This window comes from Scyliorhinus canicula, chromosome 11 (assembly GCF_902713615.1).
Source record: "Scyliorhinus canicula chromosome 11, sScyCan1.1, whole genome shotgun sequence".
Lineage (NCBI taxonomy): Eukaryota > Metazoa > Chordata > Chondrichthyes > Carcharhiniformes > Scyliorhinidae > Scyliorhinus > Scyliorhinus canicula.
In genome coordinates, this window is record NC_052156.1 from 28,690,595 (window position 1) to 28,762,683 (window position 72,089).

The 72,089-nt window shown below is 47.8% G+C and overlaps 1 protein-coding gene across 1 annotated transcript; it reads left to right on the top strand.

Annotated features, from left to right (window-relative positions):
* The first annotated feature begins 18,159 nt into the window (after positions 1–18,159).
* Positions 18,160–43,422, top strand: hrh1 (histamine receptor H1). Its single transcript, XM_038812654.1, has 2 exons — positions 18,160–18,385; positions 41,048–43,422. Exon 2 carries the CDS (start codon positions 41,131–41,133, stop codon positions 42,820–42,822), a length of 1,692 nt encoding a protein of 563 aa, XP_038668582.1. The 5' UTR covers positions 18,160–18,385; positions 41,048–41,130; the 3' UTR covers positions 42,823–43,422.
* Positions 43,423–72,089: the final 28,667 nt, after the last annotated feature.

Here is a 72,089-nt window from a genome sequence, read left to right on the forward strand (position 1 = left end):
GACTAGCTGTCACACATGTCCTCAATAGGTGGAATTCACATTGCGACATCTCAGGAGATTGCGTTAGATCTCACGAGGCATGGCGAGTCGGGTTGATCATAGAAGTGGGATTTCCTGACAGCTACCGGCCACGCCGTGCTGCCTTTTGGGTGCAATGAAGCCAGTAGGTCCTGCCCACAATGTTTTGGCCTCAACTACTTTTAAAGGTTCACCACTCACTGGGTGAAGAAATTTCACCTCATCTCTGTCCTAAATGATCTACCCCATATCCTCACACTGTGACCCTTTGGTTCTGTATACCCCCACCATTGGGAACATCCTTCTTACCCGTCTCGTCCTGTTAGAATTTTACAGGATTCTATGAGATCCCCCCTCATTCTTCTGGACTCCAGTGAATATAATCCTAACCAACTCAAATTCTCCTCATACGTCTATGAATTGAAAAAAACATCAATGGTGGCCACAGCAGCGAGACGGGGTTGTGGGGGAGGGATGTGGGGTGGTTAATACAGGAGACCTGCCAGATCCCCCGGGCATGTCACTGGCAAGCTGCCTCCAGGCACTTACTGGGATTGGCCCTCGTCGAGTGGACGCCCTCTCGGGCAGCGTACCCAATCATCCCACAATTGGACATTTAGTTACACAGAAAGGCTACCCACCTTCGCTGAGAGAGTTGAATCTGCTGTATTCACACGTCTCTGGGAATAGCTCGGTCATTGACCCTGTTTCTGTGACTTTGATACTCCTCTGGTCCCGACTCAAAACCCATCCCTACGGGACCAGGAACGTTCCTCCCACCAAACACAGTCCCCATGACTCACTCGGTTTTTATTTAGCAGTTGTGCTGATTTCAACCAATAAACTTGCACATTTTAAAATGGTTCTGAGCCATTTTTAGTATTTCATATCAGGTAATTTAAACAGATACCATAGCACATGTTTTTCTGAGGTTGGGAAGCTTTTCGTCTGCTTCCGGTGGACCCCACCTGGAGTGGTCAGAGTGCCCCAATTTTAACACCCAACTAGCTTTAAGTGGATGAGCTGCAATGTGAGTTAGAAATTCACTTACTGCTTTAGAAGTGAGACTCAAGGTGTGCCACCATTTTAACACTTTTTGCTGATTTAAATCCACCCCCACCCCATCAGAATTCCTAAGAAATGGGCAGGGGAAAAACACGGCAGAAGTGGGCAAGTGGCAGGACCAGCTTCCAAGAGCAATCCCAATAGGTCTCGTGATCTGGAAAGAGGTGCTAGTCTGCAGCAGAGTGGTGGGGGTGGGGGAAGATCTAATATTTTGTTATCCGCCTGGAGGAGCCCCTTTCAGAAAAGTCAAAAACGAATTGCTGTTTCATTGGTCTGCCAAGCAACTCGCAGCACTTCCTCTCGCTCAGGCTGCTGATTAACATTGAGGCCGCAATCCTGATGGCCTCATTGTGTTTCTCACGCAATTGTAAAGAAGGACCCCTGATTGGCTTTGGGTAGGTGTCCTTGCCGCCTGCTCAGCTAAGCAGGATAAATTCAGCATCCAGCAACTTCAGGACAGAAGGTGCCCTGAGAATCTTTTACTGATCACCTGCCTGTGGTAGTATGACTAGGGGTATTACGGTACCTGGAAGTGTGAGCTGCCATTGGTGCAGATGACTCGCTGCCCATTGGCCCAGGTATGTCATCTGCTCCACCAGCAGAGTCAAATTTTACTAATGCAACTGCGCCCAATCCCGTGTCACCTGAGTGCCCAGGTATCTAAAACTCTCCCCCACTACCGGAAACTGCAGCTCCACCAACCTTCTCTCCTGCCCTCTGCTTTCTCATTCGGGAACACCTCGTTCCTTCCCACATACAACTTGTACCCGGAGAACCGGCCAAAGTCCTCCAAAATCCCCATTAATGCCCCCAATGCCACCCAGTGAGTTCGAAATATATTAAAGGTTGCCCCCGTATAACGAAACCCTCTGCTCAACACCCTCCCCGCACAATTCCTCGATGCTCTGAGCGCCATTGCCAAAGGCCCTATTGCCAAGATAAAGAGCAATGGTGCAGCCCGAAATATCCCAAGCTCACCCGGTTCATCCGCACACTTGCGACCGGTGCACTATGCAGATACCGGACCCAGTCCACAAAACCCCTGTCCAAACCCGAACTGCCCCAGCACCCACAGATATACCCACTCCACTCAGTCGAAATCCTTCTCCGCGTCCATCGCCACTGCCACCTCCATTTCCTTTCCCTCCGGAACATCCTAATGACATTAAGCAACCCCATTGCATTTGTCAGCAACTGTCTCCCTTTCACAAACTCCGTTTGGTCCTTGCCTATCACCCTCATGATACAGTCTTAAATTCTAGAAGCCAACAACTTCGCCAACAACTTAGCCTCTACGTTCAACAACGATATCGGACGGTATGATCCATGCTTCTCCGGATTCTTGCCCCCCCCCCCCCCCCCCCCCCCCCCCCCCCCCGGCCGACTCATATAATCTCCTATAAAAAGCCTCAAATACCCCACTCACCCCCACCGGGACCAGCACCATTCCTCCTGTCCCATCCTTCACTCTACCAATCACCCTTGCCACCTCCTGCTTCCTCAGCTGGTAGGCAAACATCCTACCTGCCTTCTCCTCATACTCATACATTGCCCCCCCCCCCCCCAGGCATCACCTCAAATGCCACCCGCTTATTCACCAGCCCCACTGCCCCCCTCATCCTCATGTCCATGCCCCACCCATCCTTTCCTCACCCTTGTCTGCTCCCCTATCTTTAAGTGCGTCCCTTGTAAAAAGACCATGTTCACCTTAAGACTACTCAGGTGCGCCACTACACATGACGGTTTGACCGGCCCATTCAGCCCCCTCACGTAGCACGTGACCAGCCTGGTTGGGGGGCTCCCCACCTCCCTCCCCATCCGATCAACCATATCCCTTTTTGGGCCAGTCCCCGGCCTGAATCACGCAACCCTCCAGGCCTACCCTCAGATGTCCACCGTCATCACTCAGTTTTCCAACTGCGGCACAACAACCACACCCTTGTCAGCAACCCTCCCTTTCCTCCCCCCCCTTCCCAAACAAAACAACAACACCACCCCCCTCCCCCACACCTATCTCCTGACCAACCCCCACAGTGCTCCCATTAACTAGCCCGGCCAGCTAGCATGGCCTCCCCTGCCCAAGGCCTCCAAACCTCCAACCCCCCTCCCCCCCAATTCCCCACATCCATCTACACTCCCCCAAAAAAACAAAATCAAAAATAGAGCACACTTGATGCTCCCCAAACCCCCCGCCTCCAAACCCAAAAGAACATTTCAAGGGGGAAAAAGTTTCCCAAGAACAAAGAACCCTCCTCACAACTCCTCCAAAGTTTAATGTCCTCCTTCCCCTGCCAGTCCATTGTCCCACAAAAACTCCATCTGGCGTACCTAAATAATAGGTATGATGGGTGATCCAATCAGTGCTGTACCAGAGGTGGGCTGGGTACAGCACTCCAAATAACACCCCTTTCTTGAAGACGACGACCACGATCCACTTAAGCCTGGCCCTCCTCTTCGCCAATTCTGCGCCCAGGTCTTGATACACCTGCAGCTCGATCCCCTCCCAGGTGCACTTCCTCATCTGCCTCGCCCATCGAACAATCTTCTCTTTGACTAAGAAGTGGTACAACTGCACCACCACCTACTCACCCACCTGCGACCTCCTCATCAGCGCTCTGTGTGCTCAGGCGACCTCCAGGAGGCTGGTCAAAGGCTCCCTCTCTCATCTCCAACATTTTAGCCACATTAGTGCAGGCCTCCACTCCTTCAATGCCTTTGGGCATCCCCAGGATCCTCAAAGTTTGCCTTCCGGAGCGGTTCTCCAGATCCTCCACCTTCTCCTTCAGCCTCTTCTGGGTCTCTGGCATCACCCCCACCTTGGCCACCAACGAGGCCAACTGCTTTTTGTGCTCCCTCACCTCCTCTTCCACTTTCTGGATCTCCCGGTTCTGGGAGTCTAGCCTCTGCTCCACTCGCTCAATACCTGCTTTGAACAACTTCACCACCTTGGCCGGGTGCTCCAGGGACTCCCTCATCCACTGACTGAACTTAGCATTTGAAAAGTCCACAAGCTGCTCCGTTGACCACTGGGCCAGCAGAATAGGTCCTTTGCCCTCCGCCACCTTATCCTATGGCGCACCACAAAGACTCTCCTGCTCCAACCGCTCCCTTCTTCTCGGCCCACTCCTAGTTCATGGATCCATCTACCAGACACAACAGAGCAGTTACACCTTCTCGTAGCACTCCTACAACTCTTTCCATCCAAAAACCTCACCCCTCAGATGGGAAAAGACCGAAAAATACCACCTTGAGTGGAAGCTACCAAATGTGCGACCGCTCACTCCATGGTCGCCACCCGAAATCCGGCCACTTGAAAAGTTGATGTAATGAGCATGTCATTGCTTTAAATATTTCAGAATTGCGTTTTTTTCAATATATTCACTGATAACCACCCTTGAAATCTTGAAATATTTATGGCGTGAGAAATTATGCATGTGCTTCTCTGAATGATGACTATAAATAAACAGTTCAGTTTTCTATGATGAATAAACTGAGATAGCAGAAATGGGTGCAACAGTTGACCAAAGCATTGAGAAGAATTTGCAACGGTAAAGAAAATATTGGAGTGAATAGGTCATGGCCAAGGGCTCAATGCCAGTATTCGCCAAAACATTAGTGGGAACTTACATAATCATCAACCACATTAAAAGATGGAGAAGCAGAAGTAATATTTCAAAGTGCAATAGAGACATTTCAGACTTGAGAATATTCGTATAATATTCCCCATCAACTCTGATTCATTGTGATTTCATCAGGGTAGAAAAGCACTGTTCTTCGATGTATTGTTAAAATCACCATAGTTACAGTATAACATAATACTTCAACAAAGATGCAATGAATATTCAATTAGCCTGATTTAAAATAGATTCATTATGGTTTATTCCAACAATGATCTAGTTCAAATTACTTTTTGGAAAATCAGCTAGGAAGAATTTATGAAGAACAAATCAGACAATTGAAATCTTTCATAAAAACAATTGCAGGAGCCTTGATTAGTTCTTATTCCAAACCAAATATTTCCCTCAGCATTGACCAATACTGCTTGTACTTTGGCTGTGGATGATCCTCAATATTTGGATAAACAGTCATTGGACAATCAGAAAAGACTGGCTGCATTATGCGAGAGACCAAAAGAGACAGAAATGCAGAAAGTCCTCTCCAATTTGGACAGTCATGAACATGACAAAGGGAAGCAGGTTGTCTTTGATTTTGAGGAAGAGAGTGGAAACAAGGCACGGTTTGAAGATATTAGAGGGAGTTATAAAACCAAAGATGCAAACCTATCAATAGAAGAACAGAGAGAAGATATAATAAAGATAGATGGAGTTGTAGGGAAACACCAGGGGGTTAATCAATCATGATGTAGACATAAAAAATTCTGAACCAATAAAGGCACATCCGTCTCGACTAAAACCACAGAGACTGGTTCAGTTAGAGACTGAAATACAGTGCATGTTGGGCATGTTGTGGAAACAAGCGAAAATGCTGTGGTCCACAGAATGCCAAATAGAGTGTGAGATATTGAAGGCCACGTTAGTGGGTGAACAGGTGCTGGCAACCCCAGAATTTTCAGACCATTTAAAATGGCCACAGATCCCAATGACCTGGGGTAGGGGCAGTACTACTAGTCCTTCAGCACTTCGATGAATATGTCTGACAAGACAGTAAACAAAGCTTACTTTTCATAGACCATGATCCATTTATAGAGACGTCTAAAACCTGGCATGCAAGATTATTCCATGGGAGTTAATTATTACAACGGTTCAATGTCAGAATTGTACATATTTCCAGAAAGGATAATAGGATTGCGGATGTTTTGTCACAGATTTAAGGGCTGACTAGTTGCCAATGTAGAGACTGGGAAGGAAACACACATAATGGGGGTAGATTTGATGGATATGTATTTGTGATTTATGTCTTGTATACCTCATAATGAAACATCCATGCCCTGATATTACATTCCTTCAGGGAGGGAGGTATGCAAAGGTCCTTCATGTTTATTTCTTTATTTCCTTTTTTTTCTATTTTGTCGTTATAATTTTTGACCTCAGGCATGTATCTTTAAGTCAATAGCATAGAGGATTACAGGAGAGAATACTCTGCTAGTTTGAACAGGACACCTCAGACTTTTCGGCACCAGAGAGATGAGGGGGGACTCAGTTGAATTGATTGGCTGGTGGCCAATTAATTGGCCAAAACGCCGTACTCTACCCGGTAACAAGTGGTGATTGGATCCTACCACAGTAGGATGGTTCTCAGAGTCATCATGGAGCAGTTGAGGCCTAGACACACAAAGTCGATGGCCTCTCCCTCTCTGAGTGAGTGCTGCATTTCTGAAGATGCAGAATCATAGAAACATAGAATTTACAGTGCAGAAGGAGGCCATTCGGCCCATCGGGTCTGCACTGGCCCTCACAAAGAGCACCTCCTCAAGCCCACGTTTCTACCATATCCCCATAACCCAGTAACGCCCACTTAACCTTTTTGGACACGAAGGGCAATTTAGCATGGCCAATCCATCTAACCTGCACATCTTTGGGATAGTGGGAGGAAAACCCACGCAGACATGGGGAGAACGTGCAGACTCGGGGCAGACGGTGACCCAAGCTGGGATTCGAACCTAGGAACCTGGAGTTGTGAAGCAACTATGCTAACCACTGTGCTACCATGCTGCCCATGAGAACCTGGATTAATGAATCTTCAGGGAAACCATTATAGGCTGCAAACAAAAACAATGACCTGTCCCTCTTTTTCCAGAGAGGCTGTGGGTGCTTTATTTCTGAAACTACAGAGATCTGAATTAGTCTATAATGAAGACCTCAAACTGAAAGCAAAGTGTGAAGTGGAGAAATGTACTAAAAACCGCCATGTGGAACAAAGACCCTTTTTTCCTTTTACTTCTATTTTTACCCCTCTCCCCACCTCTGTGTTTGTCTGTCTTTTGTGTGTGTGAGTAGAGGGTAGGGGGGTGGCAGGTTAGAGTTGGGAATTAGGAATTAGATAATAGTTAATGCCAGGAGAACCAGGGGGCCCTCATAGCCTCCAGATTTGTATAACAGGAGGCTCTGTGTCCACAGGCTAAATACCTCTCCACATCGCATGGCTCCTTCCCCGAACCCAGTTCCCCCTTTTCTGATCGTCCTTCAGATGCACCGGTGTCAGGAGGGGGGACATCAGGACTGGTGACTGCCTGGGTCTCTTTGGTGGAAGCTCTCTGGTTGACTCCACTGCTTCCTCCTCCCTTGGGGTGCTCGTGGGCCCTGGGTGACTCCATGGATGGAGGGGTAGCTTGAGTGAACTCCAAAAGACTCTGAGTCATCTGGCTTTCCCAGTCCTCGAGGCTCCCCATTGTTTGCACCATGGTATCAATGCCCTCACTGATAGTACCTCAGCAATGACCAGCTGTGCCTGGGACATGCCCCTCATTGAATGTGACATGATATTGAGGCTCTCAGTGATAGCTGTCAGAGACTGAACCATGCCTTGGACTCTACCACTCATGGCTCGGATGTCGTTCCCCAGTCTTTCCACTGAGGATGGACATATTTCAAGGGGATTTGGAGCCTGGAATTTAGTCCTATAAAAGCTGCCCATCTTCACCCAAATTCCAGCATCTGACTTTTGCCCTGATACCTTGAGATTTTCAATGGCTCAGTGACTGAAAACATTTATGAAAGGAAAAAGTTGTTCCCCTCCTACAACTGAAATAGTTCCGCCTCTTTGGCACTCTCCTGCTGATGTGCCTTTATTTCCCTTTCTCTCTCATATATGGATTTGTGAATCTGATCTATATCAACTTCATAAGAGTTCAGCCATCTAACACTAAGCTACAACTTCATCATTCCAGTTTTCTTTTATTCGTTCATGGGATGTGGGCATTGCTGGCTGGGCCCATCCCTGAGGACATTTAAGTGTCAACCACATTGCTGTGGATATGGAGTCACTTGTAGGCCAGGCCAGGTAAGGATGGCAGATTTAATCCCTTCAAGGACATTAGTGAACCAGATGGGTTTTGATGACAATCAACAATGGCTCATGGCCATCGTTTGACTTTTAATTCCATTTTTTTATAATTGTATTCAAATTTCACCATCTGCCATGGCGGGATTTGAACTTGGGTCCCCAGAGCATGATTCTGGGTCACTGGATTATTAGTCCAGCTACAATACCGCTATGCAACTGCCTCTCCTAATCAGTCCAACATTGTAAAACAATGCAAGTAAGTTTAAGTGCTTTCGTTTAATTGTTGTTTGTAAATGCATTAACATATATTCATATATCTATCGAACCTCATTGAAAGTTCATTTGAAATCATATATATTATCACAAACTGCAACACCAAAATTGACCCTTTGGCCCAACCAGTCTATGCCAGTGTTTACATTCTACAGTTGCCCTAAACCTCTCGGTCCTCTTTGTTGTTATATATGAATAAAGCCTCAACCGCAACAACAACTTGAGTTTGCATGACAATTGAAATATTCCTGCATTTTGGTGCAGTTCTGTACATTGTGAGCTACATCCCTCAATTTGGTAAGTGCAAATTCCAACAGAAAATGTCCAATTTCTGAGTCCATATCACTTATACATAGTGAATGATAGTGGAGGGGTTATCATTCATTCGATGTAGCCCATCTCCATGAGTTCATTGGCCTGGTCTCACTTTTCTGGTATTTCTTTGGATAATTCAATGAGGTTGGCTAAACATGGTTTCATTTTAAAAATCCACACTGACTATTTTTATTATATTCGCCATCTCAAGATGTTATGTATCTGTTCTGTGCTGTACTGTTCTATGTTCTATGTTCTATGTTATGTGAGATCACTTTTTAGTATGTTTCTCGAATCCTCCCTACCATTGTCAGTAAGATAACTGGTATGTATTTCCTTATATTTATTTAATTTCCTTTTGTGAAAAAGGGAAACGTATATAGATTTCACGAGTCTTATGATACTTGGCGCCTAACTTTCAAGTTCCAAAAATATATTGGGACTTCCAACATCCCCACATGTCCCCAGATAAGGATTTCCCAGCAATAGCCCAAGAAGTTCAGACTTCCGTTGGGCAATTGATCATCCGAAAGTATGATAGAAACCACAAACCTCGGATGGTTCCAACTGTCTTACGGGGATCGTTACCTAGAAAAATATCGAAGAATTGAAATCGCTTTTAACTTCTGGCTAGCTATAGTACTGTTCCCCCCGCCACCTGACCCTCCCCATCGGGACTCCCACCGCCCCTCCAACCACCCCATGGGACAATCCAACTCTTATTGCCATTCCATGGTTATGAACCTATATTTTCCTCAACTAACTTTTTTTTGGTACTGGTGCCTCTCACCGGTCGGTTGGGTGAGGATTCGGCGCCGTTTTTTGCATCGCAAAATGCCGCAGTTCTCACGCTGCCGTCAGCACTTAACCTCCGAATCGGTGAATCCAACCGATGAAGTATAAAGTCGTTCTCTGGATTACAGGAACTGCTGGTTTACTGGTAGAATTGGCCATTGTTTCTGTGAGCAAATAAAATGAGTCAAGCCTAAAATTGTAACAATTGAGTGAAGATGAGTACTTTCAAACAAAATTGTTATAACCTGCCTGCTTACCATTGGCTGGGAACTAATGACAATCCCACAGTCCTGTGGGAGTATGAACTTCCCCAATGAGGGGGGCGGAGAAATCATTAGCAGACTCCCTGCATAAATAGAGCTGGCCAGTTTGGAACCAGAGAGAGAGAGAAGAGTGAGCAGCAAGGGAAGTTGCCGCTGCTGTTGTATATATATATATGTTATTGTAAATAAATGTTATTTCTTTGTATCCTGAAAACTCGTGCTGGATTCTTCATGGCCCTCACAAAAAAACCAAAACAATTAAAATCAGATCATATGATTCTGACTGTTTTCCACCAAATTAATCCTCCTCCTACAGGGACCAAGCCCGATGAGGGCATTGGCAACCATGGCCTTCCATTGGATTAGTCCATAATCATGCTTGGCAAAGTATGGCAGTGGTTTGTCGTTACCTTCTGCGTAATGTCTAACCAGGAAACTCTCCCCATCCTACCAGCTGCCATTAAGCATATTGGAAGGATGGGCAGCACGGTGGTGCAGTGTGTTAGACCTGCTGCCTCACGGTGCCGAGGTCCCAGGTTCGATCCTGGCTCTGGGTCACTGTCTGTGTGGAGCTTTTGTGTTTGCGTGGGTTGCACCCCCACAACCCAAAGATGTGCAGGGTAGGTGGATTGAACACGCTAAATTGCTCCTTAATTGGAAAAAAAATGAATTGGGTACACTAAATTTATTTTAAAAATAAATAAAAGCATATTGGAAGGAGTTACAGTTGGATAATCAATGCCTTTGTCCACATTATCAGTGCCCCGACCTTTGCCATTAAGTCCTGAAGTGACCCTCGAATCTGGAGCTTCTGACCCAGAAGGGTCGCTATCCACTGCACCACAAGACCTCCACACCACATTAATCCAATTCAAATTTAATGTGCCTTATGTATCATCACATAAATAAGGCATTCAACCCAGCCAATCCATTGTCATTTGTGTTTGGCATGGTAATGGTGTCATGTGAGAGTACCTTGAAGTTGATGGTTTATTTTTTCTCTTGGGGGGGATGTGTCATGTGAGAGTACCTTTCAGAAATGGGTGCTTATAAATGGGTGTGTATATAAATATCCGTAGTGAGAGTACCTTTAAGAAATGAGTGTTTATTACAGCAGTGATGTCAGAGAGCGGGTGGAGCTGGACTGTCTGTCAGCTTTTTACTTTCATTTTTGACAGGCTGCAGGGTGTGTTGTAGTTTTGATTTGAGTGTTGGAGCTGAAGCCAGACCAAGCAGGTGTACTGCAGTTCTCCCTGCCATCAAAAGATTATCTCTTGATCATTTGGTGAATTCAGAATTATAAATGTTCTCAGTAGTGAATGTAAACCTAAGGTGCTTCTGTTGAAAGGTGTTTCTTCTGTCTTCTGGATGTTGTTTGAAAATGAAAATCGCTTACTGTCATAAGTAGGTAGGCTGTCATAAGTAGGCTTCAAATGAAATTACTATGAAACGTTATTACACATTACTTAGTGTTGTATTATTTGGGGATTGTATTTGAATTAATGGTTGCTAAGATGTTCACTGTATGTTTTAAAAAGGTTAACTTAATAGAATAAACATTGCTTTGCTTTAAAAAATACTTTTCCATTTCTGCTGTACCACACCTATAGAGTGGGTCGTGTGCTCCCCCATACCACAATCTATTAAAAGTTGTGGGTCAGGTGAACTCCATGATACACGTTGGGGTTCTCTAAACTCTGGCCCATAACAAATTGGGGGCTCGTCTGGGATAAAAGTCTATCTATTGGATTGGCTTAGTGAACTTAAAGACAGTGAGGGGTGAGCATATTGTGATTGCTTTTCAGGTATGGTATTCTAGTTTAAGTAGGGAGTGTGTTGTGTAGGCTCAGAAGTTTTTGGGGTGGAGACGGTCACACGCAGTACCTTATGGACAGAGACTAAAAGCAGACTGTTAGATTTGGTAAAAACATTGCAGTTAACATTACTTGACAAAATGTGAAAAGATGAGGTAATTATGGCAGTGGCTAAGCATTTAAAGTTGCCTGAGATACAGTTTGACTCATTGGAAATGGCAAAACGTCAGTTGCAAATTAAACATTCAGTTGCAAATGGAACATGAGAAAGAATTAAAGCAGCTCGAATACGAAAGAGAGAGAGAGGAAAAAGAAAGAGAGAGAGAGGAAAAAGAAAAGGAGAGAGAATAAAGGAGAAAAGAAAGAATAGTCCTAGCAGAACAAAAAGAAAGAGAAAGGGATATAAAGATCAGGGAAAAAGATAAAGAGGGAGGGTTTGAACTTCAGAAAATGGCCATGAAACATGACAGTCGGTTAAAATTGAAAGGAAACGTACAGTTGGATGATAGTGAGAAAGAGCGTCAAAGTCAAAGGCTTGGTGGGAATCTATTTAAATATGTCCAAGCATTGCCAAGGTTTGATGAGAAGGATGTAGAAGCCTTTTTCATTTCATTTGATAAGGCTAAACCAATTGATTTGGCTAAACAAATGAAATGGCCACAGGACATGTGGGTATTACTGATTCAAACAAAGCTGGTAGGTAGAGCTAATCAAGTGTTTGCATCACTACCGGAGGAGGTATCTGGGATGTATGAGGAGGTGAAAAAACTCCATCTGAGGTGCATATGAATTATTGCCTGAAGCCTACAGACAAAGGTTTAGAAATTTAAGGAAAGAATTTGGTAAAACATACATGGAGTTTGAAAGGATCAAACAGAGTAATTTTGATAGGTGGATAAGGGCTTTGACAATAGACCAAACGTATGAACCTCTCAGAGAAATTATACTTTTGGAAGAGATTAAAAGTTCAATTCCTGATGTAGTGAGAACTCATGTGGAAGAGCAGAGGGTTAATACTGCAAGATTAACATCAGAAATGGCAGATGATTATGAATTAGTTCATAAATCAAAGTTTGGTTTCCGACATCAGTTTCAGCCTGTGAGGGATAGAAACTGGGGACATGAGAAATACTCAAGTGGTACAGGTGAAGGTGATCTGATGGGAGATAATAAGGAGAGTGTACCTCAGGTTAAAAAAGAAATCCAGGAGGATGGAAAAGAAATGAAAAGTTTCAAATGTTTTCACTGTAATAAATTAGGCCATGTAAAGTCACAGTGTTGGTGGTTGAAGAAAAGCATTGGGAAAGCTGATGTGGTAAAATGGGATAAGACAGTGGGGGTTGTTAAAATGGTAAAGGAAAGCCAAAGTGAAGCGAAGGAGGTGCAAAGGATTGTGCAGCCTGATCAAGAGGTGATTGATAAGAAGGTGCCAGATCTCTTTAAAGAATTTACTTGGGTGGGTAAAGTTTACTCATGTGTATCAGGATGAGCAGGTAAAGAAGTCACAATTTTAAGAGATACGGGAGCAAGTAAATATTTAATGGTAAGAGATGAGGAGTTATGTAGTTTGGGAAGAATATTGCCAGAAAAGGTGGTAATTTGTGGAATTCAGGGTGAGAGGAGTAGTGTTCCATTATATAAGGTAAGGGTGGAAAGTCCAATGAAGAGTGGTGACGTGGTAGTAGAAGTAATAAAGAAAGTATCTTGTCCAGGAATACAGTTTATCTTGTGGAATGATATAGCTGGATCGCAGGTGGGAGTGATGCCTACGGTGGTTGATAAGCCAGTGGAAAATCAGACAACTGAAGTGTTGAAGGACGAATATCCTGGGATTCTTCCGGATTGTGTAGTAACAAGGTCGCAAAGTCACAGGTTAAGACAAGAGGATAAATCGGAGAGTGAAGATAAAGTTGAAGTGCAATTAACAGAAACGATTTTTGATCAGATGGTTGAAAAAGAACAAGAACAGGTGGAGGATGAGGCGGATATTTTTAGTTCCAAAAAATTGGTGGAGTTACAACAGAAAGATATAGAAATAAAACGGATGCATCAGAAAGCATACACAGAAGAGGAATCTGAGTGTATACCAGAATGTTATTACCGTAAAAGTGATGTCTTGATGAGAAAATTGAGACCTTTACATAGGCAGGCGGATGAAAAATGGGCAGAAGTTCATCAAATAGTATTGCCGGTAGGGTACAGAAAGGAGGTGTTGCGAGTTGCACATGAGGTACCAGTGGGAGGTCATTTGGGAATAAGGAAAACTCAAGCTAAAATCCAGAAACATTTTTATTGGCCTGGACTACATAAGGATTTAGTTACATTTTGTCAATCATGTCACACATGTCAAGTGATAGGGAAACCTCAGGCAGTGATAAATCCAGTGCCCTTAATACCCATTCCAGCATTTGAGGAACCTTTTACAAGGGTCTTAATTGATTGCGTAGGACTGCTTCCTAAAACAAAAAGTGGGAATCAATATCTTTTGACTATAATGGATGTGACTACTAGGTTTCCAGAGGCCATTCCAGTATGTAATATTACAGCTAAAAAGATTGTGGAGGAATTACTTGAATTCTTTACTAGATCTGGACTACCCACAGAAATACAATTGGATCAACGATCAAATTTAACCTCAAGGTTATTCAAAGAAGTTATGGATAGCTTCGGAATAAAATAATTTAAATCAACTGCATATCATCCAGAATCTCAGGGAGTGTTAGAAAGGTTGCATCAGACATTAAAGACAATGTTGAGGGCTTATTGTCAAGATTATCCAGAGGATTGGGATAAAGGAATTCCATTCATAGAATTACATAGAATTTACAGTGCAGAAGGAGGCCATTCGGCCCATCGAGTCTGCACCGGCTCTTGGAAAGAGCATCCTACCCAAGGGCAACACCTCCACCCTATCCCCATAACCCAGTACCCCACCCAACACTAAGGGCAATTTTGGACACTAAGGGCAATTTATCATGGCCAATCCACCTAACCTGCACATCTTTGGACCGTGGGAGGAATCCGGAGCACCCGGAGGAAACCTACGCACACACGGGGAGGATGTGCAGACTCCACACAGACAGCGACCCAAGCCGGAATTCACCTGGGACCCTGGAGCTGTGAAGCGATTGTGCTATCCACAATGCTACTGTACTGTTTGCAATTAGGGATGCACCTAATCAGTCAACCAAATTTAGTCCTTTTGAACTAATTTTTGGTCATGAGGTAAGAGGACCATTTAAATTGATTAAGGAAAAATTGGTGTGTGAGAAATCAGAAATTACATTATTGGATTATGTGTCAAATTTTAGGGAACGATTAGAAAAGAGCAGGTGAATTGGCTGGACAACATTTAAAAGTTGCACAGAATGTGATGAAACGGGTAGCGGACAAGAAGTCCAAAGTTCATAGTTTTGCCAGTGGAGATAAAGTTTTAGTGTTGTTGCCAGTGGTAGATGAACCTTGAAAAGCAAGGTTTTGTGGACCTTATCATATTGAAAGGAAATTAAGAGAGGTGAATTATGTGGTAAAAACACCAGATAGAAGGAAGACTCACTGACTGTGTCATGTGAATATGCTTAAAAGGTACTTTGATAGGGAAGGAGAGGAAAAGGAGGAGATTTTAATGATTCTAACTCCAGATGACTGTGAATTTGACATACCTCAAGTTAAATTGGGAAAAGAGGATGTTCTTAAAAATTGGGATAAATTGTTGAGTTACCTTCCAGAGGAAAAACAAACTGACCTGAAAGAGTTATTGATATCACGTGGGCACGTTTGTGGAGATAAATTGGGAAGTACTAAAATGGCTATACGTGATGTAGATGTGGGAAATGCTGTTCCAACCAAATAACATCCATGCAGGCTTAACCCTTTAAAATTGGCACAGGTTAAGAAAGAAATTGAGAGTATGCTTAAAAATGGCATAATTGAAGTGGGTTGCAGCCATTGGAGCTCACCCATAGTGATGGTACCAAAGCCAGACGATACCCAACGGTTGTGTGTGGACGATAGAAAGGTTAATGCAGTTACAAGAACGGACTCTTCTCCTATCCCACGCTTGGAGGATTGCATTGAGACAGTGGGACAATCAGCTTGTATTTCCAAACTGGATTTACTTAAAGGTTACTGACAGGTACATTTATGCGAAAGAGTGAAGAAGATTTCAGCTTTTGTGACTCCAGATGGTATATACCAATTCAAAGTTATGCCATTTGGCATGAAAAATGCCCCAGCCACATGTCATCGATTAACTAACAAAGTTGTTTCAGGATTACCCAATTGTGCGGTATACATTGACAATCTGGTAATTTTCAGCCAGACATGGAAAGAGCATTTGAAACATCTGATGGAGTTATTCGATCAACTTCAGGTGGCGGATTTGGTAGAAAACCTAGCCAAAAGTGAATTTGGAAAAGCCTAAGTCACTTTCCTTGAGGAGTTTTTGATACCCTCGAGACAAAGGGAAATAATACGATTTCTTGGCATGAGTGGATTTGATCAAACATTAGTGCAAACTTTTTGTCACGTGGTGGCTCCACTGATAGACTTGCTGAAGAAAAGTCGAAAATTTCAGTGGGCAGCGGAGTTTAAACATGCATTTGACTGCCTGAAAGCTCTAATAACCAATGCTCCTGTGTTGGAGAATTACAAGGGACTCTGTGATCAGATTGGACTAAAGTATCTGACTTTAAAGAGAAATGCTGAGGCGTAGAGAAATGGAAGGATCGTGCAGAGACCGTCTTGTTCAAAGAGACTGTCAATCAGGAAGGATTTCAGTTGGAGGAAGAAAAACAAAAATGGACTATATTATTGTACCTGTTTGCATGTGTTATTTTTTTGAAACAAAAAAGTATATTTACTGTGTGCATTTCTTAAAGGATAGTGAAAAGGTGAAAAGTAAAACCATCTTGAAGTTGATGGCTTATTTTTTTCTCTTGGGGGGATGTGTCATGTGAGAGTACCTTTCAGAAATGGGTGTTTATAAATGGGTGTGTATATAAATATACGTAGTGCGAGTACCTTTAAGAAATGGGTGTTTATTACTGCAGTGATGGCAGAGAGTGGGTGGAGCTGGGCTGTCAGTCAGCTTTTTACTTTCGTTTTTGAGCAGGCTGCAGGGTGTGTTTTAGTTTCGTTTTCAGTGTTGGAGCTGAAGCCAGACCAAGCAGGTGTACTGCTGTTCTCTCTGCCATCAAAAGACTGTCTCTTGATCATTTGGTGAATTCAGAATTATAAATGTTCTCAGTAGTGAATGTAAACCTAAGGTGCTTCTGTTGAAAGGTGTTTCTTCTGTCTTCTGGATGTCGTTTGGGAAGTTATTAAGCATTACTTAGTGTTCTATTCTTTGGGGTTGTATTTGAATTAATGGTTGCTAAGATGTTCACTGTACGTTTTAAAAAGGTTAACTTGAGTTAACTTGAGAATAAACATTGTTTTGCTTTAAAAAATACTTTTCAATTTCTGCTGTACCACACCTTTAGAGTGAGCCGTGTGCTCCCCACACCACAATCTATTGAAAGTTGTGGGTCAGGTGAACTCCATGATACACTTTGGGGTTCTCTGAACCCTGGTCCATAACAATGATCATGAATCCTGTATTTCAAAGTTTTAAAAGAAACACATTTGGAGTACCCAATCATTTATATATTTTTTTCCAATTAATGGGCATTTTAGCATGGCCAATCCATCTAGCCTGCACATCTTTAGGTTGTGGGGATGAAGACATGCGAAGAATGTGCAAAGTCCACACGGACAGTGACCCGGGGCCGGGATCGAACCCAGGTCCTCAGCAGTGCTAACCACTGCGCCACCGTGCCACCCCTGTATTTTGAATTTAAACAAATTATATACAACTGAAAGATTACGTGGCATAATGTGGTGCAGTGGATAGCACTGGGACTGCGGTGCTGAGGACCCGGGTTCAAATCCCGGCCCTGGGTCACCGTCCGTGTGATGTTTGCACGTTCTCCCCATGACTGCATGGGATTCTCCCCCACAACCCAAAGATGTGCAGGTTAGGTGGATTGGCCATGCTAAATTGACCCTTAATTGGAAAAAATTATAATTGGGTACTCTAAATTTAAAAAAAAACTGAAAGATTATTTGCTGCTACATGTGATATGCTTCGTGGAAAGTCCAATGTCGAAGTTTCTTAACTCTTTAGTTAATACTTCTGGTAGATTTATCAACTCTGATACCCCCATCCTTGTGTATTTTCTTTCAGAATGTCATCATTCTGCAGCTATCGAGCTATCTGAAGAATTTCAAGATTTGACATGACCACACTGAGGCAGCTGGGAATGATCACAGTTAATTAACATAATGATGGGATGGATTTAATCCCTGTTAACCCCAAAGATTTTGTTATTGCATGAAAGTAAACAGTGTATTTGCTTAAATGAATCAAATGTACACATTTCCATTGTGGCGCTTTCTAAATTTCTAAATGGGTCACGCCAGAGAGTGCCTGGGGTTGTAAAATGGGCGTTAATGTCCCACCTCCCCATTGACTACTTTACCCCCTACTTTTGGTATCCTATCCAAAACAAAATTTAGTCACCCGGCGAAATATTAAAATCCATGCATTGCCAAGGGAATGTAAGATTCATGTTATCTTCTGTGCGCATTGAATTAGTTAAAATAGGGGGAGAGAGAATACCGTGGCGCAAGACAGGCGTTACATTGTTTTCCGAGGACTTACGACAACGGGAAATACGGTAAAGGCTGTTCTGCGCCTCCCCCAGGCAGAAATGAGTTGCTTTGAATGGATGGAAGTGATTTCTGTGGGGAAACCTAACCAAAAGTGATTAGAAATTCGTGCACCTTCAGTTTGATCCGTCGACATCTCGGAGGGACCCTTGAGTCGATTGTTCAAAGGTATGTAATTTACAATAATCGTATGTATTAACTGTGAAACAAACGTGCCGCAAAAGAAAGCAATAGGCAGAATTACAGTGAGCATTGAACATCATTGCATGCAATGGACACAATGATCATTTACGAATCTGGTGTGTAGTTTTAAAACATTCGTTGTGTGAAGTACCGAATAACAAGAGCAATGATTTTTTTTTAAAACTTGTTTTGCAATTCAGTCAAAACAATTTTCGCAGACTGAAAAAGATGGAAATTATTTGCAGTACATTGGTTGTATTAGCTTGCACACTTACTTGAAATGATGGACTGTTGTTTAAAACAGGTTTGGATGAAGAAAAACAAACCTGCCTCTTTCTAATATAATGGATTGTGCTGTGGAAAGCCCATTATCTAAATATGATTAAGAAGGCAATTGGAGTTATTTGGGGTACGACTAATGCGAACCTTGAAGATAAAATGCTGCTGGATAACATTTAGACAAGGAACTGCAGCCAAAGAAATAAAGTAATGGATGAAGTTGGAAGGGGGTTGGGAGAAGTGTCAGAGGCATTGGGTTGGCTGAGGTTCCATATTCTCAATGCGACCAAAAGCGACCTTTCCATTTCTGCAGACAACTTGATTGTTTCACATTTGTTGGAATTTTAATCCTTAAATTCCTCACTCGCGTAGTTCCCTGAAACACATCAAATGCCAACTCTCCGATGACCAAGGCAGTGGGCACCGTCTTGCGTTGCTTTAGTAATAAGGCAGTCTGTTTGTTATTACTTAAAGGCTCGTTAAAATGGACTTTCTTCTATTTTTGGTCATCTTTAAACTTGAGAATGCTTTGGTCAATTCTGTTTCTCGCGCCCACCCACACAAGACTAGAAGTTCCTCTGCGGGTGCAAGATGCTGAGTTGGCCCATTCTACACCAATTCCCACTGACAGTTTACTTAACATTTCCTGGGAATCTCCATTAGAATGCAGGAAAGTGTAAAACCCGTGCAGAGTCCAAGGAAAACGCCACACTCACACGCAGATAAAGTCCCAATGAGCTTAAGGACCAGTTGTGCAGATCAGGAATTTGGGGAACCTGCAATCGGGAACGTTTTCCCCGATTGTTCATGAGATTTGTGCATTCCACAAGAACACAGCCAAAGGAATAGAAAATCTGAAGCAGGTCTTCACAGAATCACAACAGTGCAGAAGGAGGCCATTTGGCCCATCAAGTCTGCACCAAACCTATGAAAGAGCCCCCCTATCCCCTTAACCCCACCTAACCTTTGGACTCTAAGGGACAATTTAGCATGGCCAATCCACCTAACCTGCACATCTTTGGACTGTGGGAGGAAACCAGAACAACCGGAGGAAACTCACGCAGACATGGGGAGAACGTGCAGACAGTTACCCGAGGCTGGAATTGAACCCGGGTGCCTGACACTGTGAGGCAGCAGTGCTAACCTCTGTGCCCCCTGATGGAACCATCAATTCAGCGAACACGGGTAGTTGGATCTGAACAGAGGCTTTAATACACTTACCATAGAGCCAGCCTATTCGTCGTTGAACTTCAGGTAAACTGGCAGGCTGGCTCTAAGGCACTGATCTTTATACATCAGTCCCGGGGGGGGGGAGGAGTCCTGTGCGGAGCCAAGGGAGGAGCCCAGTACAAACTCTCGTGTACCCCCAGAGCGACTCCCCCTGGTGGTCGGATAGTGCAACTGCACTTACAATGGGTAGATAACGAACATATATACATGGAGTGATATTGGCAACTATATATAGTGTGAATCACATTCACCACATTCACCCCCTGTTAAAAAAAAAATCAAGTCCGGCGGGGGTGATGGCTCAAAGAGTCAGTCTGTCCGGTGGACGAATTGTCCGTTTTGATCTGCGGAGCACCGGGGTTGCAGCCTCTTGCGGTGGCTGGGCGGGCGTCGAGGCCTGGGGTATGGTTGCCGGCTCTGGGGCAAGTCTTGTCTGAGCCTCATACACCTCCTGGTCGAATGGAGACTAGGGGCACGGGGGGGGGGGGGGCTGGTGCTGGCGCTCGGGACTGGTGGGGTGAGCTCACAGAATCGGGGGCACAAGGGGGCGGCCGCATAGGGATCTCGGAAAGGAGTTCCTCGGTGGGGATAGATGGGGGGCTGGATCCAGCGGGTGCCAGGTCCCGGAGGGATACTGTGTCCTGGCAACCGTCTGGAAACCGTACTGAGGGTTGGAATGAAGCAGGGGCAACTTTTCAACAATGGGGTCAGTCTTGTGCGCCCTGACGTGCTTCCTTAGGAGAACGGGGCCTGGCGTCCTCAGCCACGCCGGAAGTGAAACCCCTGTGGTAGTGCCCCTGGAAAAAATGAAGAGCCACTCGTGGGGGGGGTTTGGTTGGTAGCTGTACAAAGGAGGGATCTAATTGCGTGGAGCGCGTCAGGGAGGACTTCCTGCCATTGGGAAACTTGGAGCTTCCTGGACCTGAGGGTCAGTAGGACGGCCTTCCAGACCGTTGCGTTCTCCCTCTCCACCTGTCCGTTCCCCCTGGGGTTGTAACTGGTATTCCTGCTCGAGGCGATGCCCTTGTCGAGCAGGTACTGACGCAGCTCGTCACTCATAAAGGACGCACCCCGGTCGCTGTGCACGTAGCTGGGGAAACCGAACAGGGTGAAGACACTATGCAGGGCCCTAATGACTGTGTGGGAGGTCATATCGGGGCATGGGATGGCGAAGGGGAATCGGGAGAACTCGTCAATAATGTTAAGGAAGTAAATGTTTTTGTTAGTGGAGGGGAGTGGCCCTTTGAAATCGATCGCAAGGCATTCAAAGGGCCTAGAAGCCTTGACCAGGTGGGCCCTGTCTGGTCTATAGAAGTGCGGTTTGCATTCCGCACAGATCGGGCAGTCCCTGGTGACCGCTTTTACCTCCTCGTTGGAGAAAGGCAGGTTTCGGGCTCTGATGTGTGGGTGAGCCGGGTGACCCCTGGGTGGCAGAGGTCATCGTGGATGGCTTTTAGGCGGCTGACTTGCGCGCTGGCGCTTGTCCCGCGGGATAGGGCATCCGAGGGCTCGTTGAGCTTCCCCGGTCGATATTTGATATCGTAATTGTAGGTGGAGAATTCAATCCTCCACTGAAGAATTTTGTCATTTTTAATTTTGCCCCTTTGTGAGTTGTCGAACATGAAGGCGACCGACCGTTGGTCGGTAATGAGGGTGAACCTCCTACCTGCGAGGTAGTGCCTCCAGTGTCGGATAGCCTCCACGATGGCTTGTGCTTCCTTCTCGACTGAGGAGTGTCGGAATTCTGAAGCGGATAGGGTACGGGAGAAAAATGCAATGGGCCCCCCTGCCTGATTTAAAGTGGCTGCTAGCGCTACCTCTGAGGCGTCGCTCTCAACATGAAAGGGAGTGGATTCATCCACCGCCCGCATGGCTGCTTTGGCGATGTCGTCCCTTATGCAGCTGAAGGCCTGGCACGCCTCAGCAGACAGGGGAAATAGTGGGGCCTTGAAGAGTGGGCGGGCTTTGTCCGTATATTGGGGGACCCACTGGGCGTAGTACGAAAAGAGCCCCAAGCACCGTTTGAGGGCCTTGGGGCCATGGGGGAGGGGTAGTTCTAAGAGGGGGCGCATGCGGTCCGGGTCTGGGCCCAGTACTCCGTTCTCCACGACGTAGCCAAGGATGGCTAGTCTGTTTGTGCGGAATACGCATTTCTCCTTGTTATATGTAAGGTTTAATTTTTGGGCCGTCTGGAGAAAACGGTGGAGGTTGGCGCCGTGGTCCTGCTGGTCATGGCCGCAGATGGTAACATTATCCAGATACGGAAACATGGCCCGCAGCCCGTACTGGTCTATCATTCGGTCCATTGCTCGTTGGAACTCCGAAACCCCGTTAGTGACGCCGAAGGGAACTCGGAGGAAATGGAAGAGGTGGCCATCGTCCTCGAACGCCGTGTAGTGGCGGTCTTCCGGGCGGATTGGGAGCTGGTGGTATGCAGACTTCAGATCCACCGTGGAAAATACCCGATATTGGGCGATCTGGTTTATCATGTCTGCAATTCTGGGGAAGGGATACGCGTCTAGGAGCGTAAAGCGATTTATGGTCTGGCTATAATCGACGACCATGCGGAATTTTTCCCCGGTCTTGACGACCACCACCTGAGCTCTCCAGGGACTGTTACTGGCCTCTATGATCCCCTCACTGAGCAGCCTTCGGACCTCCGTTCTGATAAATACCCTATCCTGCAGGCTGTACCGCCTGCTGCGGGTGGCTACCGGTTTGCAATCCGGGGTGAGGTTGGCGAAGAGAGATTGGGGGGGCGATGCGCAGAGGGCAGCACGGTAGCATGGCGGTTAGCATAAATGCTTCACAGCTCCAGGGTCACAGGTTCGGTTCCCGGCTGGGTCACTGTCTGTGCGGAGTCTGCACGTCCTCCCCGTGTGTGCGTGGGTTTCCTCCGGGTGCTCCGGTTTCCTCCCACAGTCCAAAGATGTGCGGGTTAGGTGGATTGGCCATGCTAAATTGCCCGTAGTGTCCTTAAAAGTAAGGTTAGGGGGGGTTGTTGGGTTACGGGTATAGGGTGGGTACGTGGGTTTGAGTAGGGTGATCATTGCTCGGCACAACATCGAGGGCCGAAGGGCCTGTTCTGTGCTGTACTGTTCTATGTTCTATGTTCAAGGCTGCAGATAGTGAGTGGGGGCAGGGGCCCGCCGAAGCTGAGGGTTAGACTCTTGAGGTTACATTGGAAATCCAAGCCTAAGAGGAGTGGCGCGCAGAGGTCGGGCAAGACATACAGTTTAAATTTGGAATAGCTGGCGCCTCGAATCGTTAGCGTTGCTGTGGTGCGGCCTTGGATTTGGATGGAATGGGAGCCCGAAGCGAGGGCGATAGTTTGGTTGACGGGATAAATAGGGAGGGAACAGCGTCTTACCAGCTCTGGGTGTATGAAGCTCTCTGTGCTCCCGGAGTCGAAGAGGCACGACGTGTCGTACCCGTTGATCTGGACCTCCGTCATCGTATTTCTCAGATGCTTGGGGCGAGATTGGTCGAGGGTGACTGCGTTGAGTTGCAGGCCGCATGGTGGGTGCCCGGGGGAGTCGAACTCTTCCGATCGGGTATCCTGTCGAGTAGATGCCGCTGTTTACTGGCGAGCTTGATGCAGGAACATTGCGCTGAGTTGCGGGCCATGTGGTGACTGCTCGGGGAGGTCGTACTCCTCCGATGAGCTGTTTGAGTCTGGGGATGCAGCTAGGGCCCGTGGATCGCACGAGGAGGGTGGTGATGAAGATGGCGTCCAAGATGGCGGCCCCCATGAATCGCACGTGGCCGGCCGCATGGTGGAGGTTTGCCAAGATGGCGGCCCCCATGGATCGCACGTGGCGGGAGGGGGCGGAGCCTGAGCGTAGGCCGCAGCGTTTCGGGCCCCGCGGGCCTGCTGGTGCTGGGGGCGATGTTTTTGGACTGTTGGGGTGCTGAGGGCTGGGGCCCTTCTGCCGAGGCACACTCTAGCATAGTGGCCTTTCTTCCCGCAGCTGCTGCAGGTCGTGGATTGGGCTGAGCAGTGCTGCCGCGGGTGCTGGCTTTGTCCACAGAAGTGGCAGGCTGGAGCAGTTGAATAACTGGTTTGGCAAGCTGAGTAGCTGGCTGGGGAAGCTGAGTAATTAGCTGGAGCAGCTGAATAGCTTGAGTAGTTGACTGGGACAGTAGGGCGACCGGCTGTGGCAGCGCGATAGCTGGGGGGCCTTGCGGCACAGGCTTGGGGGGTCCTCAGGTCGGCGGCCCATGCGGGGATAGCAGGGTCCGCAGGAAACGAGTTGAGGCTGCGGAAGGAAACTTCCATTGTGACAGCAGCCTCTACGGTAGTCTCTCCTGGGACCCATTTTCGAATAGTCTCTGGCGTACATAGCTAGATCGAAGGCCCGCTACAAAAACATCCCGCACAGCACGCTCCCTATGTTCGGCCGCGGTTACGGCCTGGTAATTGCAGTCATTTGAGAGATTGTTCAACTCGCGTGCAAATTCAGCTAGAGTTTCAGTAGACCGTTGTCGGCGAGTCGTGAACACATGGCGGGCAAAGACCTCGTTCATGGGCCTAATACACATTTTGTCCAAAATCGCCAGCGCTGCAGTGTAGGAACCGGCTGGATTTAGTTGTGTCGAAATTCTGTGGCTTACCCTCGCGTGCAGTAGGCTGAGCTTTTGTTCCTCCGTAGATTCAGCGGTGCTGATTTCGGCCAGGTAGGCCTTAAAACATTTCAGCCAGTGGCAGAAGGTTTCTTTCGCCTCTGCATCCTGCGGATCGAGTTCTAGACGTCCTGGTTTTAGAGCGGATTCCATGCTTTACTTCGGTAGCTTCTTAAGTGTATTAAATTGATGGAACCATCAATTCAGCGAACACGTGTAGTTGGATCTGAACAGAGGCTTTAATACACTTACAATAGAGCCAGCCTATCCGTCGTTGAACTTCAGGTGAACTGGCAGGCTGGCTCTAAGGCTGGCGGAGCCAAGGGAGGAGCCCAGTACAAACTCTCGCGTACTCCCAGAGCGACTCCCCCTGGTGGTCGGATAGTGCAACTGCACTTACAATGGGTAGATAACGAACATATATACATGGAGTGATATTGGCAACTATATATAGTGTGAATCACATTCACCACACCCCCGTGCTGCCCTTGTGAGAACAAAGAACAAAGTGAGGGTTTCTTTCGTAAAATTACTCGTAGTGCACGAAAACACCAGCAAAGTTACATAAATCCAGAACAAGCTGCTGAAATAACGGGGGGGGGGGGTCAGCTGAAGGAAATGGGAAGGTCAGGGATGGGTTATAAAGTGGGGAATATTAAATTACAAATATGCCACGGAACAATAATAATCTTTATTAGTGTTACAAGTAGGCTTACATTAACACTGAAATGAAGTTACTGTGAATAGTCCCTAGTCGCCACACTCCGGCACCTGTACGGGTACACGGAGGGAGGATTCAGAATGTCCATTTCACCTAACAGCACATCTTTCGGGATTTGTGGGAGGAAACCGGAGCACCCGGAGAAAACCCACGCAGAAAAACAAAAGACCAAGAGTGGGAATGGTAGTGGTAAAGGAACAAAACACTGGCCCAGAGTAGATTTTAAAAGCAGGAAAAGGGTCAACGCTGCGTGAAAGCAAAACAGGAGAAGAAGGTACAGACTGGCACTAGGGAAAAGTACAAAATCGAGGACCGGGTTCGTGGTCTGAAGTCGTTGAAATCAATGCCGAGTCCAGAAGCTGTAAAGTGCCGACTAAAAAATGTGGTTCAGTTCCTTCAGTTTGCATTGGAAGTCCTTAGAACATTGTAGCCAGCCAAGGACAGGAATGTGAGTGTGAGAGCAAGATGGTGAACTGAAATGACAAGTCACTAGAAGGTGAGGGTCATGCTTACAGGCTGAATGGAGGTGTTCTGCAGGCGGTCACCCAGTCTGCGTTTCATCTCCCTAATGCTGAGGAGGCCACATTGTGAGAAATGAATACCTGGAAGGAATGAGTTTGTTCCCTGCTGCAGCTGAAAATCTGGACATAATTTGAAGGTGAACTTTGTCTAGTTGAACTTCCGGACACATTAAACATGTGGCTCTATAGCTTGCAGCAGGCCTTTATTGTGGGGAGATGTGGTCAGGCGGTTAAGTTGTTTGCGGACTGGAGAAATGTATATGGCGGAGTTCCCCAGGGGCCAGTGTTGGAACCTCCTGCCCTTCCTTATATATATCTTAATGACCTAAACCTTGGCGTTCAGGATACAATTTACAAAATTTGCTGATGATACAAAACTTGGAAGTATTATGAACTGTGAGAGGGATGGTGTAAAACTTCAAAAGGAAATGACCGGTTGGTGGAATGGGTGGCAGATTAAAGTTATGCAGAAAATTGTGAAGTGATTCGTTTTGACAGGAGGAATGCAGAGAGGTAATATAAAATAAATAGTACAATTCAGAAGGAAGTGAAGGAGCAGAGAAACTTGGGTTTATATGGGCATAAATCATTGAAGATGGCAGGGCAGGCCATGGAGAGCAGTTAATAAAACATATGGGGCTGGATTCTCCGCACCTCCGTGCCAAAATTGCGATTAGCGTGGGGGCGAAGAATGGACGTTTACGCCGAAATCCAGTCTGATGCCGCTCCCGCGATTCTCGCGCGTGATGTCTACGCAATGCGGGTAGGGGGGCATTGACAGAGGCCCTCATGGTGATTCTGTGAGGAAAACTGGCCGAGTACCTGACGGTGTGGTTCTAACCACGTTTTGCCTGTCGGGAATGGCCGGTGGCAGTTGCGGACTTAGTTGCGTCTGCTCTTCTGGGGCGCTGGTGGATCTTTCACTTGGGGGAGCCTCACAGACAGCCAGGCAAGTGATCGAGTGGCACCGATCCACCGGCGCACACAATCTTGGGGGGGGGGGGGGGGGGGGTCTACTTCATTCACCATTGTCCGCAGTGTGAGTCCGCCATGTCGTACATGGCGGCCACATGGATTCCCGACCGGAGGTGTAGGGCTCCATATCCGCAGCCAGAGCTGCAAGGAGCACTCCCGGGCACTGCTAGCCCCCTGCAGGTAGGAAAATCACTCTGGACTATCTTAAGGAGAAGTCCAGAGTGAAACACCCGCGTTTTGATGCTGGTGTGGGGGCATAGCCCCATTATTGGTGCCCATGGCTTTATCAATAGGGTTACAGAGTACAAAAGCAAGTAGGTTGTTGGCCTCAACTGGAGTATTGGGTCCAGTTCTGGGCACCATGCTTTATGAAGAATATGAAGGCATGAGAGAGAGCACAGAAAAGATTCATGGGAATGATTCAGGGATCTGCGCAAGAACAATCAGGAAGACAGGATATGCCACCTTTTTTGCCATATGTTAAATTTTTGTTTGAATATTTTAGTTCAGTTTTTAACATTTTGTACGTAAAACAAAACAATGCAAAACATCAAGAACAGAACCCCCTCGCACTCTCCACCCCACCCCCGGGGACTGGACTCCAAATCCACATGCAAGATCACCGACATGTGCTGAAAAATTACATCTAAAATTAACAGCAATGTTCTCCTACTTCAGGTAGGACAAGTGCATATGTACGTAATTGGCCGGACATATGTCGCATCGCTCACATCCATATGTCCTTATGGTAAGTTTGAAGTGTCCAGTTTGAATGTTAGTTAATGGTTGGTTAGGGGGCAGTCAGATGGGTATTGAGTAGAAGGGTGCAGTGGGTAGTGGGGGTGCTCAGCATGGATCATGGATATGATTGGGTGGTGTGCAGTTGTGGGGTTAGTAGGGGCTGTTTTTCTAACATCTCCTGGGTAAGTACCACAGAATTGTCCAACGTTGGACCTCCGTTGATGGGGATGTGCTGAGTAGTCACACATCAGGTGGCTCTCCTCCGTAAGACAGTAAAATAGGTAGTTTATGTGAATTTTGCGCACAAAATCGAGCCTAAACATCCCCTCAGCCTCAACGACAAGATACACAGCAAAAATGTCAGGAAGCAGCAGCTCCAGAAGCTGCAGGGACACCACAAACTGAAGCAAAGGACAAGAGCAGTGAGCAAGCGGGTCAGCGGACCCACGAGGCAAGGGGTCCCTGGCCATCCCTGAGAGAGGAGACCGGCAACCCAAAAAGCCATATAATGGAGCTGGAAAAGGCATCGACGGACCAGAGCATCCAAATCGTCGCCCTGGAGGCCAAAATCAAGAGGTTGGTGGCGATCCCGGGGGGCCTGAAAGGGAAGGTTGAGGACCAAGAAAATTAGTCGATGCAGCAGAACATAAGAATAGTAGGCCTGCCAGAGGGAATCGAGGGCAGGGACCCGACTGACTATGTGGTCCAAATGCTGGGAAACCTGGTAGGGAGGGGCAGCTTCCCCAAGCCACCAGAGATCGATGGGCCTCACAGGTCGTTCTGACAAAAACCCAAGGTGGGGGAGCAGCCAAGAGCAGCACCGGCCAAGCTACAAAAGTACCAGTACAAGGAAAGGATCCTTCCCTGGGCCAGACAGATGAAGGCTTGCAACTGGGAGGGACCTAAAATCAGAATCTACCAGGGCATTGGGGCAGACTTGGCAAAGCGCAGAGCAGAATTTCATCAGGCTAAGTTGGCCATATACAAAAACAAAATTAAATTCAGGATACCCAGCCAGACTCTGGGTAACATATCGGGGCAAGGAACATTATTTTACTGCCCCTGCAGAGGTGGACGAGTTCATCCTTAAGAACAGTTTGGACAGACAGCAATGAGGATGGCACAGAGGAGGCAGAGGAAATCCATGGACAACTTTATACATGACCCTAGTGAGACCGCATTTGGAGTATTGTGTGCAGTTCTGGTCACCTCATTATAGGAAGGATGTGGAAGCATTGGAAAGGGTGCAAAGGAGATTTACCAGGATGCTGCCTGGTTTGCAGGATAGGTCTTATGAGGAAAGGTTGAGGGAGCTAGGGCTTTTCTCTTTGGAGCGGAGGAGGATGAGAGACGACTTAATAGAGGTATATAAGATGATGAGGGAGATAGATAGAGTGGACGTTCAGAGACTATTTCCTCGGGTGGATGTAGCTGTTACAAGGGGACATAACTATAAGATTCAGGGTGGGAGATATAGGGGGGATGTCCGAGGTAGGTTCTTTACTCCGAGAATGGTTAGGGTGTGGAATGGACTGCCTGCTGTGATAGTGGAGTCGGACACTTTAGGAACTTTCAAGCAGCTATTGGATAGGCACATGGAGCACACCAGAATGACAGGGAGTGGGATAGCTTGATCTTGGTTTCGGACAGTACTTGACACAACATCAAGGGCCGAAGGGCCTGTTCCGTGCTGTACTGTTCTATGTTCTATGTTTGCGCGGGACTGCATCACCTCACTATGAACAGGGAAACCAGCCCATAGTCAGTTGGGGTAAGTACAGCAGAGTGCAGGAAAGGGCGAGGAGGAAACAGTGGGAACAGCCGCAGAGTGGGCACAGGAGGGGTCAGACTGACCCTGGGAGGTTGGGGGGGGGGGGGGGCATCACACTATAGGAAAGCTAGCGTCAGCAGGTATGAGTGAGAGGGGGGAGTCCCGGAGCGCAGGGGCCCAGCCACATGGTGAGAACAGTGACCGTGGCCATTTTGGAGGCCCCCTAACAAAGGGAAACCCCGGAGTGCAGGGGCGCATCCACAAGGTAAGTATGGTTGATTCTGCAGAAATTGGGGGGCAGAAACCCTCATCAGGGTATTCACCTGGAATGTCAGGGGACTGTCCCAGGGAAAAGATCCAGAGTCTTCGCCCACCTGAAAAGTATGAAAGTTGACATAGTCTTCCTCCAAAAGATGCACCTGAGAGAGGACCGACTGTGGGTAAGAAAGGGCTGGGTGGGACAGGCCTACCATTCCTACTGTAGGACGAGAGTTAGCCATACTGATAAGTAAGAGGATGGTGTTTACTGCGACAAAGGCAGTTACTGGGGATGGTACATCATGGTCTGCGGTGTCCTGATGAACGTGTACGCTCCCAACTGGGACAACACCATGGTGCACATCGCCGATATAGGTACGTACTGACTGGTCATGGGGCGTTACTTTAACTGTGTCCCGGACCCACTGACGGACAGGTCGAACCCCAGAACTGGGAAAATGTCAGGCATGGCTAGAGAACTGGGAACATTTATGGAGCAGATGGGGCAGTGGACCCATGGCGGTCCATGCACCCAGGTGAGAAGGAATTCTCGTTTTTCTCGGCAGTACACAGGGTTTATATCCGCATTGTTTTCTTTGTAGTGGGGACCAGAATTGAACACTCCAAGGTTACTCCCATTGCCCCCATTCTTATTTGCCCTGTCAATCAAACTGCTCGCGATTGCTCTGAGTGGCGAGAAGCTGGAAGTGAATCCAAAGAGTAGACCGAGAATACAGAGTCTCGCTGTATGCGGTTGGCCTGCGCTTCTACACCTCGGACCCACAAAGCCACATAGAAGGAATCATGAAACGTTTGAGAGAGTTTGGAGCCTTCTCAGGCTACAAACTCAACCTGAGCAAGAGTGAAGCATTCCCTGTGAACCCGAGGGTAGGAGGACTGTGGGAGAAAACCGGAGCACCTGGAGGAAACCCATGCAGACACGGGGACAACGTACAAACTCCACACAGACAGTGTCCCAAGTCAGAATTGAACCCGGGTCCCTGGCGGTGTGAGACAGCAATGCTAACCACTGTGCCACCATGTTGCCCCTAAAGGATGGCCCTCCCGGCCACTGCTAAGGCAGTGCTCCCATCCCCGCCAATAAAAACTCAACAAGCCCAGTGGTGGGTACCCACCCTCAGAACCTGGAACCAGATGAGGCAGCACCTCGACTTGCTGGCTATCCGAGGGTCGGAGGATGGCTTCCACAAAGCGTGGGGCTATTCACCAACTTGTTCGAGGCCAACAACCAATACAACAGGGAGAGGGGGGCACTCGGGAGCCCACAAAACTGCAAGGAACGGATCGGGAAGGGAGGGGGGAGAATGGCTGGGGAGGCCAGAGTTAGAGGAGGGGGAGGCTGGAAAACAACCAAAATAAATATCAGCGGGCCCAGGGAGAGGCCACAAGAAACAGAACCCCCCCCCCCCCAAAAAAAAACACTGAAAGCTAAGTGAAGGGGGGAAGAAAGCAAAAAGTAACTGAAGGTGGGAGAAAAGGGGAAGGAGGGGTGGGACCAATCGATGAGAGGGGGTAAGGGGAAATCACTCCACAAACATAAATATAAGGTAACTGCCCACTGTGTGATAAGCGGTGCAGAAAACTATCTGGAAACAACAAAATGAGGGGGTGGGGGGGGAGATGGGAACAAGGGATGGAAGGAGGGTGGGTCGGCACAAAGGGAAATGTCATGTATGTTGTAACCGATGCACATACCCTTTGTTGAATGTCCAGTGTACAAAATGCAAAGACGTCAATAAAAACATTTTTTTAAAAAAGAATTGTCCAAAGTCTTTGACTCCAGAGACTTCCACAGAAGGTCCAGGAGAGCAAGGGGATTGCCCATTAGAAGTTAAAACTTCCTGGACAATTCACGTGTCAGGATTTCCACAGGGTCCCAACACACAGAATTTATCGATTGTATGGTGTCCGACAATCCAGAGACTGGAAGTTTTGGTCCATTATATTAGAAAATATCGTTGTTCATGTTTCTCCTCGCTTGTTCATGCGATGTGGGTGAGACCAGTATTTATCGCTCCTGCACACCAAGGTAGGATGAGCCACGTTCTTGAACTGTTGCAGACCATGAGGTGTAGGTACACTCAGTCAGTGCTGTTAGGGAGGGACGTCCAGGATTTCGACGCTGCCACAATGAAGGAACAATGACATATTACCAAGTCAAGGTGGCATTGCCATGTACACATTCCCATGTATTCTGCGCCCTTGTTCTTTGAGCAGGTAGAGGTGACAGTTTGAAATATGAGATCGAAGAAGCCATGGCAAGTTGCTGAACATTCTGAACAAAAGTCATACTGGACTCGAAATGTTAACTCTGTTTCTCTTGCCGCAGATGCTGCCAGACCTGCTGTGTTTTTCCAGAATTTTCTGTTTTTATTTCAGGTATTAAGCAATGCGCCCATCAGATGGGTGAGTTTGTCATGGACAGTTTCTTAGCGTGGCAGTGGTGACAGGTGATTGCCCCTTTCGCACTGAGTACAATTGAGGAAAGACTACCCTGGGGATACGGTGGCCCAATGGTATTGTCACTAAGTGAAGGATACTGTTTTGGGGACCCAGTTTTGAATCCGACCATGGCAGATGGTGAAATTTCAATTCAATAACAATCTCATAGAATTTACAGTGCAGAAGGAAGCCATTCGGCCCATCGAGTCTGCACCGGCTCTTGGAAAGAGCACCCTACCCAAGGTCAACACCTCCACCCTATCCCCATAACCCAGTAACCCCACCCAACACTAAGGGCAATTTTGGACACTAAGGGCAATTTATCATGGCCAATCCACCTAACCTGCACATCTTTGGACTGTGGGAGGAAACCGGATCACCCGGAGGAAACCCATGCACACACGGAGAGGATGTGCAGACTCCGCACAGACAGTGACCCAAGCCGGAAGCGAACCTGGGACCCTGGAGCTGTGAAGCAATTGTGCTATCCACAATGCTACTGTGCTGCCCCAAATTCTATGATAATCTGGGATTAAAGTTCTAATGATGACCATGAAGTCATTGTCGATTGTTGTAAAACCCATCTGATTTACTAATGCCCTTTAGCGGAGGAAATCTGCTGTAATTTCCTAGTGTGTCCGAACCAACTAAGGTTGTGTCATATTTAGCATTGAAAAGTGACAACAGTTACACTTACAAATATACAGGTGTAGCATTGAAACACTGTAATTTTTATGATAAGAGTTATTATTCGACAGTAAGAGAACTTGCTAAAGAAGGCAATTGAAGAAAGATTAGAGCAGGGGTGGGCAAACTACGGCCCGCGGGCCGCATGCAGCCCGCCAAAGGTATTTCTGCGGCCCGCCAAGTCATTAAAAAAAAAAAAAAAATTTCTTTAAAAAAAAATTTTTTAAAAAAAAAATTTTTTTTTAAAGGTTAATGGGTGGGGGGGCTGTTGGGTTACTTACTGGTATAGGGTGGATACGTTGACTTGAGTAGGGTGGTCATTGCTTGGCACAACGTCGAGGGCCGAAGGGCCTGTTCTGTGCTGTACTGTTCTATGTTCTATATGAGGCGCCCAGAATCATAACCGGGTGAAGTAATTATTTTACTTAACATACTATGCGGCCCTTTGTGAATTGTGAATTTCTGAATGCGGCCCTTGCACGGAAAAGTTTGCCCACCCCTGGATTAGAGGGATGCAGACAAAGGGCAGGATTTTCTGGCCTGGAAAATTGGTTAATGGTGAGCCGCAGGAATACACACTGGGGAAGGCGGGGGGGGGGGGGGGGGGGGGGGGGGTGCGAGCGAGGGGGAATTCACCTCTTGAGAGGGAGAAAGGGAATGATGATGTTAGAGAATTTGAATTCGCAAATGGGAGGCTGAAACGAGAAACTGAAGAGGAAATGTGTAAGACCATAAAAGTGTGGGATATTAGTTGCAGACCAGCCCTGATATAGTAAGAAGTCTTACAACACCAGGTTAAAGTCCAACAGGTTTATTTGGAGTCACCTAGCTTTCGGAGCGTAGCTGCTTCATCAGGTGAGCTACGCTCTGAAAGCCAAATAAACTTGTTGGACTTTAACCTGGTGTTGTAAGACTTCTTACTGTGCCCACCCCAGTCCAACACCAGCACCTCCACATCATGGCAGCCCTTACATAGATCATCACTACTATTTTAATAATGCATTTGGCCATGCAGTCTGATTTCAAAGATTTTGTTGCGTTTTCAATTCCAAATTGTTGTGTGGGCCTCAACAGATTTGGTTTACAACAGGTAATTACCTGGGCCAAATCACAATGTGGATTGACAGCTCCAAGATCTCAAATGGAATGAGATGCAGGTGATTTAGAATCACTGGGTGAGGAAACGGATCAGTCAATGGATTTTAGCTTGGCCAGGCTAAATTGCCCTTAGTGTCCAAAATTGCCCTTAGTGTTGGGTGGGGTTACTGGGTTATGGGGATAGGGTGGAGGTGTTGACCTTGGGTAGGGTGCTCTTTCCAAGAGCCGGTGCAGACTCGATGGGCCGAATGGCCTCCTTCTGCACTGTAAATTCTATGAGATTGTTATTGAATTGAAATTTCACCATCTGCCATGGTCGGATTCAAGTTTATAATGACCGAATAAGTCAACATACGTATTATTAAATGCAGTTTCAGGGTTTGTATCATTGCTTTGGGTTCTCATTCTGCTTCTAATTAGACTGTTCGTTTGGGCAGCTGTGCCAAATTGCACTTTAACTACATTTGAAGTGCTAAGTTTCCCAGGATTGTTCCTCATATTCTGGTGATCATATTCCATAGTTATGTCCAGTTTGTCATCTTGGCTTTAGATAAGACCTCCAAATAAAATGGTTAGCAGTATGCTTTTGAAGTAGTTATGTAGCAATTGCATTGAGTTTTATAAATCTAAATATTTGCAGGGATTGTTTACTGCTCCATAGCTGGACGTAGCAACATGACACACAACTCCTTATTTATTGCTGCATTCCTGTTTATTGTTGTTGATATAGAATTCAGCCAGTCTAACCAAACCGACTTGAGGACGTGAATGTCCTACTTCTGTTCCTTGTGTTCTACAGTTCATAAATAATGGTGCCATGTTCTCTGTAACTGGGGAAAGTTACTGCCATTGATGGAAACATGAAAAAGGATGGCTTTCAGAGATGAGTAGCGAGATACTGTTTTAATGTTTCTATCCAGGCCAAGGAATACTTAGCAGATTAAAGCATTGTAGTGCAAGTGTCCAGCACATACAGGGTTAATGTTGGACTGAGTACGGCACCACCCACACAGTCATGTGACAGACTACATGATCTGCACCCAGGGTCAGTTGAGTGTTGGACAGAACCATGTGTGCCAGCAAGCATTGAGACAGTTCCTGGCATGCACCTTTTACTCTACGTTTATAAATAGTTTGAAGAGTCATTAAAGACTTACAGCTACCCTATGTTTGACTATGAAGGCCTCTACAAGCCTCTTCAGACCTACCAAACTGTAACCAACACCTTACAACAAAAATCACACACATTCACTGAAAATATTGCAGGCATGTGAGTCTGGGAATGTGACTTATTTCACATGAGAAAGAAGGCCAGACATGGATCTAGGATAGAGATCAACTAAAAATGGAGGCAATTTTGTGATGAGACCTGAGTCTCAGATTGTAAAATACCACATATAACTTTTAAAAATGTTCTTGTCAATTGCCTATTCCCTGTGGTGATATGCATCACTGTAAATACACAAGGGGCTAATGTAAATACACGTGGACTAGATAGACACTAGAGAGAGCACCAGAGACATCATGACACACAGACATTCAACCAATAGGCCAGTAAGATAGGACACGACCAATGGGCATTCGCGACACACCCAGAGGTGACACTACCACAGGAGGGCATTACGCCAACCCATATAAAAGGACACCGCACATATGATCTTCCTCTTTCCAGTGGAGACTCTCAGTGAGTACACAGGGTTGATTTGAGACACATCACACCCACCACGTGGATTGTAACAGACTGGTTCGTCAGTCTGAGTAGCTATAGCAGGATTAACAGGAGAGTCGAATCCAAGTAGGAGAATTGTTAACAGCTTAAATAAATGTGTTAAAGCTATCTCCAAGTCTGAACCTTCCTTTGTCAGAGTGCACATCAAGGAAGCAGCTTATGCTAAGTCAAGAGCATAACAAAACATTCCCTTTTCTTCTTAGGCAATCCATCAGTATCGAGGAAGATTTGCTTCCCATCCTAATTGATGGGTTCTGAGATGGCTGAAAAGTTTGATGCGTGATTTGTTAACTCTACCACATGTGGGGCAGGAGGTGCTTGGCGTGGTTGGTAGATGGGCGGTTCAGAGCGTTGTGCGCTCTCTCCAACATCTTGACTTCTCCTCTGCATGTTTTCAATAACTTCTCTCTATGTGCGGTGTCTTCCTAAATGAACCTACTCCATTTTGTTCAGTCACATGCCAGGGACTGCTATGAGTCACAGGGATGTTTGACATCTTCGGGGATGCTTTGAAGACATCGCTAAAATGTTCGCTGTCCTCCTGGGTGTCTCCTGCCATGAACGAGTTCTGAGTAGAGCAATTGCTTTGGCGCATGGAGTCAGACATACGAGCACCATGTCCTACCCAGCAAAGCTGGTTTTGAGTGATTAACTCCTCGATGCTGTGCATGTTGGCTTGAGAGAGAATGCTGCTGCTGGATCGCCTTTCTTGCCACCAGATTTAGAGATTCTTACAAAGGTACCACTGGTGGTACGTCTCCAGTACTTTGCGGTGCCTACTGTAGGCTGTTCAACTGCTACCTGATAAACCATGATCTTCACCTCAAATACTCAAACAATTCCCAACAAGATCACCTAGTAAGCTAAATGCTCCATGTACAGGCTTGGACTAGGGAAGCTCACTAACAGTTTTGGAAAATTGTGGACATCGCACCCGCTGTTACCTGATATGCAACGGTGACTGATCAGGTTCCACACAGTCAGCACTTCATCAGAAAAGTACTTCATTCTTTGGTCTTGAGCAAATGGGATGACCATCATTTTTAGCTTCACCTTCAAACGTCACTTGTCATAGTTACTTTGAATGACCATGCCATTGAATAGTCTTTTCCACTGGCTCTGGTATGAACTTATAAAAAGTTTGCTCACAACACATTTTCAAATTCACTATCTCTGTAAAACAGATTTTGTCTGTATAACTTTCTTCCAGTCAACTCTGCCCTTGATTTGGCATAATTATATTGAAAAACGCTGTCATGTAGAACACAGGAACGTCCATCTCCTCCATTTAATCAAATTAATCATTCAATTAAATAACAGCCAACCTCTATCTTAATTCCATCTACCTGCCTTGATTCATATCCCACATGACATAAAGTTTCCCCAGATTAAAATTGACTATCATAATTGCACATCTTAGTTATAGTATCTGAGGATATAAGCAATACTCAAAAAGCTCTAATGAGAATCTCAGAAAGGTAAGCACTAAATTGTGTTTAATAGAAAGACATTTTTCAAATCACAATGCTTAAATGTTTAATTGAGTTTAAAGAATATCTCCATAGACTATTCAAAATTAATTCACAATATTTTATGGGTGGCACAATGGTTAACTCTGCACCTCACAGCGCCAGGGACCCGGGTTCAATTCCGGCCTTGGGTGACTGTGTGGAGTTTGCACTTTCTCCCCGTGACTGCGTGGGCTTCCTCCGGGTGCTCTGGTTTCCTCCCACAGTCCACAGATGTGCAGGGTAGGTGGGTTGGCCATGATAAAATTGCTGCTTAGCGTCTAAAAGATGTGGATAGGCTGGGTTTATGGGGATGGGGCGGGGGGGATGGGCCTAGGTAGGGTGCTCTTTCAGAGGGTCGGTGCAGACTGGGTGGGCCGAATGGTCTGCTTCTGCACTGTAGGGATTCTATGATTCTAAGAGTTACATTTTCACCTTCATTACCTGGATATTCATCTTTGTCTCTAGAATGGAGCATAGAGGGAAGAGCTAGCAGAAGTGAGAAGAGACAAGGACAGAATACAGCTCACTTTTCTTCCATTTACGTCAATTGAATGGAAATCATGCAAGTTCTGTAATTGTTGTGTAATCGTCCCCACCCAATTTTCACTTCTCTCTTCCATCCAGTTTTTTCTTATGGTAGTAAAAGGAAAAACAAATCCAAGTGTTCGTGCCATTTTATAATGCAGCCACAATCTAGTCATTGTATAAAACCTTTTGTGAGAGGCACATATGCATACGATATGGTGCTGCATCTTAAATCCTGAACTTTTAAACTCTTAAAATTATTCTGTGATGAGCTTCACCAACTATGTGGGAGTAACACTTATTCAACGTGGTTTTCATGACACATACTCAGGCTTAGATATTTGGTATTTCAATCATACATTTAAATGTTTTGGTTACTTTAGCTTCCCCAATAAAAACATCTCCATCTATTTCAAGCTGACATTTCCTGTTTTTGTTTCCAGCCTTTCAGTAAAAAGCACGACTGAGTGACCTCAGCAACCCTGTTTTCTGCGTTATATCACATTAAAGCATTTTCTCCAAATCCCATTTGTCACCACATTCCTACTTTTTTGGATCAGAGAGGAACCAAGTTGATCCAAACCATTTCTACCACAAGCATTCCTGATGATTATAATGTCTACAGTGTCATAAACCACGCTGATGTTATCTGCGAGGGTAATCCGACTTGGAACATGGGGGTGTATAGTTTTATTTTGTTTTGGTTTGAAGAGACAAGTGAAACCCCAGCAAGAATAAATAGCCCAGACATCATGTAACAATTATTAAAGACTATTTATTAAAGTAAGGAAAGGACAAACACACAGGAACAGAACTACTCTGTTCTCAAATAATTACAAAAATATGAATTACTAAACACAGTTTACGTGGAACATACCCCTTATTCCAAAATGTATCTACCACACCTGAGCACCGTAAGACTTCCCTGTTCACCAAACAACAGCCAAATTAAATAACCAGCTTATAATTACCACACAATACAGGGATGATAATCAAGTCTGGGAAACATCTTTTCCTGGTCCAGTGAAGATGTTTAAAACTGCCGTTACAAAGGTTTTCTGCACTGCCTTGGCTAAGCTGCTCGCTGAAATACAAGCTTATCTGCTTCTAAGGCTGATAGGTGTTAACTGCTTGCTTTGCTTCTGATCATCTGGCCAATTATACCTTTGTTTCTCTTCGATTATGCTTTCAATTTGGCTGCTCACACCTATCATCTTCTTTGATTATATATTAAAATATGTATACCTCATTGATCTCTCTAAACATCCAGCAGTTCTTCCTCACAAGCTATTCACATCTGATTTTTATCTAAACTGTGATCGAAGGCTGTTATTAGGAGCGACACATATCATTGGAGCCTTTTGAATACTGTCTCTAGGCAGATTTCTACCTGTTGTTGGATATCTCGTATCCTATTCCGTTTTATTAAATTTGTTTTACTGATGTTGCGAGGCAAATTCATGACAATACAAAGAAAGAGCCTACACTTATATATTGCTTTTATTCACAATACCCTAAAACACTACCCAGCCAATTAATTTATTTTTTTAAGGTTTTGTTTGTTTCATTGGCAAATATACCATTCATAAGAGCTGCCCTTCTAGCTTTGATCCCAGCTCCTCCAGAACCAATCCTTGTGTACCATCTACCCAACACGCCTATCTTGCTGCAATTTGTATACATCAAGGTGCCCCAAACAAAAACTGAAAGAAATGGCTGAAATATTCAGTTTGGTGGTGTTGGTTGAGGGAGAAGTGCTGGCAGGCCACTGAGACACTTTGCTGTTCTTCAAGTAATGCTTTGAGACATTCTGCATCCACCTTCATCGGCAAATGTTTAGCGTAGTGATCTGACACTCTCCTCTAAAACTGTATTAAAACATTTGCCAAGATTATACGCTTGCGTTTGAAGTAGGGCTTTTGGATAATGCACAGCCACATACTGTTGTGTTCAAGTTGACTGTCTGTGCTGTGTCCAGAGCTCAGTCTAATTAGAAAATATGTTCTTTTATTTTTCCAATCCGACTGCTTCCCAGCAGTGTCCTACAACTCTCATCACAGCTTTTAAAGTCAGCGGGGTTTTTGGGGGGGGGAGGGGGGGGGGGCAGTGTTACGCTCTGCAAGGAATTGTACACTAATAATCTTGATTTCCTGGATGGAGTGCACCAAGCCCTGTACAGCCTGTCGCGCAAGTTAATAATGCCTTATTTTTGCAGGTCCTTCTGAAAGCTGAGTAACAGTTGGTGAAGCTTGTATAGGCTTAGATCCCAAAGATCTTTAATTAAAAAGTGTGCATATAAACAATCATTACAGAAAGCAGTGGATAGCCAATGTGATCCATATCATGTGAAATCACATTGCGAAGCTTTACCATTGTCACATGGTAGATCGCCAGCAGAGTTACTCATGAATAGAAGGTTGCGTACCGCAGTTCCATACTTGGAAAAGGAGGAGGAGAATGCAGTGATACTGCAGGAAATCTAAAACATTAAAGCAAAATAAAAGCAGTTCCATGATAGCGTGTCTAGAACTTTACCACCTCTGAGTAGTGATGATATTGTGCGAGTAGAAGATTCAAGCAATTGGTCGAGAAAGGCCACTGTACTTGAACGTACAGACAGAGGATGGGATGGTTTTAAGAAGAAATCATCACGCACTCTTGAAAGCCAGAGAAGACTTTCACAACAGCCAGATGGATGACAAATCTACGTCAGAATCAACATCAGCTGCAATGTCAGACAGTTCAGCAGTTTCTGAGCATGAAAATCTGCAAGTTCTGAGCAGCAAGGTCAAACTTTGAGAAGAACAACCAGAGTCCGAAGAAAACCTGATCGACTCAATTTGTAGATTTAGCTGTTAGACTCACAGGCTCATGATATCACATGTAAATATACTGATGATAATGTATTCATTTATTTCTTCAAAGGAAAGGGGATGTAGTGATATCATGGTTGTGCTGTAATTCACCGACTGACCACTAGGAGTCTCGCTAGTATATAAGGGGATGTTAGAGGCAGGTGACGGCAGACTGGCTGGAGGGAGCTGGAGAGAGAGGTTGCTTGTGCATGATCATACTGTTGTTTTGTATATAGTTAACCCAAAGTTAATGTTAATAAATCATTTGTAGCTTTAACTACAAAGTTATTGTGAAATAAAGCAGGCCATCCGACAAGAAAATTTCACCCACAATCACTTCTAATGGAAAATTCACATTTTATGAATTCTCAATTGAAGCGGACTAATTTTTAATACTTCGAAAGAGAGTGGCTGAAATTTTCCAGGCCTTCACCCCGGCGTGATCTTCTGGTTCCGGTGGAGTGAAAGGAGATTTCAATAGTTCACCGGTCCCGCCATGGAAAAACCTGCAATGGGGCGGGGGGGGGGGGGGGGGGGGGGGGGAGTTGCATGGGAGCTACAAAATTCCGACCAGTGTATATACTTGGGTTACTCTTAAACTGTTTTAAATTTGAAAGCTGTTGTGTGCCAAGTAATGACTCACAGACCTTTGTTTTTCAGACTCGTTTTTTAATATGCCAATCAGGAGTATCGACTCTAACAGAATTACGTGCTCAGGCTGTGTAAACTAGTCTGCCTTGTCCATGATGAATATTACTGCAACATCAATTATACACGTCACAAACTATACAGTGTTTACAACAGAAAACTGCACAAAGGAAGAACTCCTCCAGCAGCGGCCTGCCAAGAAAATTATACTTGGCCTGGCCTTAGCCATTTTATCTTTACTCACTGTCATCATGAATGTTTTGGTGCTGTATGCAGTGAAAAGCGAGAGAAAACTGCAAACTGTTGCAAACATGTACATAGTGAGTCTATCTGTTGCAGATCTGATCGTTGGCATGACAGTCATGCCCCTTAATATTGTGTACCTATTGGAAAACAAATGGAAACTGGGAAGAGTGATTTGCCAATTTTGGCTTTCTATGGATTATATGGCTAGCACGGCTTCAATTTTTAGTCTTTTTATCCTATGTGTGGATCGTTACCACTCCGTTCGTCAGCCGTTGAGATATTTGAAGTATCGGACCAAAACCAGAGGTATTGCAATGATTGCAGGAGCCTGGTTTCTATCACTGACTTGGATCATTCCCATCTTAGGATGGCACATCTTTGCTAATGGAGGTATCAGGACTGTGGCAGACAACACATGTGACACTGAATTTCGTTATGTCACCTGGTTCAAAATTCTTACTGCAGTCCTCAACTTTTACGTCCCATCTATATTAATGCTGTGGTGTTATGCAGAAATTTACATGGCTGTAAGAAAGCACTGCCGGCAAGGAGACAATATCAGGAGACATAAATGCTCCGGTACAGATAGAAAGAATTTCAATGAAAGTGCGAAATTGTCAATGCGCAAACATGAAACATGTCTGAACCAGCAAGGTGAAAATGCACATCTAGACCTCCTGGATTCGGAAGTCAAAGATACATGCAAATTTTCACAGTGCGGCTTTAATTGTTCTGATTTAAAACAAATCAAAACGCCATATACGTTTGAAGATAATGAGAGTATCTCAACTGGAAACACCCAAGACATTGGAGCCTTTTCTATTTCAGCATCAGTGCAACAAATTTCAACTGACTTTTACCATAAGTCACTGTCTCTCAATAAGTCACAAAATCAGCATGTGGAACCAGGCTACAGATCAAATTATATTGTGAAGTCGAGGGAAAATATTACGCTGGATAGTCCTGTCCCCACCACAAAACTGAAGTGTTTTCCAATAAGTGTTCGGTACAGACAAAGAGGTAGCAACACTCAACAAACATACACGACGATAAAAGAACGTAATATGGCTGCAGAGAATTCAGCTGATGACAAATGCAAACTGTCAGACATATCTGATATTCAAACACTCAATAAGGTGCTGCGTCAGTTTGGCTCGATGTCACGTGCAGATCCAGAAGCAACATGCTGGGTTCCTGAATCTGAAGAAACTACAGGAACAGTGGGTGTCAATCAGTTTAAGCAATCGTGGCACAAGTTTTTCTCACGGTCTGTGCAGTACGTACAACGCTTTCTTATAGTAAAAGAGAGAAAAGCTGTCAAGCAATTGGGTTTCATTATGACGGGGTTCATGGTGTGCTGGATCCCCTACTTTGTGACATTTACCGTAATGGCTTTCTGTGATACGTGTGTCAATCACAATTTACATATGTTCACAATATGGCTGGGTTACATTAATTCAACCCTTAACCCATTCATCTACCCTCTTTGTAACAAGACCTTCAAGAAAACTTTCAAGGCCATTCTTCACATTCAAACTTAAATTATACTTTGTGGATTATTAAATGTTTGCTGAGGAAAAAAAATCCTCTCACTGGTTTCATTTTCAAAACCATAAAAACTTAGCAAATTGAAGAATGTCAATTTACTTTATGACTTCTTACCAATTGATTTAGCAATTCTTAAAGATTTTAGCAAATCAGTTGATTAGACATAAATTAAAAATATTTGTAACTATTTCAACAATTCATCAGTGTTAGATGAAGCAAGTATCTGTTGGACCAAAATCTCTGGGGAATGTCACAGTGCCATTTAGTTAATCTACAAAATCAATCCACATGATAGCTGGAGCCATAAGGTATAAACATTGCTGGTGGCGATTTTTCAACATCAATGTAAAGGATTGAGAGATAATTACAAAACAATTTTTTTAAAATCTCGATTCCGTTTATACCTTACATTGTATTGTGTGCACTTTATGACATTTGTGAAATTGACATGGCAACAGCGATTTGTAATTAAGTCCCAAAAAGTGCTGACGAATACATGTCTTTTATTGTTTTTAACTGAAGCTGGGCTATTATAAAAATGATTTTGCTATTCATTAAATGGTGCAGCTTTTAATAAACAGCAAATAGTTTTCTTTTCAGCAGCAATAGAGAAATTTATTTGGGGCATTTAGAAATTGGTTTGAAAAAATCTGTTTCAATAAGCCCGTTTGACTAATCCCACACCACCTCACTGCAACCCAATTGATTTTATTTTTCCCTCAAAAATAAGGCCAGCTGTCTCCAAGATCCGTTTCGTAATCTGCCTTGTAGCTTCTTCTATATTTCTGCAGACCTCGCATCATTCATGATTTGCTTTCAGTATTTAATTTATACCAGCTAATTTTTCAATTCTTTGTTTGTGAACTCAGTGAGTGAACACGTTGAAATAGTACAGGAGATGGTGGTTTTGTTGGCCGGGGGGGGGGGGGGGGGGGGGGGGGGGGGGGGATTCATGTGGGGAGGGTGAGAAAAATCCTACCAAAAACACACAGACTCAGAACAAACTAGATTGGAGATCAGAAATACCAGAGGCAGCTTCTTCGCCTCGTGTGTTAGCCAGCTCCTCATTATCAACTGCAGGTTTTGGTTCCGAGATCATTATATCTGTATCACCACTCCACAGATTTGGTAATACTCTGGATAAAATGAGCTCAAGTTGGATAACACTTCTTCATAAATTAAGAATCCTGAGAGGAGAGGGATTATATTTCAACTTCAGATTTTCAGCACATTGAAAGCTTAATGCTGTGTATTCGGATAAGATCCGATGAAGGACCATTAACATTATAAAGATAAATTGGAAAATCATGCTTTGGAACTCTGCCACAAAATGTAACTTTAACAAAATAAATGATTGTGCGTAAAATACCTAAAATAAGCACTATTAACTTAATAATTTGGTTTATAACGATGTAGGTTATGCACTCAGTTTTACTACTGACTTGCCGCAAGAATTCTCTCCTAAAACACATCAATCTTTAAGTTATATATGTCCTTAAGGAGCACCCAAAGTATATCACAGTGCCCAAGAGAATTCTCCTCAGCTTCAGCTATTCCCTGTGGTAAAACTTTCAGATACCATGGGGTAGATTCACCAATGGGAGACTATGGCCAGAATTCTCCAGTCGTTGCGATTCATTTTCCCCGTTGGCAGCTCACCCACGCCCGTGGGTTCCTGGCTGCATCGGTTGGTCACAATGGGAAATCCCATTGACAAGCAATGGAAAGATAGAAACCCGCCACCAGCAAACAGCGCGCTGCTAAGGAATACGTGGCTGGAGGAACGGAAAACCCGGCCAATGTTCTCCAGGCGGAGGGGAATTGCACCTGTTTTACAATCACCCTGGGAGCACCAATTGGGATGCAATTCCGTATCCCTTGCCAAACAAATTTATGCATGGCTAGGAATACGAGGAAATCCCACTATCGGGCCGCCATTTTGAGCGGGCGGCCCGATAACAAAGTCCTTTGGCCGGCCACCTCTCTCTCCCCGCCCCCCCCCCCCCCCCCCCCCCCCCCCCCCCCCCCCCCCCCAACCCGGCCACTCCCCACACCACAAATCAGCCCGGAACTCCCACTGCCCCTTCTTCCTGCACCACAAAGCAGCCGATCACTCCTGGATGCCCCGCCTGTCCCCAAGTGCAGGGATGGCCCAAATCCCTTCTCCCCTCCCAGAATCCCCTGATGATGGAGACCCCTCCCAGAGACCCCTGTAATATGGAGACCCCCCCAGGACCCCATGAATAGAGAGACTCCTCAAAGGCATCCAATGAATATAGAGATCCTCCACTCCCCTTCCCCCTCCCTCCTGCCTCAGGACCCCCTAACTATTCTATAATTTGCCATGTGGAAGGAGGCTGAGGCTTAATTTTAGTTTGAATATTATGATGGAACAATGTTTGCCTAGTTTGAAGTTAATGAGAAAATATAAACCACACAGTATCTTATTGTAAAATAAAGTAATTAGCAAAATAAACTTGGAAGTATTCAAATTCCTACAGTGCAGAAGGAGGCCATTCAGCCCATAGAGTCTGCACCGACCCTCCAAAAGAGCACCCTATCTAGGCCCTTGCCCTGGCCATAAGCCCACCTAACATTTGGACACCAAGGCGAAATTTGGCATGGCCAATCCACCTAACCTGCACATCTTTGGACTCTGGGAGGAAACCAGAGCACTCGAAGGAAAACGGGGAGAACATGCAAACTGCACACAGACAGTCACCCGAATGTCAGAATTGAACCTGGGTCCCTGGCGCTGTGAGGCAACAGTGCTAATCACTGCCACCATGCCCCCGAAACATGAAGTTAGTGTTTCACTCCACTTATAATGTAGAGCTATCTAATTGTCATTCACTTTGGGTTACATCTCTCATTGAGCTGCAAACCACATCAGGTCCAAACTGTAACAAACACGCGAAGCAAAAGCACCCAGATAAATTGAAATCAGGGATCTTTCTTAAGCTCCACACAACTCCATGAATGACATTGGTGGACTGTCCTCAAGCTGATCTTTTAGATTCATTATCACTCATTTACAGCTTTTTTTCTTTGATGGAATAAATGGGTTTCACAGTCTTCCAGGGTTTACTGAAGTTTTTTAAACTACTGTAACTCCACCTCGCAAAGCAAAAACAGTTCTCTGGACTGCTCTTTTTGCAAACATTGCAGACATCAGGGCCTGAATTTACAGCACAGTTCCCCACCAACTCTGACAAATACTAGTGTTTTGTGTTTAAACAAAGGAGATTACAAGGGGATGAGAGAAGAACTAGCTAAGGTAGACTGGGAGCAAAGACTTTATGGTGGAACAGTTGAGGAACAGTGGAGAACCTTCCAAGCGATTTTTCACAGTGCTCAGCAAAGGTTTATACCAACAAAAAGGAAGGACGGAAGAAAGAGGGAAAATCGACCGTGGATATCTAAGGAAATAAGGGAGAGTATCAAATTGAAGGAAAAAGCATATAAAGTGGCAAAGATTGGTGGGAGACTAGAGGACTGGGAAATCTTTAGGGGGCAGCAGGAAGCTACTAAAAAAGCTATAAACAAGAGTAAGATAGAGTATGAGAGTAAACTTGCTCAGAATATAAAAACAAACAGTAAAAGTTTTTACAAATATATAAAACAGAAAAGAGTGGCTAAGGTAAATATTGGTCCTTTAGAGGATGAGAAGGGAGTTTTAATAATGGGAGATGAGGAAATGGCTGAGGAACTGAACAGGTTTTTTGGGTCGGTCTTCACAGTGGAAGACACAAATAACATGCCAGTGACTGATAGAAATGAGGCTATGACAGGTGAGGACCTTGAGAGGATTGTTATCACTAAGGAGGTAGTGATGGGCAAGCTAATGGGGCTAAAGGTAGAAAAGTCTCCTGGCCCTGATGGAATGCATCCCAGAGTGCTAAAAGAGATGTCTAGGGAAATTGCAGATGCACTAGTGATGATTTACCAAAATTCACTAGACTCTGGGGTGGTCCCGGTGGATTGGAAATTAGCAAACGTGACACCACTGTTTAAAAAAGGAGGTAGGCAGAGAGCGGGAAATTATAGGTCAGTGAGCTTAACTTCGGTAGTAGGAAAGATGCTGGAATCTATCATCAAGGAAGAAATAGCGAGGCACCTGGATGGAAATTGTCCCTTTGGGCAGACGTAGCATGACTTCATAAAGGGCAGGTCGTGCCTAACTAATTTAGTGGAATTTTTTGAAGACATTACCAGTGCAGTAGATAACAGGGAGCCAATGGATGTGGTATATCTGGATTTCCAGAAAGCCTTTGACAAGGTGCCACACAAAAGGTTGCTGCATAAGATAAAGATGCATGGCATTAAGGGTAAAGTAATAGCATGGATAGGGGATTGGTTAATTAATAGAAAGCAACAGGTGATTAAGAAGGCAAATGGAATTTTGTCCTTCATTGCTAGAGGGATGGAGTTTAAGACTAGGGAGGTTATGCTGCAATTGTATAAGGTGTTAGTGAGGCCACACCTGGAGTATTGTGTTCAGTTTTGGTCTCCTTACTTGAGAAAGGACGTACTGGCACTGGAGGGTGTGCAGAGGAGAGTCACTAGGGCAATCCCAGAGTTGAAGGGATTGGATTACGAGGAGAGGTTGAGTAGACTGGGACTGTACTCGTTGGAATTTAGAAGGATGCGGGGGGGATCTTAGAGAAACATTTAAAATTATGAAGGGAATAGATAGGATAGATGCAGGCATGTTGTTTCCACTGGCGGGTGAAAGCAGAACTAGGGGGCATAGCCTCAAAATAGGGGGAAGTAGATTTAGGACTGAGTTTAGGAGGAACTTCTTCACCCAAAGGGTTGTGAATCTATGGAATTCCTTGTCCAGTGAAGCAGTTGAGGCTCCTTCATTAAATGTTTTTAAGGTAAAGATATAGTTTTTTGAAGAATAAAGGGATTAAGGGTTATGGTGTTCGGGCCGGAAAGTGGAGCTGAGTCCACAAAAGATCAGCCATGATCTCATTGAATGGTGGAGCAGGCTCGAGGGGCCAGATGGCCTACTCCTGCTCCTAGTTCTTATGGGCGCGATTCTCCCATATGGGGAGAAATCGTAAGGCTGGCGTCAAATCCGGGCGGGTTTGACGCCAGCCCCCCCCCTTCCCGACCGGGAACCGATTCTGGTCCCCGGTCGGGGCTAGCATCCCGACGCCGTAAACTCCGGCATCGCGTGCTTAACGAATTTCGTTAAGCCCGCTTGCCAGAGTTAGCGCCGGCTGACGCGTCATATGACGTCAGCCGCGCATGCGCGGATTGGAAGACTCCAACCCACGCATGCGCGGATGACGTCATCGCGCATTTGCGCGAAACCCGCGCATGCGCGGGCCGGGATGCCCCTCAGCCGCCCCGCGAATGGATACTGCGGGGCGGCGGAAGGACAAAGAGTGCGGGCATCGGGCCCGCTGCCCGCGATCAGTGCCCACCGATCGCGGGCCCATGGCACCCTTGGCACGGCCGTGGTACTGCCGTGCCAATCGGTGCCATGGTTTTAAAAATCGACAGTTTACGGCCGTTTTTACGAACGGCCAGACCAGGTGTGTTTGCCGTTCGTAAAAACAGCCGTAAAGGGCTGGGAACTCGGCCCATCCATCAGCTGAGAATCGCTGCCGGCCGTAAAAAAACGGCGGCAGCGATTCATATCGGGAGTCGGGCGTGGAGGGGGGGAGAATAGCGGGAGGGCGTCGGAACAGCGTGGCCGTAAAATTTTACGAGCCACGCTATTCTCCGCACCGTCGGGAGTGCGGAGAATCGCGCCCACTGTTCTTAGGTCTGCTGCCAATTAAAGCTAAATTGAGTAGTAATTGGAAGCAGTCGGGACTTCTGCTTGTCCTTGGACAAAGGTCCCACCTTGGGCAGCTATCTGAATTTGCACTATATGAAAAGAGTGGTTGGCAAGAGGACTCTGATTGGTAGAGTTGTTGCCATGGAGAATGAACCAGTTGACAGTGACTGAAGGTTATCCGATACTACAAATGAGTAATGTATATGAATTTCAGCGCCATTGTAATAGTAGGTATGCAGGCCATACATGCCAAAGACTGGTACCCAACCAGCTCGTGCTTCCGAAACTTGAGACACCCTGTCCAACATTAAATGTAATTGCACAATTGGGCAACATTGGCAAATTGTCCTCCGTGTGCTAAGATGTATGCTCACAATCAATTTAAAATTTTCAGTCTGGCTCTCAAAGTGGCACATATGGGTGTACTGGAAGCCACATATATTAATACACAGAACCCTCTTTGATGCAGACGGAAGGAACATGTACACAAATTGCACCTGTTTCAGCTAAATGAAGTAAATGGCAGCCACTCACTGACTCATTCCTCAGGGCAATGCCTTAACCAATAAAGGTCAAGCAGCCTGGTTTGAATTTAAAATAATGTTCGGCCGTTAACTGTCAGTCACCATTCACCATGGCAACACCTCTCCCAATCAGAGTGCAGTTCCCAACCAATGACCACTCTCTTCTCCTCCAGTGCAAATTCTTGTTTTCCCTTTATATTGGTATTATTGCAAAATGGCCTGAAGAGTGCAAGGCTAATAGCCTGGACATGTCTCTTTTTTGAGCAATACTCAAGTTCTAGCTTTATGAAACAAATGTGAGTCACCTTTGGAACTATCATTTCCACAGGTCTTCTGGCAATCTCTAAAGTCTAGGATTTTAATTACCCTATCTTTTTAGCTGTAAGTCTCTTAAGACATCATGGCCCCAGCCTGTTCTGTGTAATATGCTCCAAGCTTGCTTTGATTACATGTATCCCATTTTTTACATTTAAACTTTTATTCTTAAAACCAAAAGTTATATTCTAAAGTGCATGAACCACAAACAAGGTATTTGCACACCTCCCCACCAGAAACAAATGAAAATGCCTCACCAATGTGGTGCATTTTCATTGACCATTTAAAATATAACAACTTTTATGTTATATATCTCAACAGTTATGCAAAGCATACAATAAACATTACCCCCGTCACCACCCCGTCCATTGTCCAATGAATTTCACTAATCCATCATGAGTGCGCAGAATTCGCAGAATTCAAGGTCCAGATTAAGGTGAAAGAACAGAAAATTACAGCACAGGAACAGGCCCTTCGGCCCTCCCAGCCTGCGCCGATCCAGATCCTTTATCTAAACCTGTCTCCTATTTTCCAAGGTCTACTTCCCTCTGTTCCCGCCCGTTCATATACCTGTCTAGATGCCTCTTAAATGATGCTATCGTGCCGGCCTCTACCACCTCCGCTGGTAAAGCGTTCCAGGCACCCACCACCCTCTGCGTAAAAAAACTTTCCACGCACATCTCCCTTAAACTTTCCCCCTCTCACCTTGAAATCGTGACCCCTTGTAACTAACACCCCCCACTCTTGGGAAAAGCTTGTTGCTATCTACCCTGTCCATACCTCTCATAATTTTGTAGACCTCAATCAGGTCCCCCCTCAACCTCCGTCTTTCCAACGAAAACAATCCTAATCTTTTTACCATTTTTCCCCGGAAGTTTCTTCTTACGACAATTATAGTCCAAAGGTTCACTTGCAAAAGAAGATTCCTCATTGTTATGTGTTTTCAAGTCTATAGAACTGTTTGGTTCGTGTAATAGCCCACATGGGGCCTATGGGGTTCGAATGCTTAGCTTCGCTGTGATCCTTGCAAACTACGAGCTCCTCCTCTAGGGACAGGAGGATCCGTATTAACCTTTGTATAAAAGATCAGCCAGTAAAGCACCGACCAGAACAGGAACCCGGTTGGGATCTCCCAGGCAGTGCGTATATCGCATTGTAAATAAAACTATTTTTCTTTATTTTACTCCGTGTGGGCTCCCCATGTCCTTATTAAAGTTAGATATCAACTCCTGAATATTATTCTCTTCCTTGTCTGTAGTTTTCTCATCTTTAAACTCTACAAAGAACGCTTCAATTAAGTCCATAGTAAATTTGTCTCCTTATTTAGCTGTGGTATTTTCAATTTTAAGTTCATATTCCAGATTCAAACATTTTAAATTCTCTTCTTTGCGATAACAAGTTCAAAATAGCTTCTTTTTGTGGCAACAGCTCATATCTTAATTGGTCAAAATCTTCCTTAACCACTTGAAAAATATCCTTCAGATTTTTTTTAATGTTCAAGCCGAAAGGTATAGGGCGCGATTCTTCGCCCCCCACGACGGGTCGGAGAATAGCGGGAGGGCCTTCCCGACATTTTTCCTGACCTCCCGCTATTCTCCCCCCCCCCCCCCCCACGCCCGCCCCCCGACACGAATCGCTGCTCGCCGTTTTTTTACGGCGAGCAGCGATTCTCCCCTAGCCGATGGGCCGATTTCCCAGGCCTTTACGGCCGTTTTCACGAACTGCAACACACCTGCTCTCGCAGTTTGTGAAAACGGCCGCAAAGTGCTGTTCTGGGGAACCATGGCACCGATTGGCACGGCCGCACTACGGCCGTGCCAAGGGTGCCATGGGCCCGCGATCGGTGGGCACCGATCGCGGGCAGCGGGTACGAACCCCGCGCACTCTTTGTTCCTCCGCCGCCCCGCTGGATCAGTCCGCGGGGCGGCTGAGGGGCATACCGTCCCGCGCATGCGCGGGTTTCACGCATATGCATGATGACGTCATCCACGCATGCGCGGGTTGGAGCCGTCCAATCCGCGCATGCGCGGCTGACATCATCATATGCGTCAGCCGTCGCTAACTTTCGCTAACTTAGCGAAATTCGCTAAGCCCGCGATGCCGAAGTTCACGGGGCCCCGCTGCTAGCCCCGACCGGGGAGCAGAATCGGGTCCCGGGAGGGGGCGCGGAGGCTGCCGTGAGACACGGCCGGTTTCACGGCAGCCTTCACGACTCTCCACATTTGCGGAGAATCGCGCCCTTAATATTTGTTTGGACTGACCTTTAAATAGCTGGACTGATCTTTAAACAGCTTGTAATAAGAATATAAGAACATAAGAACTAGGAGCAGGAGTAGGCCATCTGGCCCCTCGAGCCTGCTCCGCCATTCAATGAGATCATGGCTGATCTTTTGTGGACTCAGCTCCACTTTCCGGTCCGAACACCATAACCCTTAATCCCTTTATTCTTCAAAAAACTATCTATCTTTACCTTAAAAACATGTAATGAAGGAGCCTCAACTGCTTCACTGGGCAAGGAATTCCATAGATTCACAACCCTTTGGGTGAAGAAGTTCCTCCTAAACTCAGTTCTAAATCTACTTCCCCTTATTTTGAGGCTATGCCCCCTAGTTCTGCTGTCACCCGCCAGTGGAAACAACCTGCCCGCATCTATCCTATCTATTCCCTTCATAATTTTAAATGTTTCTATAAGATCCCCCCTCATCCTTCTAAATTCCAACGAGTACAGTCCCAGTCTACTCAACCTCTCCTCATAATCCAACCCCTTCAGCTCTGGGATTAACCTAGTGAATCTCCTCTGCACACCCTCCAACGCCAGTACGTCCTTTCTCAAGTAAGGAGACCAAAACTGAACACAATACTCCAGGTGTGGCCTCACTAACACCTTATACAATTGCAACATAACCTCCCTAGTCTTAAACTCCATCCCTCTAGCAATGAAGGACAAAATTCCATTTGCCTTCTTAATCACCTGTTGCACTTGTAAACCAACCTTCTGTGACTCATGCACTAGCACACCCAAGTCTCTCTGAACAGCGGCATGCTTTAATATTTTATCGTTTAAATAATAATCCCGTTTGCTGTTATTCCTACCAAAATGGATAACCTCACATTTGTCAACATTGTATTCCATCTGCCAGACCCGAGCCCATTCACTTAACCTTCCAATCTTTTAGTTTCAACCTGATCCCATTCAGAGAGAATTTTATTTAATTATTTCCAAATAAAACCATGCAGTACCCACAGCTTCATCACTTTGGACATTCAAGTTCCTTTCTAATACTTTGAATATTCTTACTTAATTTCAAGCATTTTGAGGTTGTAAGTGTTCTTTGGAATTCAGTCCAGTTGCTTGGATTTTTTTGCAGCTGTAATCTGTACCTCAACACTTCCTATCAATACTCTTTGTTAACAGTACACTTTTTGAGCTGAACCAATATCCAATAGAATAACAATCTTTTTAGGTTCATCCTTGGACAATAATGGAGTGACTTCCAATTCAAATCACTTACAATTTAACCCCCCCCCCCCCCCAGGACTTCCGGTAGTGACATGTAGGTGGAAGTCGTACATTAGGCGGCTCCTGCTAGAGTCTCTGGTTTTTGGACTTTTATGCCTGGTCTCAGGGGTAGTTTTTAGATGAGCTGGTGTGGGAAGTCATAAGGAGATTGGGGAATGTCGAAGTCCCAGAAGAAATGTCCGGGAAAGAAGGGGGCGAGCGAAGGTCCGCCAGCGAGTGCTGCTGTGAGTCCAGCAGGAGGAAAGATGGCAGGGGGCATGAGTCGTCGGGTGGGGGTGGGGGGGTGACCCTCCCCTCAAGGTTGAAACTTTGACCGAGGTGATGACAGTGGAGTTTGAATGGGTGTTTGCGAAACATTTGGAGGTGCTTCCAAGGGAGATGATGGCATCACTTAAAGAGTGGGTTGGAGGACGCGCTTACCCCGGTAAAGGCAGCAGTGATGAAGATGTCAGTCGAGGTACAGGAGCAAGGAGAGAAGCTGAAGGGGTGGAGGAAGCACAGTCGCAACACAGCAACCAGTTCACCTCGATGGGTGAAGAGCTGTGGGAATGGTGGACATCGACAAAGGTCTCGGAGCTGAAGTGAAGGTACGGGAGAACAGGTCGAGGAGGCAGAATTTAAGGATCGTGGATCTGTCAAAGTGGGTGGAGAGCGGGAGGCAGACCGAATACTTTGCAAAGATGTTTGCTGAGTTGTTGGGGTAGTTGGATGAACTCTCCTGCTACGAATTGGACAGGGCACATAGGTCACTCAGGCCAAAGCCTAAAGCAAATGAACTATCAAGGTCGGTCACAGTCTGCTTCCACAGCTACCACGTGAAGGAGGTTTTCAAGCTGGGCGAAGCAGGGACGAAATGTGAAGTGGGAGGGCGCTGGTTTACGCATTTACCAAAATCTTTTTTTTATAAATTTAGAGTACCCAATTTTTGTTTTCCAATTAAGGGGCAATTTAGCTTGGCCAATCCACCTAACCAGTACATCTTCAGGTTGTGGGGGTGAAACCCATGCAGACACGGGAGAATGTGCAAACTCCACACGGACAGTGACCCAGGGCCAGGCTTCGAACCTCGGTCCTCAGCGCCGTAGTCCCGGTGCTAACCACTGTGCCACTATGCTGCCGCTTGCACATATACCAAAATTTGACGGCGGAGTTGGCGAGAAGGCGGGCAGCCTTTGGATAGCTGAAGGCCACACTCCATGGCAGTGGAGTGAGGTTTATTTGGTCTACCCAGCTAAGCTGAGAGTGACTCACAACTTGAAGTAATTTTATTTTGAGTCGGTGGAGGCGGCAGAGGCATTCATTAGGGCTGAAGGACTGGGACTGAGATGAGAATTGGGACTCAGACTTGGTTGGCAGGGAAGGGGAATGTTTTCTTATTGAGGGTTTCCTACTTGGATTGGGGTTTTGTTTCTGTGTCTTGTATGTGGGGGGGGGGGGGGGGGGGGTATTTCCATGTGTTCTTGTTTTTCCTTATGAATGTGGTTCCTTTTGCGGTTTTTATTGGTTTGTGGGAGGTGGGTTTTGGGCACATGGGACCGGGTGACTGAGGAAGCGGTGGGGAGGAGGGGGAGTTCTGGCAGGGAGCACCGTGCTAGCAAACAAAGGTTGGCTAATGAACGAGGGGTGTGGTGGGGGGAGAGTCCGTGGTCATTAGAACCTGGTCGAGCAGGATTTGATGGACCTGGGAGGTGTGAATGGTGGGGGGAGGGGATCGATACTGGGTGAGGTATTTGCAAAAGGAAGTGGATGGGGTATTCTAAGAGGGGGTTGACGGTAACAAAGCATGGGGCGGGTCCAGCCGGATGGTGGATAGGAGGAGCGGAGGGGGGGTTGAGAGATCCCAATGTGGGAGTTAGTGGAACCGGCAAAGTGAGCGAGAGCTTTTGTGGATTTGAAGAGTTAAAAGCCAATGTGATGATGCTACACGAGACCAATCTGTGTGTGAAGGCCAGAAGAGCCTTAGGAAGGGGTGGATGAGCCAGGTGTTCCATTCAAGGTTTGATAATATGGCTTGGGGGACAGTGATTTTGGTCGGTAAGCGGGTGGGGTTCCAGATGGAGAAAGTGGTGGCAGTTCAGGGGGCAGGTATGTGATCATAACAATGCTTTGGAGGGTAAGCGTATATGCCCAATTGGGATGAAGGGGAGTTTGTGAAGAGAATGCCGGCTGCCATTCTGGTTTTGGGTCCCACAAGGTGGTCGTGGCGGGAGGGGGGGGGGGGGGGAATTGGAACACCGTGCTGGAGCAGAGGGTGAACATTTCACAGCTGCGCTCGCTGACCCTGTCCGGAGTTGGGGGGTGGGTGGGCGAAGGCATTGGCCGAGCTCATGAGGGAGATGGAGGGTTGACCCATGGAGATTTCTACACCCAAGGGACTGGGGTATTCGTTTTCCTTTCTCGTGCACAAGGTGTTCTCAAGGATTGACTTCTTTGTGGTGGGAATGGTGCTGGTGGAGTTCAAAGGGCAGAGTATTTGGCAATTGTGATCTCGGATCAGGCTCCACATTGGATGGACGTGGTATTGGAGAAGGGGGCAGCCCATAAGCCGGGGTGGAGGATGGATGTGGGGATGTTGGCGGATCGGAGCTTCTGTGATAAGATAGGTAAGGTGATTGAGGAGTATGTTGGGTTCAATTGCACGGGACGATCTCGCTGTCATTGGTTTGGGAAGCTCTGAAGACAGTGGTGGTGGGGGTGGGTGATGATATTTAAGGCCAAGGTTGAGAGGGAGGAGAGGGAGGAACGGCAACAGTTGAAAGAAGAGATTTTGGAGTTGGATGGGAGGGACATGGGGGACCCGGTGCTCCTGGCAAAGAGAAAGGAGTTGCAGGTGAGGTTTGACCTATTGCCTACGGGGAAAGTGGTGGGTCAGTTGAGGAGGGTCAGGGGGGAATGTCTATGAGTACAGGGAGAAGGAATATGCTGGCAGGTCAGGAGGCAGAGGCGAGGGAGATAGTTCAGGTGCGGGACTGCACGGGGGAGTTGGTGGTGGCTCCTGAAAAGATTAACAAGGTGTTTGAGGAGTTTTATAGGGATTTGTATAATTCAGAGCCACCAGAGGATGAGCCGGAGTTGAAGGAGTTCCTGGGCGGGTGGAGAGCCGAGGTTGGGTAAGGTGTGTTATTGAAAATATGGAAAGATGTGTCATTTGAAACATGGAAGTCTGGCAATATCTGATCTGAGAGAAACATCAGAGGATACAGGGAAAGATCCTACGAAGGGTTAATAGCAGCTGCAAAGAGCAGGATTGTAAAATGCAGATAGCCTTAGTCAAGCAGGCTTAGCAAACACACAGGATTCTTGTATGAAGCTAAAAACAATGGTTCACACCTTCATTGAAACTAACCATCTTAGTAAGCATCTGGAAAAGCATGGATGAAGGTTTCAGTTGAATTAGGTGTTGAATGTTTACAACAGGCAGGTCTTTCAAGTTATAAACAAGTGGATTTTAGCATGCAGCTAAAAGCAATGTTTCACACCTTCATTGAAATTAACTCTCTTAGTAAGCAGCTGAAAAGGAAAGGATGAGGTTCAGTTGAATTTGGTGACAATTCTAGGTGTGAAGTTCTACCGATATCAAGTAAATGAAAGAATACTGGAAGACTGGAGACTATCAGTCTACGAGAAACATAATTTAGAGCCAATATCAAAGTCAAAGTTATGTGCTGGGGACACAATTGGAAAATAAAACTATAGAAATGACAGGAATTAAAGTAACACCTTTTGAAACCAAAGCATTTTTGAATATCACAAAGGAACTTTGAACATCACAAAGGAAACAATGTAATCAGAGACCTGAGAGGTAAGGTCATGTCAAAATGAATATTTAGTTGTATTAGAATGTTTAGATCAAAGATACTTATTACAATCAAAGTGAAATAATAGTTACTTTACAATAAGGTCATAGGAACTTAATAACTGTTAGAAAGACCCAGAGACCAGGGGAGGGGCCGGCGTCAATCTCGCCCCCGCCGTGTCCCGAATTATCCACCCTCTGAGATCCGGCGGGGGCGGGAATTGCACCGCGCCGATCGGCGAGCCCCCTCCAGCGATTCTCCGGCCCGCGATGGGCCGAAGTCCCGCCGCTGACAGGCCTCTCCCGCCGGCGTGGTTTAAACCACCTCTGGTACCGGTGGAATTGGCGGGGTGCGGGCGGGCTCCGGGGTCCTGGGGGGGGGGGGGGCGTGGGGCGATCTGACCCAGGGGGGTGTCCCCACAGTGGCCTGGCCCGTGATCGGTACCCACCGATCGGCGGGCAGGCCTGTGCCGTGGGGACACACTTTTTCTTCCGCCCCGCCATGTCCTTCACCATGGCATGGTCGGAAGAGAGCCCCTCCCCTGCACATTCGCCGGTATGACGTCAGCAGCTGCTGACGCACCAGAGCATGCGGGGACTTCCGCCGGCCGGCAAAGGTCTTTCAGCCCCAACTGGCGGGGCGCCAAAGGTCGTTCGTGCCTGCCGGCGGAGCAGGAGCCACTCCGGCACGGGCCTAGCCCCTCAATGTGAGGGCTTGGCCCCTAAAGGTACGGAGAATTCCGCACCTTTGGGGAGGCCCGACGCCGGAGTGGTTCACGCCACTCCGTCCCGCCGGGACCCCCTGCCTCGCCGGGTAGGGGAGAATCCCGGCCTAGAGCAGGAACTACCAGAACCAGAATTCAGAGAGAAGGAGAGAAGGAATAAGAGACGCAAGCAGATTCAGCTTACAGCCAGCTCGGTCATGGGAAAGATAAGACATAGCAGCCGAGCTAAAACAGCTAATACATCTAAGGAAGACTAGAATTTAAAGAGGAAGCAGAGTCAGCTCAGAGATAGCCAGCTCTCATAGCTCAGTACATGGGATCGACAAGACCTAGCAACCGAGCTAACCAGCGAAGACATCTAAAGAAGAACAGACTTTAAAGAAGATTGATTGTCAAGTTGGGTCTGAAGGTCCCTTCAACAAACCAGAAGGATCCAGAAGCAAGATCTTTTTACCTTTCTGTAAATTAAGTGATTGCAGCTTTTAAAAGAAAAAATATAATAATAAAATAACTTAATTTAAGCTGAAACAGTGGTTATACCTAAGTCTACTTTACTTACTTAGCAATGCGGGACCCAGGATCGATGCTACTAAGTGGTAAGTAGATGAAATCTTCGGTGAAGGTATGGGTTATACCGGGGGATAACTTGAAAATATAGTTTGACCTGAATAGAACCCACCAAAGCCTGCATCGGAGTCAGGGAGTGAGAATCCCTGTTCACCATTTAGGGTCTCCCTGCCTGATTCAGAGTGGCGGCGAGAGCGACCTCTGAGGCGTCGCTCTCCACCTGAAAGGGGACGGAATCATCCACCGCCCGCATTGCGGCTTTGGCGATGTCCTCCTTGATGCAGTTGAAGGCCTGGCGGGCCTCAGCTGACAGTGGGAAGAGTGTGGTCTTAAATAGTGGGCGGGCTTTGTCCGCATACTGGGGGACCCACTGGGCGTAATAAGAGAAGAATCCCACTTGAGGGCCCTGGGACAATGAGGGAGAGGGAATTGTAAGAGGGGGCACATACGGTCCGGGTCAGAGCCCAGGACTCCGTTTTCCACAATATATCCAAGGATGGCTAGTCTGGTAGTGCGGAAAATGCATTTCTCCGTATTGTAGGTGAGATTGAGTTTCTGGGTGGTTTGGAGAAATCGGTGGAGGTTGGCATCGTGGTCCTGCTGGTCATGGCCGCAGATGGTGACGTTATCCAGGTACGGAAGCGTGGCCCGCAGCCCGTACTGGTCCACCATTCGGTCCATTGCTCATTGGAACACCGAAACCCCATTCGTGACGCCAAAGGGAACCCGGAGGAAATGGAAGAGGCGGCCATCTGCCTCGAACGCCGTGTAGTGGCGGTCCTCCGGGCGGATTGGGAGCTGGTGGTATGCAGACTTCAGATCCACCTTGGAGTATATGCGGTACTGGGCGATCTGGTTGACCATGTCTGCAATTCTGGGGAGGGGGTACGCATCGAGGTGCGTGAATCGGTTAATGGTCTGGCTGTAATCAACCACCATCCGGAACTTTTCCCCGATGTTAACGACCACCACCTGAGCTCTCCAGGGGCTGTTACTGGCCTCTATGACTCTCTCACGTAGGAGCCGCTGGACTTCGGCTCCAATAAATACCCTGTCCTGCAGGCTATACCACCTGCTGCGAGTGGCTACGGGTTTGCAGTTAGCCGTGAGACTAGCGAAGAGTGGAGGGGGGGTCGATTTTTAGAGTCGCTAAGCTCCATATAGTGAGAGGAGGTAGGGGTCCGCCAAAGCTGAGTGTGAGGCTTCTAAGATTGCATTGAAAATCGAGCCCGAGTAGGAGTGGGGCGCAGAGGTCTGGGAGTACGTACAGCTGGAAATTAGAGTAGCTGGCGCCCTGTATTGTTAATGTCGCAACGGTGCACCCTTGTATTTGGACCGAATGCGAACCCGAGGCGAGGGAGATAGTTTGCCATGCAGGGAAGATAGGGAGCGAACAGCATCTTACCAGGTCTGGATGCACGAAGCTCTCGGTGCTCCCGGAGTCGAAGAGGCACGGTGTCTTGTATCCATTGACCTGAACGGACATCATCGAGCTCCTGAGGTGCTTTGGCCGCGGCTGGTCCAAAGTGACTGCGTTGAGTTGCGGGTAGTCAGTGGCTGGATCAGCAGTGCTGGAGTGGCCCCGTATTGACTGTCCGTGGAGGTCATAGTCGTCGAGATGAACATCGGGTGATGGCCAAGATGGCGGCCCCCGTTGATCGCACGTGGCGGGCGATGAAGAAGATAGTGTCCAAGATGGCCGCCCCGTGAATCGCACATGGCGGGCGGCGAGGAAGATGGTTCCCAAGATGGCGGACCCCATGACTCGCACATGGCCGGCCACGTGGGGGAGGATTGCCAAGATGGCAGCCCCCATGAGTCACACATGTCGGGTGGAGGCGGAGTCGGCAGACACGCTGCATCATTGCAGGGTCTGCGGTCCTGCGAGATGGGGGAGTGATTGCTCTGGACAGCGAGAGAGTTAGAGGGTTTCGATTTAAACAGGCATACCTTAGCATAATGTCCTTTTCGACCGAAGCTGCTGCAGGTCGCGTTGCGGGCCGGGCAGTGCTGCCGTGGGTGTTGGGGCTGACCGCAAAAATGGCATCCCGGCGCTCCATAGTGGGTGGGTGGCCGCGCAGCGCAGGCTTGGGGCAGTCTCTGGTCGGGGGTCCACGATGGGGTCACGTGGTCTGCGGGGAACGAGTTCAGACTTTGAAACACGACCTCCATTGAGGTTGCTAGCGCTACCGTGTCCTCCAAGTTCCGGGCCCCTTTCTCGAGGAGGCACTGGCGCACTTAGTTAGACCGGACCCTAGAAACATGCACATCACGGACAGCGAGTTCCATATGCTGGGAGGCACTTACAGCCTGAAAGTTACATTCCTGTGCAAGGGCTTTTAGATCGCGCAGGTAGTCCTCTAGCGACTCTGTGGGGCGCTGGCGGTGGTTAGCGAAAATATGCCGCGCATAGACTTCATTTACAGGCCGCACGTATAGTCGGTCGAGCATAGCGAGGGCCTCGGTGTATGAGTCGGTACTATTGAGTTGCGTAGAGATGTAATGGCTCACCCGTGCGTGCAGTAGACTGAGTTTCTGCTCTTCAGTAGTAGTGGAGGTTGTCGACGCAGCCAGGTAGGCCTTGAAGCACCAAAGCCAGTGTAGAAAGATTTCCTTCGCTTCTGCAGCCTGCGGGTTGAGTTCTAGTCGATCAGGTTTGAAGGCTGATTCCATAGTGGTTTTTTTAAGTCTATTAAATTGATGTGGCCATCAATCACTTGAGACACGAGAGGAAGTAAACTGTGGCTTTAATAGACTTACAACTGAGCCTGCCTGCGACCAGAGGGCAGACTCACAAGGCTGCAGCACTTTATACTTCCGGTAGTTGGAGGGGCCATGGGCGGAGCCATGGGCGGAGCCAAGGGTGGAGCCCTGTACAAGCTCCTCATCTCCCCCTGTGGGCAGAGCCGCGCAATGGCTCACAGACAGAGTCCACAAGGACGCAATGCTATACAGTGTGAATTAAGCAATACACATTCACCACAAGGACCTTTTCATCATTAAAATAGTTTATCCTGTAAATAAATACTGTACATTCATGAATTCAGATATTATCAAATGAACTAATTTTTGAAAATAAAATAAAAATGCTAACTCTTTCTACTTACCTTGTGTTCGCCGTACCTTGTGCTCTCTCCTTGGTCTGCTCCAGGGGGATGGTCTGGTCAGGTCTGTTCGCACAGGGTCAGGGTCCATAGGTCCACTCCATAGAGGATGGGGGTGGCAGGGGTGGGGTTTGCATTGGAAGGCGGGTCGGTGGTGGAAAGGTACACTGGCAATCATAATGCCTAAACAGGCTTGATGATTTTGATCATGTCTGGTGTTTTGTATGTCCCATTGTGCCATTTTTCTCTTCTCCACTCCACACCCTCCTATGCTCCAGTGCCGGCCCCCTCCCCACCTCACTCCTGATGAAGTGCACCTCGTGATAGATTAAACAAGGCCTTTCTTTCTGCTCAACACCAGTCATGGCAGTCACTTTGCCTGACATACACTGTGGGCATTGGCTACTATCATAAACATTAGCAGCAGGAATGGTTTTGAAAATCGTCCTATCGCAGCTGGGTGTGGTGGTAGGGGCAAATAAGGAGTTACCAATCAACAGCATTAACCAAGGAGAGAGATGGCAATGAAGGCCAGATGGATATAAACAAAGAGAATAAATGGCAATTATAAAGGAAACTGGAAGTAAATTAATGGCCATGAAAGGGAATGCATCATCTATGTAAAGGTGGGGCCAAAAGGATTTTGGTGAAGGCCTCATGAACAGGAGAAGAAAATGGATGAAAATGAAAGAGGGCAACTTAAAATGTAAATGTCGCCACAGTCCCAGAGGACCTTGGGATGTTCTCCCCTTTGAGAGCTGGCTGGTGGTGATTTAACCTGAGGATCAACAGACCTCAGGTGAGGGGCAAGGTTGAGAAGGCACGGCTTTCACGAATAACTTCAGCCGATAGGGGAATTGAATCCATGCTGCTGGCGTCGCTCCGAATTACGAATCAACCATCCAGCCAACTGAGGTAACCGACCAAGCTGGGGCAGAAACAGGATGCAGTATTTTGGATTGGGGCACAATAGAGAATGTCAGCCTTAACTGTGAATTGTGGGTGTGTGGTTGGACGGAGTGGAGGCATTTAAGAACACGGCAAATGGAGTGCCAGACGAAACTAAATTGTAATTGCCAGCTTAAATAGGGGGTGGGGGGGGGAAAAAAGGTGGCTGGTTTGAATTGTGTTGGAGGTAGCAAAAGAGTCTAGGTTGAAGTGAAGAAAGGAGAATGCAAAGGCGGTAGAGTATCAAAGTCAATTGGAAGTTTAGAGGAGGGGAAACTCTCTTTGTGAACGGGCAAAAAGTTGGATCAGTTAGTCTCAGTTAATTGCGTCTGGAGGGTGTTGAGTGCCTCTCTAAAGTTTTGGGGGTGATGGTTGCAAGATTATGATTGTTTAGGTCATTTTTGAGGATGTGATAGCCTAGGAATTCTGTTAAAATCCAAATTCAATATTAATTGTGAATTTGACAAGCGCTTAAAATTTGCTAGAATGTACAACTTCTAAAATAAATTTAAGTCCTCCAGGCCTTATGCTCTTCCCAGAAATTAGTACAGCTGTTCGAACAACTTTGTGTCGTCGACATTCGGCGCAAATTTAACATTACCTGTCTGACAGGGAGCTGAGGAATGAGCTCCCCTTTTACATCCGACCCTATCTGTTTCTCACCAAGCAAACCAAACTACAATTATCCCCACCAACAATCCCCCCCCCCCCCCCCTCCCCCCCCAAACCCAACCACAGATTGTCTCCTTTATGTTTTCACCTCCTGAAGAAGTTATGTTGTCTGAACTTGGCTGAACATATGGATTACTCATTGTTTATTGCTGGTCTGTGAGAACAAACAATCAGTCTGTTTACTTTCTCTGAAGAATATGGAGGCAACTATGATGGCCAGATGATAATTTGTTAATGGAACATGGGCTTCGCAGGCTGTGCCAGCATTCATTGGCCATCTCTAATTGCCCTTGAGGGGACAGTCAACCACATTGCTGTGGGTCTGGAGTCACATGTAGGGCAGACCAGGTAAGGATGGCAGATTTCCTTCCCTAAAAGACATTCGTGAACCAGATGGGTTTTTATGACAATTGGCAAATGCTTCATGGTTATCATTAGACTTTTAATTCAGATTTTGATTTGATTCAAATTTCACCATCTGCTGTGGCGGGATTTCAACCTGGGTCCCCAGAGCATTACTCTGGGTCTCTGGTTTACTAGTCCAGTGACAATCCCACTACGCCATTGCCTCCCCAAATTCACACAGACCTGAGTAGCAGTGGGAATGCTGAAATTATCTAGAAGAGGACAGAATGATAGGTGATGGCCCTGTAGTCAAATTTCCTGCTAACTGACATTGACATGAGGACAATTATACAGAGTAAGGACCAGAGTATGAAAGGGGGAATTTATCAAGTATCACCCTGTAGCACCTGCTGGGAGATACATGAGGACGACAGAGGCATTTTACGTTCCATTAATTTGTATCTTTGTATGGAACGATCTTACAAATTGAGATCTGCTATTCAATGATTGGGGAAAAGCCAGGGACAAAAGTTGTGCCCTGATAGGGCTCTGATAATCCACGGCACGGTATTGGATGGGAGCATGCAACACTGCCTCGAAGATCGCAGCTAAGTTGATTTTTGTTTGCTATGTATTTCCCTCTTTTATCTCAATTCAATTTATCTTCAAGCAAAACGTTAAAATTTAGCAGATTTTTCAAACTCTGTGGTTTGGATATTTAATGGGCTAATAGCAGCAAAAAAGCACTGTCACTCAGCTGGCAATTGTCATTTATTACATGAATATTATCTTCTTGATTCTATTCTATTAATGACCAGAACACTCTGCCGCAGAATCTCAGAATGAGGTTTAAAGATTCTTATAAGCCTATTATGGACAAGGGATGTATTAATAAATCCAGAATTCTCCCCATCGCTACATTTTAATACATGGCATTGTTGTTCTAACAGAGGCGTTTCATAAATATTCAGGAAATAAAACATCATTACGGGCCACTTCTGTTATTTAATGACTGTTTTTGCCATGTCTTTATGAGTCATATCAATATTTCAACCAAACTAATTGAATTACGAAGCAGCTGTTTGGCCAGCCACTGCATGAACCTCAGACAGTGCCACATCGCAGGAAAAATAACCCACAGGTTCTGCATCCAACAGCAGGATTGACTGGATTTATGTCCGTTTTATACCATTGCCGAGAGAAGGGTTCACATATTGCCAATATCACTTACTTGGACCACCCCTAAACAGAAAAAAAAAGTAGGTCATGGAGGATCCTTCTTGTTGGGCTATATTACACATTTGAGGAAACATGCAGTGAAACTACTTTTCAGTTTCACAATATTATATAGAACTTGGCGTCAAATTTCTGAACGGCAACCAAAATCAGTGCTCAGATGAAGGACTGTAAAGGATTAAATAAAGCAGTGTGCAAAACTCTTGAATTGTCAATCTTGCTTTAGTGACATCAGAATTGATCGAAAACTATACAGTGTTTGCATTCTTCTTGAGAATTCTACCAAATGGAGTCCAATATATCTTACGTTAGTCAAAAATTTATCTCTAGGCTTCAGGCCTGATGGGGTAAAGGTTGTATCTTGGCAACATGGTTGATAATCTGGTAGAATCAGATTGCCTTGTCCAATTTTCATTGACTCGTAAATAACTACCAACACATAGAACATAGAACATAGAACAGTACAGCACAGAACAGGCCCTTCGGCCCTCAATGTTGTGCCGAGCCATGATCACCCTACTCAAACCCACGTAACCACCCTATACCCGTAACCCAATAACCCCCCCTTAACCTTACTTTTATTAGGACACTACGGGCAATTTAGCATGGCCAATCCACCTAACCCACACATCTTTGGACTGTGGGAGGAAACCGGAGCACCCGGAGGAAACCCACGCACACACGGGGAGGACGTGCAGACTCCACACAGACAGTGACCCAGCCGGGAATCGAACCTGGGACCCTGGAGCTGTGAAGCATTTATGCTAACCACCATGCTACCATGCTGCCCCACCATGCTACCATGCTACCATGCTGACAATGAAGATAAACAAATTCCCCAAATTAACTCACTAAACATTCTGCCACTGTATTGCTCTGGCAACCACCATGCACATTTGAGTATAATTTAATCACTCCTACCTTCTAATTTAATTTGGAACTTCCTTTTTTCTCAACTCTTGGCTCCATAGCTTTCTGCCTTTGTACTTATTTAAAATCTGTTATATCTCGAGCCATTGCCAGTTCTGGCAAAAGGTCGATGATCTGAAATGCTGGCCAGAGTGCAGATTGACTGCTTAGCTGTGCCATGGAGATGGGCAACTGCTCGCTCATTGGACGTTAGGTTGCTGATATTCCTTTCTTTGTCTCCTTTTTCGGGCCTCCTCTCACAATTGGGTGTTCTTGAAGAAATGTGTCCCTTCAATCAGGAGGTTCCTCCAAGTTGGTCTCTTCTGAGTAAAGGTCTCCCAGGCATTGGTATCTAAGTTCCATTTCTTGAGATAAGCCTTCAAGGTGTCTTCGAAGATCTTGCTTTGTCCTCCTTTTGTTTGAGATCCTTCCATGAGCTGGCTGAAGGTTTGCTTTGGCAGTTGGGTCTGTATGACATCCTCACCATATGGGTGGTCCAGTGGAGCTGCTTTCGGATGATCATGGACTCCTGGTGCTATTGACTCCTTCAAGAACATTAATGTCAGCCTGCCCATGCTCCCAGCTGATTCAGAGCTAAAGTGCATTTGGATTTTGCCATGTGTTTTAAGCTGTTTTTTAAGAGTCTCCCTGATGTAGTTCATCCTTACAAGCCTTGGTTATTGCGCCAAATGCTTTAACAAAGTTTACAGCTTTAGTTGACGTATGCAAGCCTCCTGTAAGCTAATGTGAACTACCTCTCTGACAGGTATTGCAGAATCCTGTGCAGATTCAAAATCTGTAGCCATGCTTCATCTCACACTAATAGCTTGGCTTCTTAAAATCCTTGAACTTCTTTTGAGGCTTCAATGTAGGCGCAAGAATCTTGAGAGACAAGTCAGGCTACATCTCCAGCTGGCAAGGAAGCAAATTAATTACCCACACCGAAGATTGTACAGGCAAAGAACATCCCAAAATGATGTCAGAGATGTGTACCAGGATACTTCACTTCAGCAGCTGCTTTCGCACTTTGAGCTTGTAAAATTAAGAGTTGATATATCAGAACCCTCTGTCGCACATCTCACTCCTCCCCTCTCTCCCCACACTTTCCCTCCCTCCACCTTCCCTTCCCTCACCTTCCCACCTTCCCTCCCCTTTCCCTCCACTTTCCCTCCCCTTACCCCCACCTTCCCTCCCCTTACCCCATCTTTCCTCCCTTACCCCCATCTTCCCTCCCCTTACACCCCACCTCCCCTTTGCCTCACCTTCCCACCTTCCCTCCCCTTCTACCCCCACCCTCCCTCCACTTTCCCCTCCCCCACCTTCCCTCCCCTTCCCTTACCAACCTTCCCTCACCTTTCCTCTCCCCATCTTCCCTCCCCATCTCCCTCCCCACCTTCCTGCCCCTTCCCTTCCACCCTCTCCACCTTCCCTTCCCCCTCCTTCCCTCACCTTCCCACCTTCCCTCCCCTTTCCCTCCACCTTCCCTCCCCTTACCCCCACCTTCCCTCCCCTTACCCCCATCTTTCCTCCCTTACCCCCATCTTCCTTCCCCTTATACCCCACCTCCCCTTTGCCTCACCTTCCCACCTTCCCTCCCCTTCTACCCCCACCCTCCCTCCACTTTCCCCTACCCCACCTTCCCTCCCCTTCCCTTACCAACCTTCCCTCACCTTTCCTCTCCCCATCTTCCCTCCCCATCTCCCTCCCCACCTTCCTGTCCCTTCCCTTCCACCCTCTCCACCTTCCCTCCCTTCCCCTCCCTTCCACCTCCCCTTCCCTTCCACCCTCCCCTTCCCTTCCACCCTCCCCTTCCCTTCCATCCTCCCCTTCCCTTCCATCCTCCCCTTCCCTTCCATCCTCCCCTTCCCTGCCCCCTCCCCTTCCCTGCCCCTCTCCCCTTCCCTCCCCCCTCCCCTTTCCCTCTCCCCACCTTCCCTCCCCCCTCTCCACCTTCCCCCTCCCCACCTTCTCCCCTCCCCTTCTCCACCCCACCCCACCCCACCCCACCTTCCCTCTCCCCACCTTCCCTCTCCCCACCTTCTCTTCCCTTCCCCCTCCCCACCTTCCCTCCCCTTCCCCCTCCCCACCATCCCTCCCCTTCCCCCCTGTGGTAGTCACCACTGTTGTATTATACTGTATATATTGGTATTACGGTAAGGCCCCTGTACTATAGGTACGGGGGTAGATCCCTGCCTGATGGCTCCGCCCAGTAGGCGGAGTATAAATCTGTGGGCTCTCCGAACAGCAGCCATGTCGCCAGCTGCTGTAGGAGGCCACACATCTCTGTGTAATAAAGCCTCGATTACTCTCTACTCTCGTCTCGTCGTAATTGATGGGTCGCACGTGGACTGAGGGGAAGAAGATGGCGGCGCCCACTGGCCGCACATGGTCCCGGGAGGAGAAGACGGCAGTGCCCATTGTGCATTTGGCAGGGGGGAGGGGCGATAGCGGCGACTGCGTGGGCCTGGCACACTGCGGTGAAGTGGCCCTTTTGTTACAAGACTTGCAAGTGGCGGCGCGGGCCGGGCAGCGTTGGCGGGGGGTGCTTCTGTTGGCCACAGAAGTAGCAGCGGGGACTCCCGGGGTGCACGGATTGGCGTGTGGTGCAGGCATATTGGCTAGGCAGGGCCCCAGCTGGGGGGGGGGGGGGGTCGTTTGCAGGGTCCAGGAAGGATAGGAGGGCTGGGCCACGCGGCAAGAGGGGTAGGCCTGAACATAATGGGAGGCGACCGTCATGGAGAGCGCTAATGTTTTTGTCTCCGCTAGATCGAGCGTGGTCCCTTCCAACAGTCGTTGTCGGATGAGGTCCGACCCAATCCCCGTTACGCAGGCATCGCGCATGAGGAGATTAGAATGTTTGGTGGCCGTAATGGCCTGACAGTCACAGTCCCGGACGAGTGGGATTAGGGCCTGCCAGAAGTCTTCAATGGACTCACCAGGGATTTGAGAGCGAATGCCGAGTACGTGCCTGGCGAAGAGCGTGTTCGCTTTCTGCATGTAGTTCTCTTTTAGGAGTCCCATGGCTTCTGCGTATGTCGGGGCGTCCTGGATCAGTGAGAACACGCTTGAGCTCAACCTGGAATACAGGACCAGTATCTTCTGAGCCTCCGTCGGTGTGGGGTTCGCTGCATTCATGTAAGCCTCAAAGCAAGCGAGCCAGTGATTAAAGTCCTTTCTGGCGTCGGGCGATTGCGGATCCAGCTGCAGGCGATCTGGTTTGATTCTGATATCCATCTTGTTGAAAATCTGACTGCAATAAATTGATGCACGATCAATTGCACAAAGACTACGGTTGGGTACAACTGTGGCTTTATTGCAGTCAGATGTGTGGCCTCCTGCTGCAGCTGGCAAAATTGCAGATCAATGGAGGACACGCATATTTATACTCCTCCTACTGGGCGGAGCCAGCCGCAGGGGCTACCAGCGAACCTGTAATACAGGTCCTACCTTACATCCCCGAATACAGGTGTACAGTATCACACCCCCTTCCGACCTTCTCTCCCCCCACCTTCCTTTCCCCCTCCCCACCATATCTTCCCTTACCCCCTCCCCACCTTCCGTCCCCATCCTCCCCCTCCCCACCTTCACTTCCCCCCTCCCCACCGTCCCTTCCCCCTCCCCACCTTCCTTCCCTCCCCTTCCCCGCCTTCCCTTCCCCACCTTCCCTCCCCACCTTCCCTCTTTCCCTTCCCCCTCCCCACCTTCCCTCCCCTCCAATCCTTCCCCTCCCCTTCTCCCTCTCCACCTTCCCTCCCCAACTTCCCACCCCTCCCCACCTTCCCTCCCCTCCCTCCCCACCTTCCCTCCCCTTCCCCCCTCCCCACCTCCTCACCTCCCCCCCTTCCCCACCCCCTCCCCACCCCCTCCCCACCTTACCCCCTTCCCCTCCTTCCCTTCCCCCCTCCCCACCTCCCCACCTTCCCTTCCCCCCTCCCCACCCTCCCTTCCCCCTCCCACCTTCCCTTTCCCTCTCCCCACCTTCCCTTCCCCCCTCCCCACCTTTCCTTCCTCCTCCCCACCTCCTCTTCCCCTCCCCACCTCCTCTTCCCCCTCCCCACCTCCTCTTCCCCCTCCCCACCTTCCCTTCCCCCTCCCCACCTTCCCTTCCCCCCTCCCCACCTTCCCTTCCCCCCTCCCCACCTTCCCTTCCCCCTCCCCACCTTCCGTTCCCCCTCCCCACCTCCTCTTCCCCCTCCCCTCCTTCTCCCCCTCCCCACCTCCCCCCCCCTTCTCCCCACCTTCTCTCCCCTCCCCCCACCTTCCCTTCCCCCCTCCCCCCCTTCCCTTCCCCCTCCCCACCTCCTCTTCCCCCCCACCTTCTCCCCCTCCCCACCTCCCCCCCTTTCTCCCCACCTTCTCTCCCCTCCCCCCCACCTTCCCTTCCCCCTCCCCACCTTCACTTCCCCCTCCCCACCTCCTCTTCCCCCTCCCCACCTCCTCTTCCCCCTCCTCCCCCTCCCCACCTCCTCTTCCCCCTCCCCACCTTCCCCCCCTCCCCACCTTCCCCCCCTTTCTCCCCACCTTCCATTCCCCTCCCCACCTTCCCTTCCCCACCTTCCCTTCCCCCCCCCCACCTCCTCTTCCCCTCCCACATTCCCTTCCCCCCCCCTCCCCCTCCCCACCTTCCCTTCCCCCTCCCCACCTCCTCTTCCCCCTCCCCACCTCCTCTTCCCCCTCCCCACCTTCCCTTCCCCCTCCACACCTTCTCTCCCCTCCCCCCACCTTCTCTTCCCCCTCCCCACCTTCCCTTCCCCTCCACACATTCTCTCCCCTCCCCCCACCTTCTCTCCCCTCCCCCCACCTTCTCTCCCCTCCCCCACCTTCTCTCCCCTCCCCCAACCTTTTCTCCCCTCCCCCACCTTCTCTCCCCTCCCCCTCATCTTCTCCCCCTCCCCCCACCTTCTCTCCCCTCCCCCACCTTCTCTCCCCTCCCCCACCTTCTCTCCCCTCCCCAACCTTCTCTCCCCTCCCCACCTTCTCTCCCCTCCCACAACCTTCTCAACCCTCCCACCTTCCCTCCCCTCCCACCTTCCCCACCTTCCCTCCACTCCCCACCTTCCCTCCCCTCCTCCCCACCCCTCCTCCCCACCTTCCCTCCCCTCCTCCCCCCTTCCCTCCCCTCCCCACCTTCCCTCCCCTCCTCCCCACCTTCCCTCCCCTCCTTCCCTCCCCGAATACAGGTGTACAGTATCACACCCCCTTCCCACCCCTTCCCCCCCCTCCCCACCTTCACTTCCCCCCTCCTCACCTTCCCTTCCCTCCCCTTCCCCGCCTTCCCTTCCCCACCTTCCCCTCTTTCCCTTCCCCCTCCCCACCTTCCCTACCCCCCTCCCCCCACCTTCCCTTCCTCCTCCCCACCTCCTCTTCCCCTCCCCACCTCCTCTTCCCCCTCCCCACCTCCTCTTCCCCCTCCCCACCTCCTCTTTCCCCCTCCCCACCTCCTCTTCCCCCTCCCCACCTCCTCTTCCCCTCCCCCACCTCCTCTTCCCCCTCCCACCTTCCCTTCCCCCTCCCCACCTTCCCTTCCCCCTCCCCACCTCCTCTTCCCCCTCCCCACCCCCTTCCCCCCCCACCTCCCTTCCCCCTCCCCCCTCCTCTCCCCCTCCCCACCTTCTCCCCCCCCCACCTTCCCCCCCCTTTCTCCCCACCTTCCCTCCCCCCACCTTCTCTCCCCTCCCCCACCTTCCTTCCCCACCTTCCCTTCCCCCTCCCCACCTTCCCCCCCCTTTCTCCCCTCTCCCCACCTTCCCTTCCCCCTCCCCTCCTTCCCTTCCCCTCCCCACCTTCCCTTCCCCTCCCCACCATCCTTCCCCCTCCCCACCTCCTCTTCCCCCTCCCCGCCTTCCCTTCCCCCGCCCCTTCCCCCTCCCCACCTTCCCTTCACCCTCCCCACCTCCTCTTCCCCCTCCCCACCTTCCCTTCCCCCTCCCCCACCTTCTCTCCCCTCCCCCCACCTTCTCTCCCCTCCCCCAACCTTCTCTCCCCTCCCCCCAACCTTCTCTCCCCTCCCCCCGCCTTCTCTCCCCATCCCCCACCTTCTCTCCCCTCCCCCCCACCTTCTCTCCCCTCCCCCCACCTTCTCTCCCCCCAACCTTCTCTCCCCTCCCCCCCCCACTTCTCTCCCCTCCCCCCCCACCTTCTCTCCCTCTCTCCCCTCCCCCCACCTTCTCTCTCCTCCCCTCCCCCCACCTTCTCTCCCCTCCCCCTCATCTTCTCTCCCCTCCCCCTCACCTTCTCTCCCCTCCCCTCACCTTCTCTCCCCTCCCCCTCACCTTCTCTCCCCTCCCCCACCGTCTCTCCCCTCCCCCCAACTTCTCCTCCCCTCCCCCCACCTCTCTCCCTCCACCACGTTCTCACCCCCCCCTCCCCTCCCACCTTCCCTCCCCTCCCCATCTTCCCTCCCCACCCCATCTTCCCTCCCCCCCCCACCTTCCCTCCCCTCCCCACCTTCCCTCCCCTCCTCCCCACCTTCCCTCCCCTCCTCCCCACCTTCCTTCCCTCCCCTCCTCCCCACCTTCCCTCCCCTCCCCACCTTCCCTCCCCTCCTCCCCACCTTCCCTCCCCCCCCACCTTTCCCTCCCCTCCTCCCCCCCTCCCCCCACCCCCCCCTCCCACCCCCCTCCCCCCTCCCCACCAACCCCCCTACCCACCACACCCCCTCCCCACCCCCCCCCCTCCCCACCACCCCCCCCCCCCCCACCACCCCCCCCCACCCCACCACCCCCACCACCCCCCCTCCCTCCCCACCCCCCCTCCCCCCCACCCCCCCCCCTCCCCCCCCCTCCCACCCCCCTCACCTCCCCCT

Coding starts and splice junctions, on each gene's coding strand:
- hrh1 (XM_038812654.1), top strand. CDS start 41,131: ATGATGAATATTACTGCAACATCAATTATACACGTCACAAACTATACA.